We start from the raw sequence: 70911 nt of genomic DNA, 5'->3' as shown, positions 1-70911 counted from the left end.
ATTTGCTTTCATTTCTTGATGCATATTCAGGATATCATCAGATCGTCATGGCAGAAGAGGATGAGGAAAAGACCGCATTTATTACTCCATGTGGCACGTATTGCTTTATACGGATGCCTTTCGGATTAAAAAATGCTGGTTCAACATTTGCAAGAGTAGTCCATGTCGCTCTTGAGCTGCAAATACACAGAAATGTGGAAGCCTACATGGATGATATAGTAGTCAAGAGCAAGGATAGAGCAACCCTTATACAAGATTTAGACGAGACCTTTGCCAATCTGCGCAAGATCAGCCTCAAGCTTAACCCAGAGAAGTGTGTGTTTGGAGTCCCCTCCGGCAAGCTTCTCGGGTTCTTCGTGTCTCAGCGGGGAATTGAAGCCAATCCCGACAAGATCAAGGCCATTGAGCAGATTGAAGCACCCAAGCGCGTCAAAGATGTACAAAGACTTGCCGGTTGCGTGGCTGCTCTCAGCAGGTTTATCTCTAGGTCTGCTGAGCGCGCCCTGCCCTTTTTCAAATTATTGAAAAAGGCAGGTCCAATGAGATGGACTCCGGAAGCGGAGGCTGCGCTGCAAGACTTGAAGAGATACCTGTCCTCCCCTCTAATACTTGTCGCACCTAAGCCACAAGAGAAGTTGCTGCTATACATAGCGGCAACCAATCAAGTGGTTAGTGCTGCGTTAGTAGCAGAGAGGGAGGCAGATGACGAGCCCGCAACCACGGCAAGCACATCCAGCGACAAGCAGGGCGCTCCCCCGACAAGCTCTGGTCCCGACAAAGATGAATCTGCGCAGATGCGAGAGGAGATACAGAAGAAAATGGTGCAGCGCCCAGTTTACTTTGTCAGCTCCCTTCTGCAGGGGGCTAGGTCAAGGTACTCTGGTGTGCAGAAATTGCTTTTCGGCCTTCTCATGGCCTCGAGAAAGCTGCGCCATTACTTCCAAGCACATGAGATCACAGTTGTCACTCGCTTTCCGCTGAAGAGGATACTGCAGAATCCAGAAGCGACAGGCAGGATTGTTGAGTGGGCACTGGAACTGTCAAGCTTTGGCCTCAAGTTTGAGAGCACTTCAACTATCCAAGAGCAGAGCATTGGCAGAATTCATAGCAGAATGGACGCCAACACCAGATGAAGAAATTCCAGAAACAAGCATCCCCGTCAAGGAAGCAAGCAAAGAGTGGCTGATGTACTTTGATGGTGCCTTTTCGCTGCAAGGCGCCGGCGCTGGCGTGCTGCTTGTCGCACCCACCGGAGAGCACCTCAAGTACGTAGTCCAGATGCACTTTCCCAAGGAGCAAGCAACAAACAATACTGCAGAGTATGAAGGCTTGCTTGCCGGTCTCCGGATCGCGGCAGACCTTGGGATCAAGAAGCTCATTGTCAGGGGTGACTCACAACTTGTCGTCCGCCAAGTAAACAAGAATTATCAGAGTCCGTTGATGGAAGCTTATGTTGACGAAGTGAGAAAGCTAGAAGAGCACTTTGACGGCCTACAAATGGAATATGTTCCAAGAGCTCAGAACGCCATTGCAGATGGCCTGTCAAAGTGCACCGCACTTAAGTTACCTGTGGAACCAGGGATCTTTGTGCTCAAGCTGACTCAACCGTCCGTGACGCCATCAACTGGACAGAGCAAGAAGAGGAAGTTGGTTTCTGGTGACTATTTGCCGGCAGAGCTTCCCGAAGCCGTCGCCAAGAAGGTCCCCAAGATCAACGCCAAGAGCGCTGCGGAGCAATCTGCTCCGACAAGCCCTAGGGTTTGTTCCGTTGAAGCAGAAGCTCCCGACAAGTTTTGCTCCGGCATGCTTGCCGGGGAACGTCACGCTCCGGCAGAGCCGCAGGTTCTTGCCGTAGAAGCGGATGTTCCCGCAGCAGGCCCCAAGATCAACGCCAAGAGCGCTGAGGAGCAGTCTGCTCCGGCAAACCCCAGGGTTTGTTCCGTTGAAGCAGAAGCTCCCGGCAAGTTTTGCTCCGGCAAGCTTGCCGGGGAACGTCACGCTCCGGCAGAGCCACAGGTTCTTGCCGTTGAAGCGGATGTTCCCGCAGCAGCAGATTTGCCTTTAGTCCTTGTTGTCGAGCCACAAGCTCCAGCATGGGCGCAGCAGATTGTCCGTTTCCTTCAGACAGGAGAGCTTCCCGAAGAGCAAGAAGAAGCGGAAAGAGTAGCCCGACAGTCAAGTATGTAGCAGTTCGTCGACAAGACACTGTACAGAAGAAGACTCAACGGTGTGAAATTGAAGTGTATTCACCGGGAAGACGGACAGAAGCTGTTGGCAGAGATACATGGAGGCATATGTGGTCACCACATTGGCACAAGAGCACTTGTCGGCAAAGCATTCCGGCAAGGTTTCTTCTGGCCAACAGACCTCCAGGATGCAACTGCACAAGTAACCAAGTGTGAAGCGTGCCAGTTCCATTCCAAGCAGATACACCAGCCAGCTCAAGCTCTCCAGACGATCCCTTTATCCTGGCCGTTTTCGGTCTGGGGGCTTGACATCCTCGGCCCCTTTCCCCGAGCTGTCGGGGGCTTTGAGTACTTGTACGTTGCAATCGACAAGTTCACAAAGTGGCCGGAAGTGGAACCAGTGAGGAAGGTGACAGCAGTCAAGTTCTTCAGGTCGATTGTTTGCCGCTTCGGGATCCCTAACAGGATAATCACCGACAACGGCACACAATTTACGAGCAGCACCTTCATGCAGTACGTCCAAGATCTTGGCGCCAAGGTCTGCTTCGCTTCTGTTGCTCACCCGAGAAGCAACGGTCAAGCGGAGAGGGCAAATGCTGAAGTGCTGCGCGGGCTCAAGACCAGAACTTTCGACAGGCTGCACAAGTGCGGAAGAAACTGGATCGAGGAGCTGCCGGTGGTTCTTTGGTCGATCAGGACGACGCCAAATCAAGCCACTGGCCAGACACCTTTCTCTCTAGTCTATGGAGCAGAGGCAGTTATCCCCACTGAACTCGTATACGGGTCACCTCGAGTGCTCGCTTATGATGAGCTCGAGCAAGAGCAGCTGCGACAAGATGACGCGCTGCTCCTTGAGGAAGACCGTCTTCAGGCTGCTGTGCGAGCTGCTCGCTACCAGCAAGCTTTGCGCCGCTACCATAGCCGCAAAGTTAACGCCAGAAGTCTCGAGGAAGGCGACCTTGTTCTTCGGCGAGTTCAGTCCGCCAAGAATTCCAACAAGTTGACGCCGAAGTGGGAAGGCCCTTACCGGGTGAAACGAGTCACTAGGCCTGGCGCTGTCCGCCTTGAGACCGAAGATGCCATTCCGGTGAGAAACTCCTGGAACATTGAGCATCTTCGTAAGTTTTACCCGTAAGGCGCGGTTGTCGGAACCTGTTCCGGCAACCACCTTTTGTACAAGTCTTGCCGCTGTTGCATGTAATCCTTTGTACAAAGCCGGGCGCAGACCCCGTGCATAAGTAAAGCTCATGTGCTCCGCACATTATGTCGATTTCATGCTTTCTATTTTTGGCATATATGATCTGACACTTTACGCAGCACCTACCCCACGGTAAGTAATAACGAGCCGTAAGGCTCCATATCTCTATTTTCTCTCCTTTCTTTTTTCTCAAGGAAAAGAAGGTTCCCTCGCCCACAAGTTTGCCGGGGGGGAAGGAGAAGATAGTGGTATGGACCAGGCGTCGCTCAAGGAAGTTTTGCCTTGCCGGGAAGCAAACAACAGAAAAGCTAAGTTGCCAAAGTTTGAGCAAGCAAATTTTTTAAATTTTAAGTTATCTCCCTTGAACGACCACACTTTGTATGGAAAACCTGTGCGCGGAGGAACCAACTCGTAGCTAGTTGCGCCTTTACTTTGTTTCGAGTTCGCTCAGCAACTTAAGTGAGCTGCAACTAGTTGCGACAAGGTTTCTTGCCGGTAGCGGCACCGCCAGTAGGCTGCTGACGTCCCGCACTCAGCGCTTGCAGCCCAGGTGCCTGCACCGGCAAGTTCCCTAAAAGCGTAGGGTAAAAGACATACAAAGGGAGGGATCAAGTAAAGGGAATAACATTGCAATCATTCCATAGAACAAAGCTATATTACAAAGATAGCTTGTCGCAGCTCTAATAGATTGTTTTCATGACATAATAAACAGCGACAAGGAAAGAAGAAATGGGCGGCCTAATCTACGCGATCGCCTTCGACCCTCTTGATCCCGCTCACCTTGTCCACAATGGGTGCGACAAGGGCCTTGAGCTCCTCCAGATCAGCTTCCGGCGGCAAGGTCCTGAGGATGTTGGTGAGGCGGAGGCCCGGATTGCGGAAGGCCACCTTCATCAACACTTTCTGAAGAGCTCCCACGCAGATCTTGCGTGATTCGTCGGCCAGCTGCTTGGGGATCCTTTCCCGGAGTCGCTGGAGGGCCGTCGCCACGCCCTTGAAGAACAAGACGAGCTTGGCGCTGGGTTGGAGGTTCTCGTTGGAGGGATACCCGAGATCCTCCATCCCCAGCTGTGCCAGCTCCTTGTCGATATCTGTGGCGGCGTTCACCAGACTCTCCGTCCAGTGCGTCACAGTCTCCCTGAAAGCGTTCTGGGCGGCGGCAGCGCTCTCCAACAGCGCCTTGTCGGCCTTGATTTCCTCCTTCAAGGCCGCCTCCCGCTTCTTGGCGCTGTCCAGAGTCTTGGTCAAAGTGGTTAGCTTCAACTCAAGATCCACGTTGGAGACCTTGGCGGCGCTGAGCTCTCTGCCCTTCTCGGCGAGATCGGATTCTAGCTGCGCCACCCTCGTCTTCAACTCCTCCTTGGCGGCCTCGGCGGCGGCGGCGGCGTCCTCTACTTGTTTGAGGGCTTCACCGAGCTTTCCCTCGCGCGCGGCAAGCTCCTCCTCGTGGGAGTCGAGATTGACCTTCCGCTGCGCCAGCTCGCCCTCCTCCGCGGCTAGCTTCACAGCGGCAAGTCACTGCCGCTCTTCGACTTCGGCCTTCTCAAGGAGGAAGGCCTTCTGCGCTTCAGCAAGCTGCTCCCGCTCCTCCGCCAGGGATCGGACGGCTTCCCGGTGGAAACCCCCGAGCTCTTCCGTGCGTTTTTCAATGTCTGCTCCCGCCTTCGCGACAAGCGCCTCGCGGGATTCCAGCTTGGCTTGCCGCGCGCGGTAGAGCGACATCAACTTCCGCAGCAGCCGCTCTTCTTCGGGCTCGTTGCTGCTGCTGCTTGGCGTGTCGACCAGCTTCAACACCGCGGAGGCAAGCACTTCTCCGTCGAAGATCTCCCCCTCGACCGGCGCCCTGGAGCTTGACGCCCAGGGGAGGTTGATGAAGACGCCTTCGCCGGCCTTCAAGTAAACGCCCGGCTGGGGCTCCTCGATGCTTGGCGCTACGGCTTCGGCGGACGGGTCGGCAGTCGGTGTAGCGCCTGGCGCTCCTGCGGCCTCTGGGCCGTCAGTATGATCGCTAGATCCCTCGCCAGTCGCCGCGGCGCCAGCCTTGGCGGCCTCGGCGCCGGCGGGATCACCCGCGCCGGCTACGTCCTCGGCGGCGACCTCGATCTCCATCCGCTCCGCAGCAGATGGGTCTGACAGCCGGCAAGGGGAGAAGAGTCAAGCAAAATCCAGCAAAAACTCAAGAAGATCAAAAGAAGAAGAACCCAAGGGAAGTTTTGAAGCAAGAGGAGTACCTGCACCAGGCTCTGCAGTAATGGTCTCCGCCGTCGGGGGGCCGCTGGTGTTGTCCCTTGCCGGAGAACCCTCCCTTGCAAGAGACTTCTCCCTTACCGGGAAGCCCTCCCTTGCCGGAGAGTTCTCCCTTGTCGGGGAATTCTCCCTTGGCTCCTGGTGGGGCTGCTCGGCTCCTACACAAGTCAACAAGCAGATATCAGCAAAGACAAGTACCCATGCGCGCCTCGCAGCGGAAAGCAAATCAAACACTTACGCTGGGGGCTGCCCTGAAGAAAAGTCGCCGGGTCCGGCAAGGTTGTCTCGGGCGCGCCACCTGCTGTCGCAGTAGCCTCGTCCTCGATGACGATCACCGGGACCTTGGCTCTCTTTGCTGCTCTCTGGGCCAGATTCCTAAAGAGGAACAAGTTCAGAGAAAAGCAAGTGAGAAACAAGACAAACAACAAGAACTGAAGAAATGCAAGTACAGCAAGAGAAGCTTACTCTTCTTCTTCTTCCTCGTCGGAGCTTAACGCCGAGAAGTCGAAGCCCGGCGCGCGCCCGGCGCGAGGAGGCAGAGGAGAAGCTTCCCTTGGCCGCTTGGCGGGAGCAGTGGCGGCGGTCTGAGACGACCCCGCTCCGGCTGTCGACGCGGCGTGAGCAGCGGCAGGAACTGAAGCGGTGGTCCGGCTAGACTCCGCTCCAGTTGCCGTCGCAGCATGAGGCGCTCCCGCGGCAATGGTGTTTGCCGCGGTGGAGCGTGTCATGTGGCGTGGCGACTGTTGACCCGCTTGCCGCTCCGCCACGTCACCGACCTTGCGGAGACGCCTTCTTGGTGGGGATGGAGGCTCTGCTTGCGGTGGGCTGTCTGAAGACGAGGTGGAAGAGGAGTTGATTTCCAACGAGCCGCTCGTGTCCTTGGCGGGATCGCTCGGCTCGGCGCCACGCCCGGCAAGCTCCTTCTTGCCGGCGGGCTCCCCTCGCTCGGCACGGCTTGCCGCCTCTGCTGCGTCTGCCTCCTCCACCGTGAACCCAAACTCGCCCGCGGCTGCGGCTGCCGCTGTCTCCTCCAGCCTAGTGGCGATGAGCGCCATCTCTGCGTCGGTGGTGTCGCGGGTGAGGCCATCCTTCTCGTCGGAGCGGATTGGCACTTCTACCAAGTCGTCGAAGAACTGTTGCACGACCTCGTCTGCAGGCTCCTGCCAAGTTGGCACAATTCCATACGAGTCGCACTCCGGCATCATTGCGCGGATGCGGTCGAGCGAGGAATTGTTGCACAGCGGAACGACGCCCCCCGGCAACCTGAAAACCTCGGGATGTTGGGGGTCATACTTGAAGAGCTCCTGCAGCATCGTGTTGAGCTCCAGGACTGTGAAGTTGTAATTGAGGCCCGGCCGCAGCCTCATGATGTCTGCCGCATTCTTGAACTCCCAAGTGGTCCTCCCCCGTTCCTGCAGGGGGGCGATGCGGCGGCGAAGGAAGTCTGCGCCAACAGCGCCAACAGTAAGCCCGGCAAGCCTGAGGTGCAGGATCCTGGTGACGGCAATCTTCAGCCTGTCGTCCTCCGAGGCCACGTCACTCCAATCGCTGCCGCGTGCTACTGGGGTTCGGCGCCGGGTGGTGAATGGCTGCGGGCTTTCCTCGTCAATCCAGCACCAATCTGCCCTCCACTCCTCCCACTTGCCGCGGAACTCTCCCTCCAGATATGTTTCCTTCTTGCCGGCCCTTGAGATCCAGGCGATTCCGCCGGATAGGGATTCTCCTCTCTCTACTCGGGGTATGAAGAAGTGGCGGAAGAGGGCAACGTTGGGAAGGACTCCGACAAAGTTTTCGCAGAGATGTGTGAAAAATGCCATCGTCAGAACGGCATTGGGGGTGAAGTCAAGGAGGTGGAATCCATAGGTATTCATGATGTCGCAGAAGAACTCAGAGAAAGGCGGGCAGAGCCCGTAGTAGAAGAACAGAGCAAAGAAGGGATATCCGTTCGGAGCCTTCTTCCAAGCGGCGGCGGGGAGTACCTTTGTGCGCGGATGCGCGCGCGTCTCCGCCGACCAGCAAAGGTAGTAGTTTTCCCTCAGTTCCTTCGCGCCAAGCTTGGGGGGAAGACGACCCGCTCCTTCCGCAGCGCCGCGAGCCGCTGCGCCTCGGTCGACTTCACGGCCTTCCCCTTATCGGCTTTTGGAGCCATGGCGGAACCAGTGGAGGAGGTCGACAGCGTCGGTGGTGCTGGTGGCGATGTGGGGGCGGAGCGCTGCTCTCTCTCTCTCTCAGCTTTGGGAAGGCGAGGGAGCGGTGGAGATTTCTGAGATTGGAAACGACAACGGGCGAGTGGGCCAACTGCCCCTGTTTCCCCTGCTTATAAAGGGGGAGGGGGCGGACGTTCCGCATTTCCGAATAAAGAAACCCCCACGATCTCTCCCACGATGCCGCATTCGACGCGTGCCGTTCGGGGAGGGCGCGGTGGATACGGAGTAAGATACGGCGTAACCTAGGCCGCGCGTGCCCGTGCCCTGTTTTGGGCCTGGCCCAACAGCGCTCGGCACCGTGTATAGCCCAGGCCCGGGGGCTCCTGTCGGTGTACTAGAGTAGGGGTACCCTAGTATCCCGAACTTGTGCACGGGCAGTCGCAGCATCCCGCGGCAAGGCTTGCCGGGTGACCGCCAAGGCCCTCCGTGGTTCCTTTGGAGCCATTCAAGAACAAAGTGTCCAAGCCAAGAAGACAAGACCCCGGCAAGAGGAGCTTGCCGGGAAGGCCACCCAAGGCATTTCAAGGAACTTGCCGCGGCGCACCACGCGCCCCGGCAAGGCCCGGTGAGCGACAAGCTCCCAGATGCGACAAGACAATGACAGCGGCAAGGCGCTTGCCGCGGCAAGCCACCTCTCTGGGCCCGCGCTCCAGCACATCCACCAACGTGTCACTCTAGGGCCCTTCCAGGCGTACGTGGCGGGAGGCTGTGCAGCCAGCGGCGTGCGGTGGCAAGCGGCGCTGACAAGATCGCCATCGTGGCGAACGGTGGCGTCCCTGGCGGTCCCTTTTCGCACTGTTTAAGCGACACAGATGGGCATTTAATGCCCTTGTCCCCTGCCGTCAGGGTTAGGTATGATACACTGTAGCAGGTAGCTGTGCCTACCACAGCACCTTTCCATTTTTGCCCTTTACCTCCGTTGCCACCTGTCGGTAACCCCTTGAGCATATAAAAGGAGGCTCGTGTGCAACGTAGAGGGGGGTTAGCTGGTTCAAAAACACACTCACGCTCTGTCTCGTTAGCTGCTGGTGTGTACTGTAGCACTCCGCACTCCCGAGCAAGAAATCAATACGAACCACAAAGCAGGAGTAGGGTTTTACGCATCCGTGCGGCCCGAACCTGGGTAAATCGCTCGCGTGCATCGCCTCAATTTGCTCTTTGCACGATCTCCGCCCCCACCGAACCGAAAGGGACCCGGTCCGCCGGTCCCATAGGTGCTCGTGGATCAGTACCCCGGCAATAACTAACATTTCTAATATTTCTATAACTAAAAAACAGAAAAATTGCTAACATTTCTATAACAATGTGTGTGTGTGGTACATGGCGGCTGGGGCAGGAGCTCACCGGCGAGGCGCGATGACGGGGGGCGGCGACGGGGACGGAGAAGGGCGGTGACGACGGGGATGGGGACGGGGTGACGACGACGGGGACGGGGACGGGCCGGGCAGGGACGACGGGAGGACGGGGCGGGGCGCGGCGACGGGGACGACGGGGACGGCGACGGCGACAGCGACGGGGCGGCGGCGATGGGGCAGAGGAGAAAGAAGCAGAGGGAGAGATGAGAAACTGACAAATTGTTTGAAGTGTTTTCTTATATAGAACAACCTTTAGTACAGGTTGGAGCCACCAACCGGTACTAAAGGTTTGTTTTGGCCAGGCCAAGCGGTGGGAACGGCACCCCTTTAGTACCGGGTGGTGGCTCCAGCCGGTACTAAAGACCCCCCCTTTAGTACCGGTTTGAGCCACCACCCGGAACTAAAGGGGGTGCGCTGGCGCAGGTGCGGTGTGTCATGTTTAGTCCCACCTTGCTAGCCGAGGGGCGTCCGCACTGGTTTATAAGCCCCAGTGCGGTAGCTCTCTCGAGCTCCTCTCCAAAGCAGGCCTACTGGGACTAAATGTTCTGTGCTGCCCTGTGGGCCTACTGGGCCTTTGCGGGCCTGCATCCTGGCCCAACAACAGGTTGGGTTTCTAGTCGTATGCAGGCCGCTGTGGCGCAGTAGGCGGGCTTTTTTATTTTCTTATTTTTTTGCTTTATTTATTTTTATTTTATTTATTTTTGAGTTGTCTTTTGCTGTATTTAGAGTTTCTTTATGAATATTTTTGCTTTAGGTACAAAAAATTACAAACTTTCTGTTAGTGCCGGTAGTTTACAAATTTGAATAGTTTAAATTTTGAATTATTTGAAATTTGTGTGAATCACTAGTTTGTGAATAACTTGACTTTGAAAATAGATTTTCAGTGATTCTTTTTTCTTATGTTTAATATTAGTGTGTTTTATCATTATATTCAATTTGGTAATGCTTAGGTTATTTAAAAAATGAAATGCCTTTGTAACGGATGAGTTTTCGTCCGAAACCCTGATACTTCGAAAGAGATTGTCCATTTTGTACACGAAGTGCATCCAGTTTTTGCGGTAACCCTCTCTACTTTTTTGCACATGCTATGTGGGTGAAATTATGATACCATGCCAACTTTCAACCTTTTCTGAGTTCATTTGAAATGCTTTTCAATTTCAGGGTCATTTAGCTGAAAAAAATCAGTAAATGCATGAAAGAAGTTGTTTGCACATAAAATTTCTTCGCGTTTCAAATGCCAAAACACATAACTACCCTAACTATTATAGAGATTCCCTCCTGGGTGTGAAACACAGAAGAAAGTGATGATAGTGAAGCCGATCACATCCTAGATCTTTGGGTGTGAAACTTTTTCTTCGCGTGTGTCCCTTTGCGCCGTAGCCATGGAAAATCTTCATCATTTAATTGGATGCTCGGGTCAATATTCACTGTGAATGGAGCAATTTCATCAAACTTTTCATAATCTTCTGACATGTCTGTCTTGTCATCCACTCCCACGATGTTTCTCTTCCCAGAAAGAACTATGTGGCGCTTTAGCTCATTGTATGATGCATTCGCTTCCTTATCTTTTCTTTTTCTCGGCTTGGTAGACATATTCTTCACATAGAAAACCTGTGCCACATCATTAGCTAGGACAAATGGTTCGTCTGCATACGCAAGATTGTTGAGATCCACTGTTGTCATTCCATACTGCCGATTTTTTGTTACCCCGCCTCGTGTCATATTGACCCATTTGCACCAAAACAAAGGGACCCTCAAACCACGTCCATAGTCAAGTTCCCATATCTCCTCTATGTAACCATAATATGTTTCCTTTCTCGTCTTGGTTGTTGCATCAAAGTGGACACCACTGTTTTGGTTGGTGCTCTTCTTATCTTGGGCGATCGTGTAAAATGTATTACCATTTATCTCTTACCCTTTGAAAGTCATTATATTCGAAGATGGTAACTGGGACAACGAGTACAAGTCATCTTCAATAGAGGTGTCATGCATGGTACGTGTCTGCAACCAGCCGGCGAAACTCCTGGTTTGTTCACATGTAATCCAGTCATCAGACCGCTCCGGGTGTTTGGAGCGTAGAAAATTCTTGAGTTCGTCCATATACGAAGCCACCAAGGCGGAATTCTGTAGAACTGTGTAGTGTGCTTCAGTTAGAGAATGTCCGTCCATACATATTATTTGATCCCCTCCTAGCGTGCCTTTTCCATCCAGTCTACCCTTATGCCGCAATTCAGGAACACCAAATGGCTTAAGGTCAGGAATAAAGTCAATACAAAACTCAATGACCTCCTCATTTTCATGGCCCTTGGAGATGCTTCCTTCTGGCCTAGCACGGTTATGAACATATTTCTTTAAGACTCCCATGAACCTCTCAAAGGGGAACATATTATGTAGAAATACAGGACCCAAAATGTTAATCTCTTCGCATAGGTGAACTAGGACGTGCGTCATGATGTTGAAGAAGGATGGTGGGAACACCAACTCGAAACTGACAAGACATTGCACCAAATCATTCTCTAACCTTGGTATGATTTCTGGATCGATTACCTTCTGAGAGATTGCATTGAGGAATGCACATAGCTTCACAATGGCTAATCAAACGTTTTCCGGTAGAAGCCCCCTCAATGCAACCGGAAGCAGTTGCGTCATAATCACGTGGCAGTCATGAGACTTTAGGTTCTGGAACTTTTTCTCTGCCATGTTTATTATTCCCTTTATATTCGACGAGAAGCCAGACGGTACCTTAATACTGAGCAGGCATTCAAAAAAGATTTCCTTCTCTTCTTTGGTAAGAGCGTAGCTGGCATGACCCTGATGTATGCCGTCTTTTCCATGCATACGTTGCTGGTCCTCCCGTGCCTCAGGTGTATCTTTTGTCTTCCCATACACGCCCAAGAAGCCAAGAAGGGTCACGCAAAGATTCTTCATCACGTGCATCACGTCGATTGCGGAGCGGACCTCTAGGTCTTTCCAATAGGGCAGGTCCCAAAATATAGATTTCTTCTTCCACATGGGTGCGCGTCCGTCAGGGTCATTCGGAACAGGTTGTCCGCCAGGACCCTTTCCAAAGACTACCTTCAAATCCTTGACCATATCATGTACATCAGCACCAGTACGGTGGCGAGGCTTCGTCCGGTGATCCGCCTCACCTTTGAAATGCTTGCCTTTCTTTCTTACGGCATGCTTGCTCAGAAGAAATCGACGATGTCCCAGGTACACATTATTCTTACAATTAGCCAAATATATACTGTCGGTATCGTCCAAACAATGCGTGCATGCGCTGTATCCCTTGTTTGTCTGTCCTGAAAGGTTACTGAGAGCAGGCCAATCATTGATGGTCACGAACAACAACGCCTTTAGGTCAAATTCTTCCCCCATGTGATCATCCCACACACGTACACCTGTTCCATTCCACAGCTGTAAGAGTTCTTCAACTAATGGCCTTAGGTACACATCAATATCGTTGCCGGGTTGCTTAGGGCCTTGGATGAGCACTGGCATCATAATGAACTTCCGCTTCATGCACAACCAAGGAGGGAGGTTATACAAACATAGAGTCACAGGCCAGGTGCTATGGTTGCTGCTCTGCTCCCCAAAAGGATTAATGCCATCTGCGCTTAGACCAAACCATACGTTCCTTGCGTCATCTGCAAACTCCTTCTCGTACTTTCTCTCGATTTTTCTCCACTGCGACCCGTCAGCGGGTACTCTCAACTTTCTGTCTTTCTTACGGTCTTCTCTGTGCCATCGCATCGCCTTGGCATGCTCTTTGTTTTGGAACAAACGTTTCAACCGTGGTATTATAGGAGCATACCACATCACCTTGGCAGGAATCTTCTTCCTGGGGCGCTCGCTCTCGACATCACCAGGGTCATCGCGGATGATCTTATAGCGCAATGCACCGCATACCAGGCAAGCATTCAAATCCTCGTACTCACCGCGGTAGAGGATGCAATTATTAGGGCATGCATGTATCTTCTGCACCTCTAACCCTAGAGGGCCTTCTTTTCTTCGTGCGTACTCTCGGGCAATTCGTTGTCCTTTGGAAGCATATTCTTTATCATTACCATCAACTTTCCAAATCCCTTGCCAGATACACCATTCTCTGCCTTCCATTGCAGCAATTCCAGTGTGGTGCCCAGCTTTTTCTTGTCACCTACGCAATTCGGGTACAACAATTTTTTGTGATCCTCTAACATGCGCTGCAACTTCTTCTCCAAATCACTTGCGCAGTTTCTCTTTGCATCGGCAATGGCCCGACCTAGATCATCAACGGGCTCATCCGATGCCTCTTCTTCAGCTTCTTCCCGCATTGCCGGCTCAGCTTCTTCCCGCATTACCGGCTCAGCTTCTTCCCTCATTGTTGTATCATCTTATTCAGGGAACCCATGGCCAGGATAGCTGTCGTCGTCCTCTTCTTCTTCATTGTCTTTCATCATAACCCCTCTTTCTCCGTGCTTGGTCCAAACATTATAGTGGGGCATGAAACCGAACTCAAACAGGTGGACGTGAATGATTCTTGACGTAGAGTAATTGTGACCATTCTTACAGCCAGCACATGGACAAGGCATAAAACCATCCGCCCACTTGTTTGCCTCAGCCGCAAGCAGAAAAGTATGCACGCCATTAATGAACTCGGGAGAGCATCGGTCATCGTACATCCATTGCCGGCTCATCTTCAATACACAGCACCGAAAACACCAAATTAGTATAATACATAAAGTTCATACAACACTTAAATGCAACAAACAAATAACTCTCTAGCTAAAGAATTTAAATGCAACAACAAATGCGATCAAGACCGCAACTAAGGTAACAATTGATCCAACAGCATAATGATACCAAGCCTCACTATGAATGACATATTTTCTAATCTTTCTAATCTTCAAGCGCATTTTCTCCATCTTAATCTTGTGATCATCGATGACATCGGCAACATGCAACTCCAATTCCATCTTCTCCCCCTCAATTCTTTTCAATTTTTCCTTCAAATCCTCGTTTTCTCTTTCAACTAAATTTAACCTCTCGACAATAGGGTCAGTTGGAATTTCCGGTTCAACTACCTCCTACATACAAATATCTATGTCAACTTGATGGGCATAATTTGTCATAAACACGAAATGCAACAAATAGTTTTAAAAGAGAATATACCACATCTGAATCATAACCCGGACGAGGGCCGATGGGGACGGATATCAAAACCATGGCACTATGTATAACAAACAACGTATGGGTAAGATAATTATACGAGTAACTATATATCCAAATCACACAAACATCAATTTTTTATATAAAACATTCATGAACAAGAGGCTCACCACAAGGTGGTGCCGGTGACGGGACGTTGCGGGCGATCGACGGTGATTACGACGGAGATTTAGAAGGCACTAAGTAAACCACACCTACATATGCAAACTAAGTGTTGTTTTTGACCTCAAATTGCATATAAATCAAATACTAGCACATATATATAATTCCTCCCAAATTACTAAACTCAAAAATCAATCACTATATAAAGCATTGCACGAGCTAATCTAGCAATGAGAGATGAAAGGACAAAGTTTCTAACCTTTGTGATCATTTGAATGGATGGGGGCCTTCAAATCTTGACAAATTTTGGGCAAAATGTGTGATGAGCTTGAGAGGAAGAGGGAAAGAACAGAGAGGAGAGGGGAAAGGGGAAGAACAGAGCGAGCTCGGGTGGACAAAGGGTGTATATAGGACGACCTTTAGTACCGGTTCATGATACGACCCAGTACTAAAGGTGCTGGAGGGGCCCCGGACTGACAACATCATGCCACCACTCACTTTAGTACCGGTTCGTGGCACGAACCGGTGCTAAAGGTTCGCCACGAACCGGTACTAATGATGTCCGCCCGCCTAGCCGTTGGAACCGGCACTAATGGACACATTAGTGCCGGCTCAAATTCAAACCGGCACTAATGTGCTTCACATTTGACCCTTTTTCTACTAGTGTAACACCAATCAGATCTGAATCTCAATTAGATATGATGGTTGGAACATTTTCCAAGAGTCATAACATTGGTCCTTATATGACCCGGGAAGGTGATGTCATGCCTAGCACACCTAGCCGGAGGACCTGTTGTTATATTTCCTTTTTAGCAAGGTTAACCATTCTTCCATGAGGAAATTGTAAGACTTACTCTGTAAGTTGTTCCTGATGAATCCTTTGTTTATCCAAGTCCGACCTTTGCTTGAAGACCATGCCAATGCTATCTTGAAGCATGTATGTGGTACTCCTATCATCAATAAGAACATTTGGAGCACAATGCTAAATTTTCCTTATCCATTGTCCAAACACCTTTGTATGGGTAATGTCATGAAATTTCTCTCCTATTTCCTAAAGGGTTTTCTGCAATTATATCCTGTCATGGATATCATGTGGTGCTTGTCCTTGGGAAGGATATACCCCTGAAATTTGTGTTTAAACACATTTTCCTTTCCATTGTTCTATTTAATCTGATAATCACATTTTCCTTTCCATTGTTTGGTTTAACCTTTCTTGTGATCTATATGATCCAAGCAGAAATATTCTCCTGTTTATGAAAACACCTCGGTGTAGAATTCTGTCAACATGACCCTGTTACTATTTTTGATGACATTCCGATAGCCACCGATGGACGAGAACTTTGCCTATTGGTCTGCCTCGTTCAACGAGCAGGAAAATGGTTCTCTTCGTCCCTCGCCCTTGGTACCGATGTTGTCGCCGACATAACTGACAGGTTGTCCTCTGACCTGCCTTGCCATCATGGCCGTGCAAAATGTTAGCGCCTTCCTACTTTTAACTCACATGGTGGGCCCATAACCCACAGTTCCACAAGATCGAAACCTGACTCTCTTGTACATCCCCGCCCCCAAGGTTATTCCTCATGCTTGGCTTTGTATGTAAATCACGAGCCACTTACCTAGTGATCTATTCTAGTATCATAAGAAATACTTATTCTCGATGCTTTGAACCCCTTTCACACTGTCTCAGACATCGAACGATTGTCCATCCGCTTGAAGCTTCTTATTACTCCTCCTTACCTTGCTCTCGACGAATTTCTTGAATTTCAACCCGAGAGATGCCTCTCTGCCACGTTCACTGAGATAGCCCCCAAGTACCTACCTTGTGTTGAGCTCCGTCCTTCCCGACTCTTTCCCCCTTACTCTACCTCCTAAATCTCGGGACGAGATTTCTTGTAGTGGAGGAGAATTGTGACGCCCGGATAATCAAGCTACAGTAACTCTCTACTAATGAAGCCACGTCACCATGATTGCGGTTGTTAAACTCGCGATGATTCAAACCCACTCAATGTTCAAAATGAAAATGGAGTCAAACGGTAAAAGTTTTCAAATGTTGAAGCTAAAATGTTCAAAGTGTGGCAAATGATCACCGGATATTTTTCATGATGAAACCTTTTCTTTAAGTATCTAATTGCCCAAAAACAATTAAACAGGGCCACGATAATAATTTAAATGCTTTTATAAATAATTAAAATTTCCAAAACTGTCCATTTACCTCTCAAACTTTTTGTGGGAGTGCTATATATTGCAATGGTAATAACATGACCAGTTGGATATTTTACAAAAGCCAAATAGTGGCTAAAGAAAATACAAGACAGAAGAAAAGGTGAAAACAGAAAAGAAAACAAATAAAATCTAAATTGCCATGTGCACTTGGGCCTACTAGCATCAGTGACAGCACAGCCCACCAAGCCGCCATCTTCAACCTCTATTCACAGAGGGCGTCGTGGACGCACGCGCCGCATCCATGGCCATGGATGGCCACACGGCGTCCATCCCGTGCCTCCCCTGGTGGACAAGGCCACCCCAAACCCTAGCTCATCTACCCCCCTCGCTCACTCCCTCTCCCTTGTCAGATCCAGCCACACCCATGAGCCACCATCGCGTGCTGCCATCGCTGTCGCGGCTATCGACCTCCTGCTCGCCTAAAAATTTGTCCGGAAGGACCGCCGTCGACCACTGCTTCTTCCTTGGTACTTCGTTCATCGGGAACACAACCACAACGATGGCATCGACCGGGTCCCCCAACCTCGGTCGCTGCCATCTCGCCGCCGCCCCGCAAGCTCCGGCCGTCCCCAACCCACTCGAACTCGTCCACGACCACCCCGTAGTGAGCCCTCCTCTGATTCCCCCTTTCCCCCTCGTTTCCGTCGCCGTAGTCACCCGTACTTGCCGAGGCCGCCGTGCTTGGAGCTCCACCTCCGAGCTCCGCTCGTTGTACCCCTGGTCGCGCTCATCGCGTCTCCGTCGTGCCCCGCCTCACGCTCACGCACCCACGCGTGGCCCTGCCGCTGCTGCTGCACACGCGCGCGCTCAATCCCCTGCCCGCGCCCTCGCCCCACTGCCCGCTACGTTCGCGCGCCTCCTCCCCTGTCTGCTGCTCGTGCTGTCCTATTTCTCGCGCTGCTACAGCCACCGGCGACCGCTCAGCCTGCATGCACGCGCCGGCCGGCCCTGTCCTGGGCCCGCGCCTCCCCTGCTTGCCACCACCGCCAGCAGCTTCTTCCCATCCCCACACGCGAGCTCCGCCACCGCCGCTTGCTCGCACGGCCGCTTCTCTGCAGCCGCCGCGGTCCTGCTCGCCGCCGTCGATTTCGGCCGCCCCGGCACGAACCGCGGGCACCAACTGTCTCTCCTCGCCGCGGGCTTTCGAACGACCCAAACCTCGCGTCCGACACCGCCACCCCGCGCGCCCGCGGCTCCGGTCCGCTCCACCTCCGCCCGTCACCAGCGTCGTTCCCGGTCACCCCCATCCTCTCGCAGCCGCGTCCGCCGCCGTCCCTGGCGGCCCCGATGAGCCACCCCGCGCGCGCCCTAACCCCCCGCCCGCTCCCTGGCCGTGCGCCAGTGTGCGCCGCGCCACTTCCTGGCTCACGCCACTAGCTCTCTGCCAAGGGCTACCATGCTCGCTCGCGTGCGTGCCCGGCCGGCTGGGCTCTGCCCAGTAAGGTCGGCCCCTATTTGGACTTAGATTAGAATTAGTTAGTTTCTAATTAGCTTAATAACAAATGACATGTGGGACCACTGCTAATTTAAAATAGATAATTAGAATCTGTTAAAAATTTAGTGTATGACAAAGGGTCCCACTGGACCGTTGACTAGTCAAACATGGACCAGTCAACTGCTGACTGGACAGTTGACTGGCCCCACCTGTCAACCTCAATTACACTTTGGTTGGGTACACTTTTGGGTATCCTTATCCATTTAGCTATTTGCTCGAATTATTAAACGAATCCAGGAAATCCCGGAATATAATTAAAACTTTTAAAATTCATAGAAATTAATCCATAGCTCGGATGGAAAAACTTTGTACATGAAAGTTGCTCGGAACGACGAGACGAATCCGAATACGCAGCCCGTTCGTCCGCCACACATCCCTAGCATAGCAAACTCGCAACTTCCCCCTCCGGTTCATATGTCCGGTAACGCGAAACACCAGGAATACTTTCCCGAATGCTTTCCCCTTTCGCCGGTAGCACCTAGTACTGCATTAGGTCACCCCTAGCACCGCGTATTGCCATGTTATGCTTTGTGATGCTTTGTTTGCTCTGTTATTTATTGTGTTCCCCCCGTTAGTTCTTTCCGGTAGACCCCAAGACCGCTGCCGGTACCCCTGTGATCGACTACATCGACGACGAACCCTCCTTGCCAGAGCAACTAGGCAAGCCCCCCCTTTTATCGACCCGATATCGCCTATTCTTCTCTCTATACTGCTTGTCTTAGAGTAGTGTAGCATGTTACTGCTTTCCGTTAATCCTATCCTGATGCATAGCATGTCATTGTTACTACAACTGTTGATACCTTACCTACAATCCTACATGCTTAGTATAGGTTGCTAGTACTTCATCAGTGGCCCTACATTCTTGTCCGTCTTTCATGCTATACTATCAGGCCGTGATCACTCGGGAGGTGATCACGGGTATATACATACATATATACATACTATACATGTTATGACTAAAGTCAGGTCGGCTCGTTGAGTACCCACAAGTGATTCCGATGTGGGGGCCGAAAGGACAGGTGGCTCCATCCCGGTAAAGGTGGGCCTGGGTTCCCGAAGGCCCCCGACTGTTACACTATGGCGGAGCGACAGGGCAGGTTGAGACCACCTAGGACAGAGGTGGGCCTGGCCCTGGTCGGCGTCCGCTGTTACTTCAAAATAACACGCTTAACGAGATCTGGGTATTTGATCTGAGTCTGGCCACTGGCCTATACGCACTAACCAACTACGCAGGAACAATTATGGGCACTCGACGTCGTGGTATCAGCCGAAGCCTTCGTGACGTCAGTGACTGAGCGGCGCGCGCCGGGTTGGACTGGAACGCCTGCTCTTGTATAAGGGAGGCTAGGTCTGCTCACCGGCCGCGTACGCAACGTGCAGGTGTGCAATGGGCGATGGGCCCAGACCCCTGCGCGCATAGGATTTAGACCAGCGTGCTGACCTCTCTGTTGTGCCTAGGTAGGGCTGCGACGTGTTGATCTTCCGAGGCCGGGCATGACCCAGAAAAATGTGTCCGGACAAAGGGGATCGAGCGTGTTGGGAAATGTGGTGCACCCCTGCAGGGAAGTTAATCTATTCGAATAGCCGTGATCTTCGGTAACAGGACGACTTGGAGTTGTACCTTGACCTTATGACAACTAGAACCGAATACTTAATAAAACACACCCTTCCAAGTGCCAGATACAACCGGTGATCGCTCTCTCACAGGGCGACGAGGGGAGGATCATCTGTTAGGATTATGCTATACGATGATACTTGGAGAACTTACCATCTACTCTCTTCTTCTGCTGCAAGATGGAGGTTACCAGAAGCGTAGTCTTCGATAGGACTAGCTATCCCCCTTTTATTCTAGCATTCTGCAGTTCAGTCCACATATGTTACCCCTTTTCCATTTGATACCAATGCATACATATGTAGTGTAGCTCCTTGCTTGCGAGTACTTTGGATGAGTACTCACGGTTGCTTTGTTCCCCCCTTTTCCCCTTTCTATACCCGGTTGCTGCGACCAGACGTTGGAGTCCAGGAGCAGAAGTCACTGTCGATGACGTCTGCTACTACTCTGGAGGTGCCTACTACTACGTGCAGGCCGCTGACGACGACCAGGAGTAGTTTAGGAGAATCCCAGGCAGGAGACCTGCGCCTCTTCCGATATGTATCCTAATTTGTGCTAGCCTTCTTAAGGCAAACTTGTTTAACTTATGTCTGTACTCAGATATTGTTGCTTCCGCTGACTCATCTATGATCGAGCTCTTGTATTCGAGCCCTTGAGGCCCCTGGCTTGTAATATGATGCTTGTATGACTTATTTTATTTGTAGAGTTGTGTTCTGATATCTTCCGGTGAGTCCCTGATCTTGATCGTACACGTTTGCGTGTATGATTAGTGTACGATTGAATTGGGGGCGTCACAGAAGACAATGATCCCTTTTCCGAATCACAGAACGAAGCCACCCTTGCCAGAAGCCAGAAGCCGACGAGGCAAGGTGGCGACAAAGTACTCCGCTGCAAAATCTTCCACCATGCCTCCCTCCGCAACTTTGCGACTAGAAACGAGGAAAAGAGAAGCTGGGCAACAACATGCATTGTCGCCACTGCGGGCTTATTGAATGGGTCCCCATCCCCTTGCCTCGGTAATGGAGGATCTAGGGATGGCGACGACGGTGACCATGAGGTGCTGCTCGCAAGCAGACATAGTTGAGCACCTGGTGGCTTCTCGCATGACAAGGACATAAGGCCACACACCAACACAAGGCTGACAATCGGCACTAAGGTCCAAACTACGCTACTCCTACCTACAAGAGCAACCCGAGTTCCTCTCCCATCCCCGCTCCAAAGCGACACCGCCACCGAAGGAAGAGGAGAGGGGAGTCGGGGAAAATAAGGGAGCTCCCAATGAAAAGGGGAAAAGGGAGAGAAAGGAGGGCATAAGAGCCTCCTCATAACCAGGTTTCACTACCTTTGAGAGGTAACAAATCAAACCTGCTAGAAGCTTGAGAATGTATCTCATGCATCCATGTAACAAATGCAACCCGATTTTGTGGTGTATTTTGTCCACCCGAGGTACAAAAGAAACAAACTAAAAGTTTTCAAAAATCTAATAGGAGTAACATATAAGCATAGAGTTACAACATTGATTTAGAATGAAACAAATTTAAACTTGAACATGCACCAAAATTTGGTAGACGTAAAATTAAATGTTCTCCCCAAAAATTTAATTGAAAGGTTTTCTTCTTGTTTCACTTTTGTGTTTTATTTCTAGCAACACTTTTGTGTTTATATTGTTGTGATTTGTACGCTCTTCTACCAAATGAATTTACTTTAATTTTCTTGGCATGTTTTATTGTACTTTGTACTCATTTCATAGAAAAAAAGTGTGGCTTGGGTTAACTGTTTTTCACTGTTGCGTTAATGTGGCAACTATATTTTATTTCATAAATTGTGTGACACATGATGATCTATAAAAATAGGGTAGAGAATTAATAATTGAACACTTGGCTTCCTTATATTAGTTTGGTTTTCTTACAAATCAAAACACAACATCATATTCACTTTTAGAATAAAATATTAGTTATGTTATGTTTTAATCTTTTTAACGAAACAATTGTTACCAGGTGCTGAGTTACACGCCCGTGGAGCTTGAATGAAGCGGTTTTTGCTGACATGAAAGCATCAAGCAAAGAAGTGGGGCTTCAACTCGAGTAGGATACTGAAAAACATTGGATGTATAAAATCACTGTAAGGACTAGCAACAAATCTATAATAAGGAAGAATATGGTGCGACTTATTAGCCCCTACCACAGCTGCCTCTTCCTTCAAAAATTCGAGATACATATTGTTAATATCCTCACCTATAGATCCTAGAAACATAATCACTATATACATTGGAACCATTATTGATGTAGGCTTAGATAATATTATCCAATCTCGATGAGAAAAACAGCATATAATATTGACATAGACAAATAACGATGTCAACTAATCAAATACTATTTTTAAGATGAAATAATTGTTGTGTTATGTTTTATTTTTTATCACCTATTTTAGAAAACTTTTAATTATTTAGCATTTCTCAAGTGCAAACATATTGTACTTTGACTATCCCGTATGTGGACTTAAATGTTTACATTGAACAATATTGTTGCAACTTCAGGTACCTGGCTTGAAACATTTTGGACCAAACTTTTAGTGTGTCGTACATAGTACTTTCTCTTTAAAATGTCGTATGTGGCACATTAATTTGCTATATGATTGCATTATTGTTTTTCGTAGTTGACGCTTGTATATCTTGACCATTTGGATGTTCTTAGACAATTTGACAGTACTTACAAAGATGATGGATAACAACCATATGGTCCAGACTGTATATACGTCCTCCATCCGGAAATACTTGTTGGAGCAATGGATAAAAATGGATGTATCCAAAACTAAAATACGTCTAGATACATCCATTTTTCTGACAAGTATTTCTATACGGAGAGAGTATATTGTATGCCACGTGTAGGGGAGGATAGTGTATTTGTTGGTTGGAAGTTAAAAATTGTGCTTATCTTGTTTGTCCTCCACATGAACATTTGAATCAAAACTTACGTAATATAATTTGTAATCAAGCAACCCGATACTACTTCTTGATTGACATGAGCATATTCCCTCTACTCCATGTGTAGCACCCAACATGTTGTGTGTATGGTACTACCACCGTTTACTTTAGCTCCGCATATTAATTTGGTCATAATTCAATATTTGAACAGTTTTATTAACTTTATATTAAAAATGTCAACATCTACAGTACCAAATAAAAATGCAATATGAAAAATAAGCTACATGATTGATCTGATGATAATAATTTGATATTTTCAATGATGGTATTTTCATAAACATGGTCAAACTATGATGTTTCCTGTACTAACATGACAGATGATGCATAGATCAAAAGTATTTCATGTAAAAAAAATATGACTTAAGATAATCTACTGTGCAAAATAAAAAAGACAGATGGAGTACCATGTATGTACTCTAGTGAAATTTATCTAATGACTGATTAAACTATACACACTTAAACAATCAATGGAACCACGGAGCCAACTCCGCAACTCCACCTGTCTCTCTATCAAAAAAGAAAAAACTCCACTTATTGCATTCTCTGCGTACGTCAGCTGGCTTCCGACAATACTTACCCAAATGACAAAATATGTAATGACCGGTCAAATTATTCACATGTACATACATGTGCCCCTAGTAGTTGTAGTCATCTACTGTATAAAACAGTAGTTAGTTTTGACATCTAGACGGCCAATCAGTAGCCCACAGATGGCTCCGGGCCAGCCACAAGGTCTACTTTTTGCCTCAGCTGCAATGTTCAACGACACCTCGAATACTACCGAATGAAGAATTGCACGGTACCAACAAGCCCACTAGCTAACTATCAACCTCGTCACGGTAGTAGGCCTGATCGTGACTAATTAAAGCAGAGCTGGTCAATAGTTAATCCTGAAAGATAACATCAGCAGCATGCGCCGCTGCTTCGTTAATCGTGTTTCTATGTTGCTTCTGTTGATTCCTGCTATTGCTCTTTTCTTGAATTACACTTTTCTGCCGGATTTTCTTGATTTACCCTGTTACATAGATACGGTCGTTCATTAGTTTTTCTTTTTTCTTTTTTGATAGAAGAGAAGGTAACAATAAGTTTTTTTAACCGGCAAGATATCAGTAAGATAAGTAAGGAGTCATCTCACTTAGTCGCTAAACCAAAAATGTTTTATTTGTTGGGTTGAGCGCATGCAAATTTAGGTACACATTTATACTGTGCGAGCCTCCTATATTCTTTTGCTTATTTCTAAACATAAAATTACCAAAAAAAAGTGCAATAGGCTTCGTTTCTAAAAAATAAAACTCTACAAAACAGTTTTAGCTAATTCATGCTTCAAAATACGCAGACTACTGTGGCAGGTGGTTTGTTCGGCGATCCTCCGTGACGTCGTCTCGAAGGGCCATTGGCCGTATTTTATTAGATGGGAAAAGAGGGAGTACAAGGTTACAGTCTAGTTACTACAACAATACAGCCGGCACCCCAGCTCGACCACACAGGAAGCATCTGACTCTACAAACCGACCAAGAAGGCCAGCTAAATCACGTCGTCAGGTCACAAATGCATCCTACTGCCCTCCATGTGTGGATATCCTGTATTATCAGGTCCCGAACCCTGTCAGCCAAGCTAGCGACATTGTCAAAAATCCTCCGTGACGTCATCCCTGAGTAGTTTCCTTAGTAGTTTCACCGTTGAAGTCAGAGTTGCGCTGCCTAATTTGGATTGTATAGAGTGTTGTGCTGCAGCTTTTAGGGCTGTTGTTTTTCTTTTTTCCTTTGATCTTCGGATCCTCGGGTCGTAGGACCTTCACCATCCTCTTGTTTTTCGTTGCTTCCTGCTATTATCAATGAATGCCAGTGATGCTGGATTTTTCAAAAAAAACGCAGACTACTGAAATCAACATTTTGATTCCCAAAATTGTAAATAGTTACAATTGTGTATAATTTCAAGCTTCGGAATGCGCAAACTATCTACTTGAATATTTTGACTCCCAAACTTGCAAAAACACAAATATTCATGTGCGCTTTTAAGCTTAAAAATGTAAAAACCACCTTTGCACGTAAACAATTATGGACAATTTCATGCTTCAAATGTGCAAACTACACAAAATGCACATATTTAACCCAACATTTCATTAAAAATGCACAAATATAAATTTCAATAACACATCTTCTTCGGTTACACTTTAATAATTCTGAAGTTACACACATTAGGAAATTGACAAATGCCTAATAAACAAAAATAAATACAAACTCAAAAAATATGACAGAAGAAATAATCAAAACTCTTTTCATGCAAGTACAAACTTTATATCATTTTATTACACAAACATATTTTATCTAGTTTGTGGTGCACTACGATAGTGAGTTTGAAGTTGCGGGTGGGTTTGAACCTCCTTCAATGCACAATTTTCTCTACGTTTTTTGAAGTCCAAATAACAAAAGACGAATCTCAGGATGATCCCAAGAAAACTGCACCGTATAACTAAGTTTTGAAGGCATTTGACCAAAATTGTGGTGCCAAACTAAGCATATGATGATCTCACCATTGTTACCTATACGGATCTTACATTTGAGACAAATTGATCATTGTGTTATACCATCATATATTTTATCATCAATCATGTTAAACAAGATATTCTAATTCTATGACATTTCTCAAGACATGATCGTAACTAGCTAAAGCTAAAGTGGAGCTAGTTATTAGTTAATCCTGGAAGATAACATCAGCAGCACGCGCGGATGCTTCGTTAATCGCGTTCCAGCTGCGTTGCTTCCGCTGTTGATTAACCGGGCAATCACCGTGTCGTCCGTGCTTGCGCCGACGGAACGGAGCGTTATCGCCTATCGGTATGGAATTGATTTTTGCCGCCTATAGCCAGATGACTCGACGCACTAGAGCTAGCCGCTGCTTCTTGCAGGGGTGCTATTGCTAGCCCGCCCGAAGCCTCGCCTCCTGCCGCGTGTCGGATTAGGGATCTGCGTTCATAGTGGTAGTGCTGTGCGTGTGCATGGATATACTCAGTAGTAGTGAATAGTTTGTGTCCAGATCACGCGTCGACGATTTGATCGTGAGTCGACGTTTAATCTGTCAGGCGCGGCATGCCTGCACAAAACGTCGCGCTGTTTCTCTGGATAGCTACGATCGAACGAGCTTGATCTGGAGTCCGTTCAAAAAACAACAGTTGTTGATGGAAGAAAAGCAGCAGTACTCTGTGATCTGTCTACTGGCAGATGATTCCTCCTAATTTATTGATTACAATATTATGCAGCAGCATTCTCAAGTTCTTGGGTAACTTGGGTCTTTGCGTCAGCCGAATTTATTAGGCTGGTCATAGCGGGGAGTAACTTATATTAGTGTCATGTATATGATACTACTACCTCTCTTTCAGTTTACAGGGCGTGCGCGTGCCTCTAGGTCGTCAATTTGACCAATCTAATACAAGTCATATATTACAAAAAATATATCAATATAAACCCCAGATGTTCTATTTTTAAACCGTATAATTTTTATGTTATATAGTCTATATTAAGTGATAAAGTTGGTAATCTAGGTATACGCGTAGGATTTGTAAACTGAAACGGAGGTAGTAGTCTAAGTTACTATCTTCATAGTGCAAAGTATCTTAGTAGTAGTGTCATAGATTGTTTTATTTATTGCCTTATAGGCTCATTTTACCTCGAGAAGCGCTATGTTACAGTAACATATTAGGCTACCCGTAATGGGAGTATCATAGGTAGTATCATGCATGCCAACTAAGCAATTTTGATGAGGTGGCATAGAATTAAATGAAGAAAGAGAGGCTTGAGTATCATATCATGATACCGTATCATATTAAATGATGTGCTACTTTGTGTCATGCATGGCAATAAATGTAGTCCTCTGTGATACCAACATATGATACTATGCATTAGGAATGTAGTATCATAGACTAGTATCATATGCATGATACTAGTATATGATACTCCCCATTATAACCAGCCTTATGTTATTCCAAACACCTCTCTCCTTATTAAATACTTGCCACATAAGCAAAATTGTCTTAGGGTGTGTTAAGTTACAATCTAAGTTACCCCACTATGGCTAGCCAGTAGTAGCAAATAATCCATGATAAGATTATTAATTAATTGAGGAAGAGGTCGTTAAGCAGCAGCCCATGTCACTTGCGTCCCTACGCACGTCAGAGCAACATGCCTTTGCCTTCTTTGCCGGTGGACAGTTTCTCCCGCCCGGCCGGACCATCATGGAGCGAGCTGGACTTGTATATAACTACAGCCTACCACAGACTCCTCTCTCAGAACCAACCAACAGGCCGACCAAGCTCAATTAGCTCAGACTACCCAGCTACCGCCTGTCCGCTCTCAGCTCCTTCGACCCTGATATCGATACTACACATGGCGAAGGTTCACCCCAACATGGCGCCCGCGCCGGGCGCCGTCGACGAGGCGCCGTGCGCGCCGGCCAGCTCCGCGGAGGGGCCCACGACGCTGACGGTGTGGCGCAAGTCGCTGCTATTCGACTGCAAGGGGTTCACGGTGTTCGACGCCAAGGGCAACCTGGCCTACCGCGTCGACAGCTACGCCTCCGAGAGCGGCGACGAGGTCGTCCTCATGGACGCGGCCGGCCGCCCCAACTTCACCGTCCGCCGTAAGCGGTTCAGCCTGCAGGGCGAGCAGTGGTTGGTGTTCGCCGGCGAGGAGACGCGGCGGCCCGTGTACACAGTCAGGCGCAGCGGCCGCGGCAAGACGTTGGCGCACGTGACGGCGTGCGCGGGCGCGGGCGCCGGAGCCGGGCCGTCGTACGAGGTGGAGGGGTCCTACGCGCGGCGGAGCTGCGTGGTGTACGACGGAGAGCGGCGCGCGGTGGCGGAGATCAGGCCGAAGGAGGTTGTCGGGACTGATGTTTTCCGGCTAGTGGTGCAGCCCGGAGTCGGCGTGTCGCTCGCCATGGCCGTGGTGGTGGCGCTCGAGCAGATGTTCGCCAGGCCGTCGCTGCTCAGGAGCTGGTCCACCGTAGATTAGTTAATTATAATTCGTTTGTTATTACGTCTCGATTTAGTCAAGCTAGCCTTTTTTTGCCCCTTGCGCTTAGTTTGGGGTTAGGTTGGAGTACAAATTGTGATGGCGAGAGTCGATCGCTCGATGTGTGTGGGCATGAGAGCAAGCCGATCTGTTCGATGATGCTCCCCAAAATTATGAGGTTTTTCTTGGCCAATGGAGGCCTTGTCTCCCCCTACTGCGTTTCTCTCGGTGTGTATATTCTTTGAATTCTTTAAGAAGGATGTAGATGTAAATAGTCAAAAATAATATGAAAAATAATAAACAGTTCTTTTGTATACGGTTCTCCGCTTGCCAACCTTGACATAACTGATAACATCTTGTCTTCTTCATAGGTTGTCTTAATCTTCTTCGAAAAAACTAACGCCCACACGTGTGGCATCTTACACATCGCCCACACATCTTCATTATCACTCATTTTGTCACATCAAAACAGATGACATCAAAATGAATCTTTTTGGGTTTTGGTTTAAAAATATTTTATCTCCTAATTATAAAATCCAATTAAAAATTTATTTTCACCATTAAATCCGTCTCGACGAGATTTTCAAAACTAGACCCCATGTTGATATGTTTTGATTACGTTTTTTTACCTAAAAGTTGCCATGATGTTTACACTGTAGTTGTCATAGTGCTTAAACTAAAGTTGCCACGTGGCAATTTTAGTTTGTAGAGCATGGCAATTTTAGTATTTTGATGATGGCAATTCCAGTAGTTTGCCCATGAAAATTATTTTTTGTATGAACCATGGCGATTTTAAGTGCATGTGTCATGGCAATTTTAGTTTATGGTTCATGGCAAGTCTAGTTTCCTAATTTCCTGTTTTATAATATGTCAAAATTATAATATGGCAATTTTATATGCCATGATGTTTACACTGTAGTTGTCATAGTGCTTCAACTAAAGTTGCCACGTGGCAATTTTAGTTTGTAGAGCATGGCAATTTTAGTATTTTGATGATGGCAATTCCAGTAGTTTGCCCATGAAAATTATAACCATGGCAATTTTAAGTGCATGTATCATGGCAATTTTAGTTTATGGTTCATGGCAAGTCTAGTTTCTTAATTTCCTGTTTTATAATATGTCAAAATTTACTTTTAAATGTAGAAAAAAATAGCTGAAACATATCATGATAACTTCAGTGTAAACACCATAACAATTCATATGCAATAGACATGGCAGCTTTTAACCTTCAAAAAAATTTCATCAAAATATATTGATATGAGATCTAGTTTCGAAGATCCAGTCGCGAGGAATTTAATGGTGGAAACGGATTTTCAATCGGATTTTTCATTTAAGAGATAAAACATCTTAAAAACTGAAAATTTAAAAAGATTCCCACATGCATGCATGCGGTGACGTGGTAGTCTGTGTGTTATAGAACGTGTATGCGAATTTCGCTTTCACCACACGTGTGGGCGTTAGCATTGTCCATCTTCTTTCATACATACGTACAAATTCATATTCCATGGCTTGTGAATTTCTGGTATATTTAATTCCCGAGCAAAAGGGTCGCCTAGCAGAGAGATCAAGACGTTGACATCCTCTCGTCTTTTTTTGGCTTACCTTTGAACATATAACTACTAGTCATAGTTTTTCGGACCAGCGAGGCTCACAGTTCACGTTTTCACCGGTAGGACCGTAGGCTCATCTCGTCTGGTTCGGTGCCGATTCAAGGTACAATTTTGTTTTGTATATAATATAGCTAAGATATAAATATTTGTTTAATAAAGACAACAAACAAGTCTAGCTCAGTTTGCTATTGGGCTAGGTTTAAGCCCCTCGGCCTCTAACCCCTATGACCTGGGTTCAATTCTCTTTTGAAGCACGTGATTAGAAAGTGGTCTGATTTGCTTAAAAACCATCAAGACAAAACAACTTGGTTCAGCAAGACCTCCATCACATTATGTCATGGACTCTACCCTAGAATGCCACTATTTATAGCAACATGGCTGTCTTTAGACCAGAAAGAACAACGACTCGTTGGGGAAGGCCAACAGCTGACAGGTGATGTAACCCTTTCAGATCCACCATCGATGCAACTCACAACCCCCATGTGCATCACCTCCTGGTCTTGGCCGCTTCTTCTCCATCTTGAGCATGTAAGCAGCGGCTGAAGACGATGATCCCTTTTTCAGATCATAGAGCGGAGCCACCCTTGCCAGAAGCCAGAATCCAACGAGGCAAGGCAGCGACAAAGCACGCCGCTGCAAAATCTTCCACCATGCCCCTCTCCGCAAATTTGGCGATTGGCCATTAGGAACGAGGAAGAGAAGCTAGCAACAATATGGATTGTCACCACCGTGGGCTTATTGAACGGGATGAAACCACATCTGCCCCGTCCCCTTGTCTCGGTAATGGAGGATCTAGCGATGGCGACGTCGGTGACCACAAGGTGTTGTACGCAAGCAGACATGGCTGAGCACATGGTGGCTTCTCGCATGGCAACAACATGAGGCCACACACCCACACAAGGGTGACAATCGGCACTAAGGCCCATACTACGCTACTCCTACAACCTACAAGAGCAACCTGAGCTCCTCTCCCATCCTCGCTCCAAGTGACACCAGCACCGAAGGAAGAGGGGAGGGGAGTCAGGGAAAGTTAGGGAGCTCCCAATGAAAAGGGGGAAATAGAGGGAAAGGAGGGGAAGAGAGCCTCCTCAAAACCAAGTTTCACTACCATCGAGAGATAACATACCAAACCCGCTAGAAGCTTAAGAATGTATGTCATGCATCGATGTATCAAATGCAACCCGATTTTGTGGTGTATTTTGTCCAGCTGGTAGAAAATAAACGAACTAAAAGTTATCTAAAATCTAATAGGAGTAGTATATAAGCGTAGAGTTACTAGATTGATTTAGAATGAAATGGATTTAAACTTGAACCTGAACCACAATTTGATAGACAAAAAAATGAATGTTCTCCCCAAAAGTTTAATTTAATATTTTCTTGTTGTTTCACCCTTTTGTTTTATTTGCAGCTACACTTTTGTGTTTATATTGCTGTAACTTCTACGCTCTTCTGCCAAACTTTTCTATCCTATTTTATTGTACTTTGTACTCATTTCATAGGAAAAAGTGTAGCTTGTGTTAACTGTTATCATTGTTGTGTTAATGTGGCAACTTTATTTTATTTCATAAATTGTGTGACACCTGACGAGCTTTAAAAATAGAGTAGTGAATAATAATTAAACATGCCGCTTCTTTATATTAGTTCAATTTTCTTCAAATCAAAACACAACATCATATTTCAGTTTTAGAACAAAATATTAGTTGTGTTATGTTCTAATTTTTTTAACAAAACAATTGTTACCAGGTAACGACTTACACGCTCATGGAGCTTGAATGAATCGCTTTTTGCCGACATGAAAGCGCCACACAAAGACATGGGGCTTCGACTCGAGTAGGATACCGAAAAGCGTTGGCTGGATAAAGTTACTGTATGGACTAGCAACAAAGTTATAATAAGGAGGAATATGGTGCGACTTACTAGCCCCTACCCCTACCATAGCCGCCTCTTCCTTAAACAATTCAAGCTACATATTGTTAATCTCCTCACCTATAGATCCTAGAAACATAATCACTAAAAATTGGAACCATTATTAATGTAGACTCAGATAATCTTATCCAATCTTGAATGACAACAATAGCATATAATTTGAACATAGACAAGTCAAGCTCTCAACTAATCAAATACTATTTTTAAGATGAAATAATTGTTGTGTTATGTTGTAATTTTCTATTGATTGTCGTACAAACTTTTAATTATTTAGCATGTCTCAAGTGCAAACATTTTGTACTTTAACTATCATGTATGTTGACTTAAATGTTTACATCGAACAATATTGTTGCAACTTCAGGTACCTATCTTTGAGTGCGCCGTGTGTAGTACTTTCTCTTTAAAATGTCATATGTGGTAGATTAATTTGCTACATGATTGAATTATTGTTCTCCTTAGTTGACATTTGTATATCTTGACCATCTGGATGTTCTTAGACAATTTGACACTACTTATAAAGATGATGGATAACAACCGTATAGTCCAGATTGTACATATATTCTATGCCACGTGTAGAGGAAGATAGTGCATTTGTTGAGTGGAGACTAAAATCGTGCTTATCTTGTTTGTCCTCCACATGATCATTTGAATCAAAACTTACGCAATATAATTTCTAATCAGGCAAGACAAATACTAGTTCTTGGTAGACATGAGCATATTCCCTCTACTCTATGTGTAGCACCCAACATTTTGTGTGCACCTCCATTTACTTTTGCTCTGCATATTAATTTTATCTCTATTAAAATTTTGTATTTTTTATTAATTTTGTATTAAAAATGTTAGCAATAACTAATAATTATAATATGAAAATTTTATTACATGATTGATCTAATGATGCTAGTTTGGTATTGTGAATGATGGTGTTATTTATAAACATGGTCAAACTATGATGTTTCTTGTGCTGCCAAGAAGTTTTTCTGTAAAAAATGACTTCAAGACAACCTACTGTGCAAAGTAAAAAAGAAAAGGGATAGAATGCCGTGTACGTACTTCAATGAAAATTATCTAATGACTGGTTAAACCATACACAGTTAAACAATCAATGGAACCGCCGAGCCAGCTACACAACTCCACCTCTCTCTCTCTCTCCCTCTCTCTCTCAACTCTCTCTCTCAAGTCTCAAAAAGCGAAAAACTCCACTAGTTGCATCCAACAAGTTCTGCGTACGACAACTGGCTTCCGACAATACAATACTTACCCAAATGACAAATATCTAACAACCGGGTTAGATTATTCACACCTACCTACAGGTGCCCATAGTAGTTTTAGTCATCTAAAATTGTCTAGCTAGTTTTGACACCTAAGCGGCCAATCAGTAGCTCACGGATGGCTACGAACCAGCCACAAGCTCTGCAATTTTTCCTCGGCTGCAATGACCAACGACACCTCGAATGCTGCCAAATGAAGAACTGCACGGTACCAGCCAGCCCATATGGATGGTGTCGTGCAGTTCTCCTTAGTTGAATTCGTATATCTTGACCATCTGGATGTTCTTAAACAATTTAGAAGTACTTATAAAGATGATGGATAACAATTGTATAGTCCATATTGTCCATATACTATATCCCACGTGTAGAGAAGGATAGTGTATTTGTTGGCTGGAGACTAAAATCGGGCCTAGCTTGTTTGTCCTCCACGTGATCATTTGAACGAAACTTACATAATATAATTTAATCAGGCAACATCAACAATACCAAATAAATACAACATGAAAATATACTACATGATTGATCTATTGATATTAATTTGCTCTTGTGAACGATGATATTTTTTATAAACATGGTCAAACTATGATGTATCTTGTATTGCCATGACAAATGATGCATAGATCGGAAGTTATTCCCTAAAAAATACTCCAGTATGACTTAAGACAACCTACTGTGCAAACTGAAAAAAAGGAGGGACTTCGAGTACCATGTACACTAGTAGAATGTCCGTGCGTTGCTACGGGCACATGTCGAATGCTTGTGCATTGCCATAGAATAATAACAATAAATATTATAAGCATGGTGGCATCTGTTCTCCATCATACAGCGACAAATAGAAACTCTATTCCACTTCTTTCCTTCTCGGCAATCTTCGTGTCTTTAACCAGCCGTATCGCTCGCCACCAAATATATACCATCCATGATTAAATAGTACACGGTACACAAAGCTTACAATGGCTTAGACTTGTAATGCACATCTTAATTTTAGCAATAATAACATCATCGATGCAACCTTCAATAATAAGTTGATTGTAAATAGAAAAAGTTTGGTTTATCTTAAATCAATACTTCTTTTACAATGCCATGAACCTGGTGTCAGTAGAAAACTCTAAAACACCCAATGCAATGGGAAGAAAAAATCGAATATATCATTTTTTTTAGAGAAAAAGATCTCATGAAGATCAAGTATTCACCTCTCTTCAATTCATACATGATTGCCTCCGAACAACAAACTTACACAGGGATATTGATCAAAATACGATTGTATTTCACGTGCATGAGTGTAGTGCGTTGGTTGTGAGTGCTTGAGTCAAATAATATACTCCCTCCTTTCCATATTATTTGTCTTCAATTTGTCTACATACGGATGTATCTAACCTAGACTACAAACTTCAGAAGGGGCTCGCATGGATGACCCAACCACTAATAAGATTACATCACAAAAAACGATATAACTGTGGAGAGGAAGCACGGAGCCACAAAGCAACAATGAATAGTCGAGCACAACACCAAGGACATGACAGTTTTGATTTTGCATACGGGCTTCATAGGAGAAGGTTGCAAGCCACGCAAAGACGTAGTTCAACGCAACATTCGGGGAGCACCGCTTGCTGAAAACTGTCCTCATAGTCATCGTTGCCGCAGTGGCCTCGCCGCCCACAGCTCTGACTTCTTTGTGACAGTCAGAAACTAGCAAAGGCACACCCATGGGTGCACCGGACCTTCGACGCTAGAAGGACAAGACGCAACCCCGCTCTGCTTGCCACCATTCTCGTCCAGGTGAGTGTACTGATTGTATATACATGAGATATTCACATGTACGCCAGAAATCCACTATCATAAATAAAACACTTAGTCTACAAATAGACATTAGATAAAAAAGAAGCAAAGTGTATCGCGGGCTTATTAATGTTTTGGCGAAAGAAGAACAGAACAATTTACATATGTACAACAACTTTCGCATCACAAACCTAAGGCGCTTGAGGAGATATGGATGACAACAGCAGCGTGTGACAGTAATCCACTAATCACTGCTATCATCCAGTACAGAAATAAATCTTGAATCTGCACAAACAATTGATGTCATGAAGTGCAAAAACTAAAGCTTGAAGCTTTGCAAAATATCAACTGATTTAGAGAACTAATTCGGTAGATTTAAAACAATTATATGGGACAATATTCAGGAGACACAGTTATCCATTCAATTAAACAATCACGCAAACAGGGAAGAAAATACTCATATCCAGAGATCGGCTTCTCTCAACATTGAGATTTAAATGAATGAGAACCCTTAAATCTATGTCTGTATTTGCTTGTATTTTCAGATATGTGCCCGCAAACTTGTTTAGTCATCAATTCAACAGATATGCATTTCCATTGTAAAATTATTCCTTGCAGGGTACACCTGTGCAACTAACAAGTATTTCTAAACACCCGCAAAAAAACAAGTATTTCTATAAAACAAATATTACCATCTTATTACTAACAGCCACATCAATGGCTGAGTTACAGAGCACAAGGAAGGACGAGTGGTAGGAGAAGGAAACCGAGAGATTTATCGAGCCGGCGAGGAAGAAGATAGAAAGGATCGCCAACCACCAGCTAGTAAGCTGGCCATGAAATTTATATGCATAGCAGGAAGATGACCATAACATATTGGGAGAAAAAAGTACATAGACATTTCCAACATTTACTGGAAGAAAAATATACTTCAGAACATACTCTAAAACAATGTCTAGAATTATGTATAATATCATTGATTGTGTTTTTTCTTACCCTCCTAAGGTAAATAACAGACTCGTCGCGGTGCTCGATTATAACAAATACATGCTAGGTGCTGGATTATGCAAACAAAATGTAGTACATGGCATCATCTGTACAAACAAATACATGCTAGGTAACAGATTTTTGTTTTGTTTTGCATGATGAGTGGATTACTGCCACATCCGGTTTGAAGCATACAGTTTCAGGTTTGTATATACGTGAACCTCAGCTGAATATGTCCCTATATACGTGAACCTGGTGTAGAATTTTGAATGTCCCTATATATGTGGCCCTGGCGTAGGATTATCAAACGCCTGTAAACATACATATGCAGGATTTTGATTGTCTCGAATCTCTCTACTCCTTAGGTCGTCCCTTCTAAATGACAAGCAAAGCTAGTTACAGATATGAGAATAAGATAGGGTCCAAGTATATTTAATGTTCCCATTTCGGACTCTCAAAATGCACAGGTCCAATAAGATAAAACTATTGATCTAACCTAACAAAGCGTGAGGGGAAGAAAAGATAAATTTCAGAGTACCTAAGTTTTTTTTTCACTATGAGTAGAGGAGCAAGGCGTTGGACCTGTGCAACACAAAGGGCATATGCAATCTTACTAAGTTGATGAAGGAGTCTTATAGGTATTCCTTTTGGAGCTTCACACAGAACTCAAAGTCTTTGTCATCCAGAAGTACTATAAATATCATTTGTCAAAGGAGTAACACGGATGATCAATGAAATGAGAAATGAAATCAGCATGAAATATTACCATATACAGATCAATGTTCCCATCCTTACTCACACTAAAATGAACGAATCCCTGACTGCGGCTGTGAAGAGGGTGGATGTTGGCTTTTACTGGCCAATTTCAAAGTCATAGGCAGAACAATTTCGATGAACCACTAAACGATCAATGTAAATTTGGACCTAAAATAAAGAAACAAAGTATTTAACCCACTTTCTTTCATTTCCCAATGGGCTATCATCAGATAAGGACAATAAAGACAGCAATTTAAATATGGTATAGGCAACAATGACTATGGAAAATAAATAGCATGGACACGTTTTACTCTATACATAAATATCCACACTTTAGTGAAAAAGGTAGACACACTAAGCTGATCCATGTGCGACCAAGCTAAGAAAAGAGAAAAAATATCCAAATGGATTTCAGCAAACATATCTGATTAAAGCCAACCGTTTCCACTATTTATTTCAACAAAAAAATAGCTCTCTACATCCCTCTATATTGTCTTGTTATATATCTACCAAATGGAGCAAAATGTTATCCTAAATAACTTACAGACATCAATTTGTGCTTCAAAAACTAATGTGAATTTAGTTACTAAAAATTTATAACCTACTCATATAACATGAGATCAAGGTTCGGCGTCAAGTGGTTGTTGTACCTGCAGAATGTTGTGATTTTTTGAGTCCGACTGCTACTCTCGTACAATATCAAATATACAGAATAACCTGGCCAATTGCAGTGAATTGTTGAGATGCTATAGAGAATATCCAAGCCAATAGTGATTAAACAACAACATAAGAAAAGAGCATGAGCGAACCAAGAACATCAACTGGATGGCTTAAATTATCAAATAGATCAATCAAAACTACTGATCGAGCAGCTATGCTGAGAAGATGTTGAGCGTGGAGCACCCTGATGCTTCTGCCACCGAGCATGCACTCCGGTCCTGCACGTATATCCACCATGTAGAAACACATACAAAGGACTGTTAATTTCTACTGTCGCCAGCAGATTGATTGCAAGGAAGGCGGGGTTGACCTTGTAAAAGACTGAAGATCTTTCGGCCTTGTTGAAGCCAGCATGAAGGGCAAGGAGAGAAGGGCATACCTTGGTGGTCATCGCCGCATCCTCAGCTACAATCTACCTGCAATTCGTCGAGAGGGTGTCGGAGATGCTGCTGCAAACTGGAGCATAAGAAGAAAAAAAGCAATGCCATCCTTAGGATCAAACTGGAGCTCCTCTACATCCTCTAGACCTGGAGCGCAAACACAATTTTAATCATTTGAGCAACTCATATCAGCAGGCATATAATGATGGATTAGTGCTCACTCACCTTTGCCAGTGCAGTTTCTGATTAAACTATTTGGATGGAACATTCCAGACTCTCATCTGCTGAGAGAAAAAACTCATATGTCAGCATTGACATTGTGCTACGTCTGAGGGCATCCAATATATGGATCAACAGCCAAAATAAAGAAAACGAGCATGAATCGAGGGGATGAGATGAGTCAAAGTGGTATTTGCAATCAACAAGACATAGAGTAGACTAATCAAGTCTCTTCTCTATGCACCTCTATTGGGTCTGCAAAAAATGAAGAGCAATCTTGTGCCTTTATATAAGTTCATATTACATAGGAAAAACTATCACATGAGAACAATCCCATAAATACAAGACATCCGTGTTGCATATGAGGATTTGACATGTAGGCATTTCCTTTTTGTTCCTAGTAGACATGACAGAAAAAAAAACAGCTTCCAAAACTTCTTTCAAGCAAACTTTGGACTTTAAACCAAATACCAAATCTTATTTATTTATAAAGAATATGTATTAGATGCAATGCTTTATAGTATTAGCTTAAATCATTGGAAGCATCAGCAAGTACTTTTGCTACAGCTTTCATATCCTTCATCATGCACCTTGTAGATTGAACTTTGTCAGCCAAGAGGCTTCAAATGTCTACAAAACTATTTAAGCACAGGTAGTGCACTATAAGGCGAAACTATTAGCATAGATAGTGTGCTATAAGGCAAAACTATTAGCACAATGTATTAAGTGGATATATCTGGCCATCCAGAACCATCTATGTGATCAATCGTTCGGAAAAACTACCAAAAGTATGCAAAAGAAAGCACGTTATATTCAGTAAACACCGGAAATTGTATTCTTAAGTAAACGAATTTTAAGAAATCCATAAGCCCAAAAACACAGCGGATTAGGATCAGATCAGAAATGCTTTGAGCTGTAGGACATCCCCTAATGCCCAAGAGAGGTGACAACAAAAATCTAAGCTATGCCAAAAGTACAGGGAAGGAAGCTTTTAGACAAAGTTGTATTCCCTCCGTCCCAAAATAAGTGTCTTAACTCTAATATAACTTTATATTAAAGTTAGTACAAAGTTGAGACACTTATTTTGGGACAGAGGGAATAGTAAGCAAGCACCGGAAAGTTTCTAAGATGTGTGCAGCCTGCGGAATATACACTGTGCGCATATAAAAGGTAGTACTTTGACATGTATTGGAGTAGACATGCAATTTAAAAGCTAATAATTTGTCATGAGCTCCTCTACATAACTTGTAACATGGCTCATATTAGCTTGAAAACCCAAAAGATACTGGCAACAGTATTTGTAAAAGAACTATGCTTGTCCAGGACCAACAACAATAGAAGTGCTACTCCACTGGACAAACAAGCGACAGTGCAACTTAAAAATATCATAGTAATACTGACACTTGATTTGTCGCCTTGAATTGAAGAATTACTATGGACAGTAAATAAAAGGGTTGAATGACCATCAGCATTGTGCAAAAAGAGAACATTTCAGGCAGATGGGGAAGAGTGCCCAAACCTCCACCAAGCAGTTACTTCTGTAGCTACAATTCTTTCTCTTGTTTCAGGAAGAAGAGTGTAGCGATCCCTCATGAATCCTTCAAATCCAGATTGAGATAGATAGTGATGAGAATTCAGTATTTATTACTTGCACCTGAAGCCTATTTCTGTAATACTAAAGTAAAACAGTTCCGCTTCAGCTAAAACTAATTAAATTATTTTGCTTATGTGACACTACATCTAACAAAGTTCCTGCCTGCTGACATGTTGCATTCGATCCCAAAAAGAATGAATACATGACATATTGACATAGCTGTAGCATGCCCATTCCTATTTCAACGGTCTTCTACAAGGACCGTCTCATATCCCATCAACCATGGAAAAACTTCTGGTAAGGCTACAGATGCCTTCGTACTTAATAATCTCCTATAAATCCCTTTCATATTAGAACTCAAGCAGAGTTGGAGAAATATGCAGAGTCCAGAATTTAGCAGGAACTACAAGGTCCGTTTCTTTGGGAATGGTGGCAAAAGGACCAAGACAAGTTAGTGAAAGAAACACCTGAGTTGTCTTTAGCAGGGAGTATCCTTGTATCCCAGAATTTATAAGCAGGCTTCCAGACTTCTTCACGGTGACCTCTGTGGTGTGCTTTTCAGAACCAAGTTTGAATCCTGAAAAGAAGTCCATTGTATACGTAATTAGATAACTCTGAAATGATTCATCAGGGAGGGACTTTTTCCTTTACCATGACATTTTGCAATATACCAATGTGAATATTTACCACAGTAAATGTAAGAAAGTTATTTGTCAAAACAAAAACAAAATTAGCAAATAATTGAGAAGAAACAGTCTGCTCAATTATCATAATCCTCCTTTTTGACTATCAGTGGATCTACCAGGAATATAAGTTTTAAGGAGAAAATAGAAGACATACAGGAATATAAGTTATTTGTCAGCACTAAAATCAACCCATTAGAATAGTGGAGCAGAGTAGACCAGGGAGGGAACCCCCCCCCCCCCCCCCCCATGTAGCCGGCTCTGTCGTGGACCTGCGTGTGTGAGGAAACCTCGCCAGGGAATCACAAATCGAAACCGCATCAGCGAACCATGACCGCCACACGAAGAATCACAAGATACATATATCACTAACATTAATTGGCTACTGACTAAATCATAACACACGCAAAAAAACAGTTGTATACAGCATAAGGCCAAACAAATCATCATGTGAATCTCATCCTTGACATATGTACAGCAGAGGCCTTGATGTGTCAAGAACCCTTGACACATCAAAAGTTGCAAACACTTTGATGCGAATCTCATTATTCTATCGTCAAGTAAATAGCTGCAAACAATCTGATCCGTGAAGAAGAGTTTTTTACAAAATATGGCACATACAAGAATCCTTGTAGGAATCACTGATATGGACAAGATCAGAGCTAATTTAGCACTTGAGGGCCTATAAAACTGAAACATGTTTCTCTGATGCCTTTTTTAGGTGATAGAAACAAGAAAAGGCATTGCAAGTACAGTAGAGCAGAGCAAGGCAGAGGAGGGAACCGGTGGCTTACCATCTTGCCGGAGTAGAAGAAGAACAGGGGCAAAGCTGTCGCAAGCAGCAGGCATCACAATTTGCATGTGTGAATGACAGACATGAACTCGTGCAGCCGTACCCGCAGACGTAACCGGCACACAAAGAATCGCAAGATACATATCTCAATAAGCTTGCATGCCTGCAGGTCGACTCTAGAGGATCCCCGGGTACCGAGCTCGAATTCGCCCTATAGTGAGTCGTATTACAATTCACTGGCCGTCGTTTGTTCAGAGCTGACTTTTTTAGGTTATAAAAAAATCATTGAAAAGCTGAAACCCGTACAAGAACAGTGGAGCAGAGTAGAGCAGGTAGGGAACTGGTGGCTTGCCAGATTGCCAGAGTGGAAGAAGAATCCCCCCGCACGCACCATGTCGGGTGGTAGGTGCGACATATACCAACGGGTGGCTTATCATTGTGGGAGCCAGTAAGACATCGCCGGTGCCTGGAAACGGGATAAGGCGAAGACATGCACGTCGGCGAATCTTACCCAGCTTCGGGGCTCTCCGTGGAGATAACACCCCTACTGCTGCTCTGCGGGGTCTCCGCATGATCACTAGATGAACAAGTAGGTACACAATGCTCCTCGAGCGGTTTTGGTGGGAGGAGGAAGAAAGGCACGGCTAGCCTGCTTCTTCTCCTTGCGGGGTGTCTAGAACTAGCAGGGGGTCCAACCCTTTGCATGGGTGCCCCGGGGGTTTATATAGGCCTACCCCCGGGGGTACAATGGTAATCCGACTGGGCGCGGGGCCCAGCCGTCTGTGACCGCGCTCGCCGGCTTCTGCGCCGACCGCTGGGGCCCGCCGGCTGGTGGGTCCCGCCGGCTACCAACTCCTTGGCAACAGACAGGCCCCACTGCCAAGGGTCTTGTCGATAGCTGGTGACTGTTGCCTCATCCTGATGACGAGGGCTTCGTCGAGGTAGGCGTGGCTACAGTGCTGCCGTCCGGCGGGCGATTACTGTTGCCTCACCGCGTCTTGTCTCCTTAATGGGGCGTCTTCTTCGAGAGGGGAAGCGAGCCGGCTGCGGGGAGCCGGCTCCATCTCGGGCCGACTGAGGGAGGCCAGGCCGCCTTCGGGCCGACTGGGGGAGGCCAGGCCGCCTTCGGGTATCTCTCTGCCCGAAGGAGCCCACCGCCCGTGGGCCGTACTGGTAGCCCGTCGTGGATGACATCAGGGTCAACAGTGCCGCGCCGGACGGGTCATGGCCACTCCGTACGGCGCACTGTGCCAGGCGTGCTCCGGGATTCGGGGGTGACAGGCTTTACTGTAGCCACGCCCCGTTTCATCGCCGCTAGGTGGATGCAAACTTTGAGGGTACGGTCTCGACCGCTCTACGGGAGCCGGCTTCTTGGAGTCGGCCTTCTCACGGCCGGATTCTTGGAGCCGGCTTCTTCGAGTCGGCCTCCCATGGTTTTCTTCATGAGGGGAAAAGTAGGGCCGCCTTTTTCGAGCTGGCCTGGGTGACAGCCAGCGAGGGGAAGGCGGCCCCACGTCTTGGATTCCTGAGAGCCGGACGGGCTCGTAATTTTTTCAGAAGGGCCAGGGGAAGCCGGCTAGGCTACCCATGGCTATTTACTCCGACAGTAGTCCCCGAAGCTGATCGAGTTTCGAGGCGGACAGAGGGACGAGAAGCTCGGTCAGCTTCCTATCCTGAAGAGCCGGCTTTGCTTGTGCATGCCGACTTCAGAGAGTTCCGGTTCTCGTAGGCGGGAACGCGGACCACATGGCGAGGAAATCCTGCCGACGCACGCGCGCGACGGGACGTCGCCGCAGGCCCGGGCCCGCCACTCGCAGGCCTCGGTCCGAGCGCGGATCTTCTGTGGCCCACATGGGCCGCTCGCCTTCCCGCGGCGGTTTTGTCTCGCCGTTAAGGCTCAATAATCGCGGGACGTGGGGAGTGGGCACAATCAATCCCCACGCTTCCCCACGCCGCGCCTCCTCGGCTCCGCCACGCGAGCCTATAAGTAGGGGGAGGAGGGAGAGCGACAGAGGTTCGCACGCTCTCTCTCGCTCCGCCCCTCCTAATCCTCGTTTGTTCCTCTTGTTGCCGCCGCAGCCTCCCGTCTCGGCGCCGCCGCGTCTCCACATCGCCTCGCTCCCATGGTGTTGTCAAGCTCGTGAGACGGCTCCAACGTCCATGAAGATCATGTGGAGTTCCTCCACCAGACTCGGCGCCTGCCCGGCGCCAACCTCGTGCAGGTCCGCCTGGCGCCGGAGACGGAGATCTCGCCGGCGCCGGAGGAGGGCGAGCGGGTCGTCTTCCGCTCGCACTGCCTGCGCGGCTTCGGCCTTCCGGCGAGCGGATTTCTGCGTTCCTTCCTCGAGTTCTACAACCTCCAGCCGCATCACCTCACGCCCAATGCGGTGATGCTGCTGTCGGCCTTCGTCTCCCTCTGCGAAGGCTTCTTGGGGCTGCTCCCCACACTGGAGCTCTGGGGAGAGTTCTTCCAGAGCAAACTCGGCACCGTCGTCGCCGGCGTGCCCGCACCTTGCGGGGCCTTCATCGCCATGAGGAGGGCGAGCGAGAACAATCCGTTCCCGTCCATCCCCCTAATCCAGTCGGTGAAGGTCTGGCAAAAATCGTACTTCTACGTGAGGAACGTCGCCGAGCAAGGAGACTACATCAACCTGCCGGCTTACGTAGCCGGCCCGCCGGCTGGGAGGCAGCCCTCGTGGGGTTTCCGGTCCCGGTCACTGTCTCCGGCCGGGAACGCCGCCGTCTCCCGGCTTCGGGTGATGATCCAGTCGGAAGGCCTGCGTGGGGCCGACTTGGTGGCCGCCTTCGTGGAGCGCCGGATTCTTCCTCTCCAAAGCCGGCCCCATATGATGTGTCAGATGAGCGGCCGCTTCGACCCAAGCCGGCTGAGCACATGGGAAATGCCCCACGCGGAGGTGGCGCTCATGGTTAATTACATCGCCAACTGCAAGCTCACCGGGGACTGGCAATACGGCAAGGCGCCGTATTCTCGCGCCAATCCTCCGCCCGTGGTAAGCTTCTTTCTCTATCTTCTTTTTGCCGTCAGCCGGCTTCGTGACGGCCGGCTTCTGACCAGTCGGTTCTTTTGAGCAGAACCCTCTTCTTCCGCTGCCGGCCGGGGCGGCAGGGATTGAACGCCAGTATGCCCCCGACCGCACGGTGGACGATGTTGACGACCCGGACTTGGGGGCGGCCGCCATGGAAGACGCCGTCGTGGGGGACAACGCCGAGCCAGGAGGCTCAAGGTTTATCGCGAGCTTCGAGGACTGGCCGGACGATGCTGAAGCCGAAGTGGCCCCGCGTCGCCAGCCAACGGCCGACTATCAGGGCGCGGGCTCGTCCATCGCACCGGCCGCCGGCGGCGCGCAGAAGCGCCGGGCCGCTTCAGGCCTCTTCGGCAGTCGGCCGAAGAAGTCCAAGCCCTCCACCGCGGCGACAAAACGAGACGAGGCGGCCGCGAAGGCGGCCCGCTTCCGCAAGGCGGTGAAGCAGCCTCAGGCGGTTTCAGCGTAAGTCGCTGATTGCCTGGTCGCATGCCCTTCATCATTCTCTTTCTCTTCGAATATCCTTCTTAACTTTTTCTCGCTTGCTGGACAGGGCGCCGCTTTGAAAGCACAAGTGCTCCCTAGGTGGTTTTGATAATTGATGACAACATATCTCTTGTTGGACTAATGTTTCTATCTAGCATGTTTCAGATAAGTTCAACAATGGAGTGGCATGGACTAAAGGTTGTGGGAATTCCTTCAAGATGCTAAGGACAAAGGATTGGCTAAAGCTTCAAGCTCAAGACTCTTCATTTTACATTTTAGTGATCCAAGATCACATTGAGTCCATAGGAAAAGCCAATACTATCAAGGAGGGATGAGGTGTTGCTTAATGAGCCTCTTGCTTCATGTGCTTAATGATATGCTCCAAAATCCTCAGCTACTTTCCCACTTCCACATATGACCTAAACCCTAAGCCAAACTCGGTCCTACCGATTCTTCCTATCCGGCGCCACCGAGTTTCACTTGTCATTAGCCACTGCCAAACCTAGCAATTCGGTTCTACCGATAAGGATCTCGGTCTCACCGAGATGGGATTGCAAACTCTCTGTTACCTATTGCAATATTCTCGGTCCCACCGAGATATGCAATCGGTCCCACCGAGATTGCAATGTAAACTCAGTGTTTCCCCTTTGTAACTTTTCGGTCTCACCGAGTTACACTCGGTCTCACCGAAAGAGCAAATCGGTCCCACCGAGTTTGCCTGACCAACTCTTTGGTTAGCTAATTACCAAATTCGGTCTCACCGAGTTTGTGTAATCGGTCTCACCGAGATTACGTTATGCCCAAACCCTAACCGAATCGGTCCTACCGAGTTGCATGTCAGTCCCACCAAAATTCCTAACGGTCACTAGGTTTACTATTTCGGTCAGACCGAGTTTTCTGATTCAGTCCCACCGAGATTGGTAAATTGTGTGTAACGGTTGGATTTTGTGTGGAGGCTATATATACCCCTCCACCTCTTTCTCGTTTAGTGAGAGAGCCATCAGAACACACACATCATTCCAACTCATTTGTTCTGAGAGAGAACCACCTACTCATGTGTTGAGATCAAGACATTCCATTCCTACCATATGAATCTTGATCTCTAGCCTTCCCAAGTTGCTTTCCACTCAAATCTTCTTTTCACCAAATCCAAATCCTATGAGAGAGAGTTGAGTGTTGGGGAGACTATCATTTGAAGCACAAGAGCAAGGAGTTCATTACCTACACACCACTTGTTACTTCTTGGAGAGTGGTGTCTCCTAGATTGGCTAGGTGTCACTTGGGAGCCTCCGACAAGATTGTGGAGTTGAACCAAGGCGTTTGTAAGGGCAAGGAGATCGCCTACTTTGTGAAGATCTACCGCTAGTGAGGCAAGTCCTTCGTGGGCGATGGCCATGGTGGGATAGACAAGGTTGCTTCTTCGTGGACCCTTTGTGGGTGGTTGCTTCTTCGTGGACCCTTCGTGGGTGGAGCCCTTCGTGGACTCGCGCAACCGTTGCCCTTGGGTGGAGCCCTATGTGGACTCGCGCAACCGTTACCCTTCGTGGGTTGAAGTCTCCATCAACGTGGATGTAGGATAGCACCACCTATCCTAACCACGGGAAAAACTTCCGTGTCTCAATTGCGTTTGATCTTTCCAAACCCTTCCCTTTACGTTCTTGCAAGCTGCATGCTTTACATTCCGCTGCTCATATACTCTTTGCATGCTTGCTTGATATGTATTGTGTGTTGAAATTGTGCCTAAACTCCACTTAAACCGAAAAATATTAAAAAATTGCAACTTTAGCACTAAGTGTCTAATCACCCCCCTCTAGACACATCTACTTCTAGATCCTTCACGCTTTCCCTTGAGCGGGGTCCGGGTGGCTCCGTCGTGGGGCCGGCTAGAGGGTCTTCGAGCTCCTGCCGCGTGGACCCCCGCGCCGATCTCAGGGAGGCCACAGAGCGGAACGCCGGCGAAGCGCGGGAGGAGCGCGAGGCGGCGGAGAAGGCGGCCGCCCAGGCGGCGAGGGAGCAGTCCGACGCGGCAACCAAGGCCCGGACGGAGGCGGCTACCGCGGATACGGGGGCGGAAAGCTCGCGCAACCAGCCTCCGCTGCTCACCATTCCTTTCCGAGTCGTAGCCCCCGACACCCCATTGCCCTTGGCGGAGGAGATCGTCCAAGACCCGCCGCTGATGGAGAGGGGGGAGGACCCCGTGGCCTTCGCGAGGAGAGCGCCGCCAGCAGCGCCAAACGGAGCGGGCCAAGGCGGCCAATCGTCAGTGGCGCCAGAGGGGCCGACCGGAGGTGAGCCGGAGAACAGAGCCGGCCTCGAGGTGCAGCCGGCGACGAGCCGGCACGCAGGGGGGGCGTCGCTCCGCCGGAGTTGCGCCGAGTCACGAGTGCAGGCCAGTCGGCCGAAGATCTGGAGGCGGCCAGCACCGCCATGTCCGAGTGGACTCCCAGCGGGGGGACTGGCGAGCTGAATGTGGCGGCTCAAGGGGTCCGGAGCCGGCTGCAAGCTCAGGCCGCCCATCTGCAACAGTTCACCCAGGAGTTCCTGACGACGCGAGCCACCATCCGGGTAAGTCCTTCACTCTTGGCCGCTTTTGATTTCTTGATTTCTTCCGTGGGGGCGCGTCAGCGCACCCACTAGGTGTAGTCCCCGAGATTCGGGCCGACTGCTACGCAGTCGGGTTAGATCTTTCTCGACGGCTACCTTACTTTGCTTTTTTGTCTGAACTTTCAGGAATATCACAACCTTCGTGCTGCCGCCTTCAACTCCCAGGCTCGGGAGTTGAGCCAGAGGACCAACGACCTGGCCGACAGCCGAAGTAAGTACTTGATCTTGTTTGTCTCATGTGGGGGCGCGTCAGCGCACCCACTAGGTGTAGTCCCCGAGATTCGGGCCGACTGTTGTGCAGTCGGGTCGGATCTTTCTTGACGACTCTTTCCTTATTGATTTTTCTCTTTCTTTGTCTTCAGGGGGCAACGCCGACTTGAGGAAGGAGCTCGGCGAAGCGAAGGCCGCCCTTCATACCAAGGAGGCCGAGTACGCCGCCTTGGTCCAGGAACGGGATTTCCTAGCCAAGAAGCTGGCCGACCAAGAGGAGAGCCACAAGGCGGCCTGCAGGCGGCGCAGGATAGCGAAGCCGCCTTGAAAGCGGAGTATGAGACCGAGGCGGCGAGCTGGTCTGAGACCCGGCGAGCCCTGGATGAAGGCTTCGGCCGGATCGAGGATTTGATCGATGGTAAGCCGCCTTTCTCGGCCCTCCCCTGCCCCTTGCCGCCTGGGTTTTTGGCTTATCTTGAGTTGCTGCTTGTTTTTTGGCGCAGACTACTTCCCCGGCTATTCTGCCTTCGCCGCCCAAAGCATTGAGGCCCATCACGAGGCACGCCGTCAGGCGGGGGCCAACATCGCGCCGGATGCGAACCGGACGCTTGAGGAGCAGCTCTTGGCTGTCCAAGCGCGGTTACAGCCGGCTCATCGGATGCTTCGCCGGCTCCAACGTGCCGGGGCGCAAGTGTTGGCCGCCCTCTGGCCCGGCGAGACGATCCCTCGCACCCCAAGCCGAACTGCCGACTGGCTAGAGGTCGCAGTCGGTCGCTTTGAGGCTTGGAAGGTGTCGGCGGCCCGCCTTGGAGCCGGGCGGGTGTTGGAGTTCGTTCGGGCTTGGTACCCAGGGCTGAACCTGGACCAGCTGCGCACTTGGCGGATGGAGGCCGACGCGGAGCTGGAGGAGGTGAGGCCGGCTATCGCCCAGCGAGCTTCGACGATCGTCGAGTGCACCGACATCAGCGTTTTCGCACCCGAAATCGATGATGACGGTGTTGCTCAGCCGGAGGAGTGGTTCGGGCTGAACCCGGCGGTGGGCGAGGACTCGGCGGAGGAGATTGCCTCCAGCGACGAGGGCGAGGATGACGAAGAGGAGGACGGCGAAGACGTCGAGCCGGCTGGTGGAACAACCGGCCGACTTCAGGCCGACCGTGCCTCCAGCAACGAGGCGCGTGGAAGCGCGCCCTCTACGGGAGGCGGTGACCAAGCCTAAGTTCGCCAGCCGGCCGCTCCTTCAGCCGGCACGACCATCTCCGCCAACCAGTCCGGCTCGTCGGTCGCTCCGCCAGCTTGACCTGCCATCTTTATCTTTCCTGCTTGTTGTCTTTTGAACAATCTTCATTAAGTTTTCGCAGTTCCACCCACTGGGGGTGTATCCAAACTATGTTGAATGCTGGCCTCTCGGAGGTCTTTTATGTAAATATTGTTATGTGCATGTTTGGTTTCCATTCGCGTATGCTTTTTATCCTTATGCCTTTTCCTTTGCCGCCTTCCCTCTTTGGGGAGGCAAGTACTTGAGCTTTCTTGGATTGAAGTGAAGTGAATGGAAACCGGCCGGCCGGCTACTCTGGTAGCCAGTCGGCGGTGGGAGAAAAAACCGGCTTTTGTTATATTAGTCCGTTAGTCCCTAGCCGTTTTTCGTGTGGGCGTCCGTTCCTGCTTTTAACTCTTGCCAGCCGGACAGCCGGTTCTTCGAACTGCGACTTTTGGCAAGAGAAGGCTTGGGAGCCGGCACACTACTTGTTTGACTGCGGGTAGGACTTCTAATATAACTCCAGTCGGCCAGTCCCCGAGCCGACCAGTACCGAGTTGTTATGTCTGCAATGAACGTCACAGTAGTCGGCCCATTCAGCTTCTTGATCGGCTTTGCCTCAATCCACTTGGTGAATTTGTCCACGGCGACGAGCAAATGCGTCATGCCACCGCGCGCTGTCTTGAATGGGCCCACCATGTCCAGTCCCCAAACGGCAAAGGGCCAAGTGAGGGGAATGGTCTTGAGTTCCGAGGCCGGCATGTGTTGCTTGGAGCTGAAGAGTTGGCACCCCTTGCAATGTTTAACTAATTCTTTGGCGTCATCCAAAGCAGTCGGCCAAAATAAACCATGGTGGAAGGCTTTGGCGACAAGTGATCTTGAGGCCGCATGGTGGCCGCATTCTCCTTGGTGAATGTCTCTGAGGATTGCAATGCCCTTCTCTTGCTCGACGCACCGTTGGAGGATTCCAGTGACACTGCGCTTGACTAGTTCTCTGTTGACGATTGTGTAGGCTCCGGCTCGACGTTGGACTTGTCTTGCTTCTGTTTCGTTAGTCGGCAGGTCTTGGTTTACTAGGAAGTTGAGGATGGACTGAGCCCATGATGGAGCCGCGACTTCTTCTACTGCCAATGTGGCTACTGCCACCAGGGTGGGCGGGCTGGGTGGTGAGGTGCTGGAGTCGGCCGCTGGCTGTCGTGCTGGTGCAGTCCCCGGGCCGGCTACCGCAGTCCCCGAGCCGGGTGCGACAGTCCCCGAGCCGGCTGCCGAAGTCCCCGAGCTGGCCGCCGAAGTCGCCGGGCCGGCTACGGGAGTCTTGGGGTCGCCTACTTGGTTCTTCGAGCCGGACCCGGCCGCATCGGGGTCAGGCGGCACGAAGATGGAATTGGACTCTGGAGACGGCTTAATAGATGGCTTGAGGAGGCGTTGTAGAGCGACGCCGGTTGGAATTGCTTGTCGAGTGGAGCCTATTCGAGCCAGGGCATCGGCTGGCTCGTTGTCGGCTCGCGGTACGTGGAGGAACTCGCATCCTTCAAAGTATCCGCTGAGTTGTTGGACCAGGAAGCGGTAGCTCGCCATATTCGCGTCCTTGGCGTCCCAGTCGCCGGATGATTGCTGGACCACCAGGTCCGAGTCGCCATAACATAGGATCCGGCGAATGCCAAGTTCTTTGGCAAGCCAGAGCCCGTGTATGAGCGCCTCGTACTCGGCCACATTGTTGGAGGCGGCAAAGTGGATCTGTAGCGTGTATCTGAGCTTGTCGCCTTTCGGAGAGGTAAGGACGACGCCGGCTCCCAAGCCGGTGCGCATCTTGGACCCGTCGAAGTGCATGCGCCAATGGGTGGAGTGGGGAGCCGGCGGCAGGTACTGGGTCTCGGCCCAGTCGACGAGGAAGTCGGCCAGCGCTTGGGACTTGATGGCGGTGCGGGGCTGGTAGAAGATCGTGTAAGGGGCCAGCTCGATGGCCCATTTCGCCACCCGGCCGGATGCGTCCCGGCTGCCTATGATCTCGGCCAGCGGGGCGGTGCATACGACCGTGATGGGATGCTCTTGAAAGTAGGGCTTCAGCTTCTTGGCAGTGAAGTACACGCCGTAACACATCTTCTGGTAGTGCGGGTAGTTCTGCTTTGAGGCGGATAGCACCTCGCTCAAATAATACACAGGCCTCTGGACCGGCTGGGCTCGGCCTTCTTCTGGGCGTTGGACTACGATGACGGTGCTGACCACCCGACTGGTTGCGGCGATGTAGAGGAGCATGGGCTCTTTCTCGGTCAGCGCCGCCAGAACGGGCGGTGTGGCTAGCATCTTCTTCAGCTCGTGGAAAGCTTGGTCGGCCTGGTCGTTCCACTCAAAGTGAGTGCTCTTCTTCATGAGGCGGTAGAGGGGGAGAGCTTTCTCTCCGAGCCGGCTGATGAAGCGGTTCAAGGAGGCCAAGCACCCGGTGAACTTCTGAATGTCTCGAAGCTTGGTGGGGATCGCCATTCTCTCGATGGCCTTGATCTTCACCGGGTTGCATTCGATGCCGCGTTCGGAGACCAGGAAGCCTAGGAGCTGGCCGGCTGGCACTCCGAACACGCATTTCTCGGGGTTAAGCTTGATTTGGAACCGGCGTAGGTTCTCAAACGTTTCCTTGAGGTCTCCCAGCAAGGTGCCGCGCTTCTCCGTCTTCACCACGATGTCGTCCACGTAAACGTGAGCGTTCCTGCCGAGCTGCTTGAGGAGGCACTTCTGCATGCAACGCTGAAAAGTGGCACCGGCATTTCTCAAGCCGAATGTCATAGTCAGGTAGCAGAAGGCTCCGAATGGCGTGATGAAGGCGGTCTTCAGGCGGTCGTCCGGATCCAGCTTTATCTGGTGATATCCGGAGTAAGCATCCAAGAAACTCAACAGCTCGCATCCGGCTGTGGAGTCTATCACTTGGTCAATCCTTGGCAGAGCAAAGGGATCTTTGGGGCAGGCCTTGTTGAGGCTCGTGTAGTCTATACACATGCGCCACTTGTTATTCTTCTTCAGTACGAGGACCGGGTTGGCGAGCCACTCTGGAAAGAAAACTTCCATGATGAAGCCGGCCGCCAAGAGTCGGGCTATCTCCTCCCCTACAATTCTGCGTTTCTCCTCCGACAGTCGGTGAAGGGGTTGTTTGACTGGCTTTGCGTCTTCTCGAACGTGTAGTTTGTGCTCGGCGAATTTCCTCGGAACACCCGGCATGTCCTTGGGGGACCATGCGAAGATGTCCCGATTCTCACGGAGGAAATCGACGAGCTCGCCTTCTTATTTGCTGTTCAGGTTTGCCCCGATGACGGCAAACCTCTCTGGATGCTCGGGGTCAAGAGGTATCTTCTTCGTCTCCTTGGCCGGCTGGAAAGATCCTTGAGCGTCATGCTCCTTGGGGTCGGGGGACATGGCCGACTGCTTGCCGGCTATGGCCACGACTCGGTCCAACATCTTCTTTTCTTCGGCAATCACAAGGGACTTGGCCAGCCGGCTGCTGGCTGCTGCGCACTCGGAGGACTTCTCGTAATCACCGGCTACAGTGATGACGCCTTTGGTTCTTGGTATTTTCATCTTGAGGTATGCATAGTGGGGAACTGCCATGAATTTGGCCAAGGCAGGTCGGCCAAGCAACGCATGGTAAGGGCTCTCCAGGTCCACCACTTCAAACCAGATCGCTTCCCAGCGGAAATGCTCCTTGTCCCCAAAAAGTACATCAATCTTGATCTTGCCAATGGGGGCGCATGATAAGCCGGGTACGATGCCATGAAACACTGTCCGAGTAGGCATGAGCTGCTTCGTCTTGACGTTTAGCTTCTCTAGGGTGTCACGGTACAGGATGTTGATGCTGCTCCCGCCGTCTATCAACACACGGGAGAAGCGGGCGGCGCGTCTGTCCATTGCAAGGGTGGCTTCCAGGACCAAAGCATAAGAGCCGGGAGACGGCATCACCTCCGGATGGTCGGCCCGGCTCCAGCTGATGGGCTTTTCTGACCAATGCATGTGTCCGGCAGGGTTGGCGGTGACCACGCTGACTTCCTGGTGCTCTCGGCGTTTGCTGCGCCGGTCTTCGGGCTGGCTTGTAAAGACGATGTAGGTTGCTTGCTCGTCGGGGAATTCCTCGTGCACGGCTCCGACTGCGGGCCGAGCGGCTGGAGGCGGCGGGGCCGGAGGTGGCGGGCCGGCAGGCGGCACGAGCCCCTCGCCTTTAGAGATTCGGTGAGCCAATGGCACTTCCGGGTTGTGTGGTTGGATGGCTTCGCGCCGCTGTGGAACTTGCACGGGGCGTCGAGAGTTTGCTCGTAGGAGAAGGCGGGCTGCTAAGCCGGCCTGCCGCCCTTGGGCTTCTTGGGCGCCGGTCGCTCTTCAGGCGGCGCGTCTTCGACTGTGGCCACCTGCCGACTGACGGGAGGCGGCGCGGGGCCCTTGCGCTTGTGGTCGTTCGGGTGGGGGCGTCGGCCGGAATCACCAGCCGGTGTCTTGGGCGCCGGGTTAAGTACTTTCCCGGATGCGTCTACCCGAAGCTCGGTCTTCATCGAGGAGTCGGCGGTAGCGTACTTGTCCGCTATGTCCAGAAGCTCGTCAAGGGTAGTCGGCTCGTCGTAGAGGAGCTTGTGCTTGAGGAGGGTGCCTTCTCGGCATCCGGTCGTGAAGTATTCTATGGCTTGCACCTCATGCACCCCCTCGCAAGAATTGCGGAGCTCGGCCCAACGCGTGAGGTAATCGCGAGTGGACTCGGCGGGGCCTTGTACGCACAAGGAGAGCTGTCTGGGCTTGGGAGCCCGCTTGTAGGTGCTGGTGAAGTTGCGGATGAAGGCTTCTGTGAAATCTAGCCAGCTGTTGATGCTGCGCGGCTTGAGGCTGTTGAGCCAGGTCTGCGCCGTGCCTTGCAGCATGAGGGGCACGTACTTCACGGCAACGCGCCGGTTGCCGTTGGCTATGCTAACCGCCGTGGAGTAGTCGATCAACCAATCTTCCGGCTTCACGGAGCCGTTGTACTTGGGCGTGTCTCTTGGGAGCGAGAACCCTTTGGGAAAGGGCTCGTCGCGGATGCGGGGGCCGAAACAAGGCGGGCCGACATCATCTTCTTCTTCCAACGCCAGGGATCGCGCCAGGCGGTCGATCCGATGGCGGGCGTCGTTCTCGCCGACTCCTTCACGGCGGCCTAGCCGGCCGCTAAGAGTCGGGTGCGCCACTGGCGGCGGGGCGGGATATCTCTCTCCACGGGGCGGAGGCGGAGGCGGGTCGCCCCGCCATTCCATGGCTCGGGGATGACCGTCCGCGTCTCGCTCGATGGAGATCCGGGTCCGGCTGCGGCTGGCAGCCGGCTCCTTCTCGCGTCGCGCGCAGGTGTTGCTCGTAGTCGGCGTCCGGGAGGTCGCACCGTGTTCTCGGCGCGGGGGAGGGCTTTCCGCGCGGGCGTCGGCTTCGTGTCGCTGCGCGGCTGCGTCAATCAATTGCTGGATGCGCCGGGTCATGTGGGGGAGGTCTTCGTCCTCCAGGCCGTCCAGCTCGTCTACGGCCGCCTGGGCGGCACGCAAGTTCTCGAGCGGAGTGGCATAGACCGGGCGGTCGACTCCCAGCGTGTCGGCGATGACGGCGCCGCGTTGCTTGACAAGGCCTTCCCGGCTTAGCCCGCCTGGGGCCGGCGTGCCGAAGGCGACGCGGTCAGCTTCGCGCTGATAGGCCTCAGTGAGGCGTCTTACGGAAGCCAGCCTCCGGCCCTCTGCGAGGAGGGCGAGGCGGCGTGCCTCCAGTGCTTCGTCGTCGGCATTAGCCGGGAGGGGAGTGGACAAGTCGTGGGCCGCCGCGTGCGAGGCGTCGTGGGCGCTCTCGTCGGCCGGGCCGCCGTGGCCGACAACCATCACTTCGGTGGCGAAAGCATCGCAGCCGTCGGCTCGAGGAAGCGGGTCGTTGTAGATCGTGACGTTGGTGGGGAAGGTGTGGTAGGAGGCCGTGTCGGGGTCGACAGGCATCGGGTCGGTGGAGCCAACCGACTCCAGGTCCGCAGCGGGCTCGCTGGAGACATGGAGCCGGCCGAGAAGGTTGGCGAGGTGGTCGGTGCCCGCATCGGAGGCGAGCTCGTCAGAGATGAGGGTTTCGTCGAGGAGATCGGCGAGGCTACTCGCCGTGCAGATGCTGGTGACGCCTTGCAGCGCGTCGTGGCAAGCGCCATCAGGCGTGCCGTGCTGGCTACGCTCGCTGGGAAGGGAGAGGGTTCCCGTCCAGAACAGGTCTCCGGACGACGGTGCACCTGGCCCCAAGGTGGGCGCCAAATGTCGGGTGGTAGGTGCGACATATGCCAACGGGTGGCTTATCATTGTGGGAGCCAGTAAGACATCGCCGGTGCCTGGAAACGGGATAAGGCGAAGACATGCACGCCGGGGAATCTTACCCAGCTTCGGGGCTCTCCGTGGAGATAACACCCCTACTGCTGCTCTGCGGGGTCTCCGCATGATCACTAGATGAACAAGTAGGTACACAATGCTCCTCGAGCGGTTTTGGTGTGAGGAGGAAGAAAGGCACGGCTAGCCTGCTTCTTCTCCTTGCGGGGTGTCTAGAACTAGCAGGGGGTCCAACCCTTTGCATGGGTGCCCCGGGGGGTTTATATAGGCCTACCCCCCGGGGGTACAATGGTAATCCGACTGGGCACGGGGCCCAGCTGTCTGTGACCGCGCTCGCCGGCTTCTGCGCCGACCGCTGGGGCCCGCCGGCTGGTGGGTCCCGCCGGCTACCAACTCCTTGGCAACAGACAGGCCCCACTGCCAAGGGTCTTGTCGATAGCTGGTGACTGTTGCCTCATCCTGATGACGAGGGCTTCGTCGAGGTAGGCGTGGCTACAGTGCTGCCGTCCGGTGAGCGATTACTGTTGCCTCACCGCGTCTTGTCTCCTTAATGGGGCGTCTTCTTCGAGAGGGGAAGTGAGCTGGCTGCGGGGAGCCGGCTCCATCTCGGGCCGACTGGGGGAGGCCAAGCCGCCTTCGGGCCGACTGGGGGAGGCCAGGCCGCCTTTGGGTGTCTCTCTGCCCGAAGGAGCCCACCCCCCGTGGGCCGTACTGGTAGCCCGTCGTGGATGACATCAGGGTCAACATGGCAACAGTGTCGCGCCGGACGGGTCATGGCCACTTCGTACGGCGCACTGTGCCAGGCGTGCTCCGGGATTCGGGGGTGACAGGCTTTACTGTAGCCACGCCCCGTTTCATCGCCGCTAGGTGGATGCAAACTTTGAGGGTACGGTCTCGACCGCTCTACGGGAGCCGGCTTCTTGGAGTCGGCCTTCTCACGGCCGGCTTCTTGGAGCCGGCTTCTTCGAGTCCACCTCCCATGGTTTTCTTCATGAGGGGAAAAGTCGGGCCGCCTTCTTCGAGCTGGCCTGGGTGACAGCCAGCGAGGGGAAGGCGGCCCCACGTCTTGGATTCCCGAGAGCCGGACGGGCTCGTAATTTTTTCAGAAGGGCCAGGGGAAGCCGGCTAGGCTACCCATGGCTATTTACTCCGACACACCACACGCAGCCGGCTCTGTCGTGCACCTGCGTGTGTGAGGGAACCTCGTCAGGGAATCACAAAATCTAAACCGCATCAGGGAACCATGACCGGCACACGAAGAAAGAATCACAAGATACATATTATCACTAACATTGATTGGCTACTGACTAAATCATAAAACATAAAAAGTAATTCAGTTGTATACAGTACAGCATAAGGTCCAAACAAAACAAATTATCATGTGAATCTCATCCTTGACACATGTACAACAGAGGCTTTGATGTCATGACAAGTTGCAAACACTTTCGCATCCTTGTCTCATCAAGTAAATAGCTGCAAACACATTGATGTGCCAAGAACAGTTTTTTTTCACAAAATTTGGCACATACAAGAAGTCAAGAACCCTTGTAGGAATAGCTGATATAGACAAGAGCAGGGCTAATTTAGCACTTGTTGAGAAGCTTTAAAAACTGAAAGCCTACAGAACTGAAACGTGTTTCTCTGGTTCAGACCGGCCTTTTTTAGGTGATATAGAAACTTGAAAGATATTGCAAGTAGAGTGGAGTAGAGGAGGGAGCCGGTGGCTTATCATCGTGCCGGAGTGGAAGAAGAACAGGGGCGCCGGAGGAGAGGCCGTCAGGGTGGAAGAACGGGAGTCCCCACGGTCGGTGTTGTGTTGTTGTGGAGAAGGAGCCGACCGTCGGTGTCGTCTCACGGCAACTTCTCCTGGTGATCCGCCTCCGTCGTCAGACGAGACCCCCATCAGTGCGTCCGTCCATGGAGGATTCCGATCTCCTTCCCATCCACGGCGAGGCAGAGGTAGAGGTGGGAATCACGCACCGCGGCGGCCGGGAACGCCATGGCCGCTGCTTGATGTGGGGCCTGGGCAGGGAGAGGGTGAGGGCAGCGGCGGCGGGGGTGGGCGATGGATGGGGGCGGCCATGTCGGAGGGAGAGGGGAACGAGATGCAGACGGCTGCCCCTGGAGATGGGAGACGAGGTAGGGCTAGCGAGGGATTGACAGAGGGAGTCCACCGGATCTGTCGCGATCGTAAAACCAACGGAGGGGAGTTGGTGGACGGAACGAAAAAAAATCTACCAAGATTAACCTACGAAAAAAACCCGGATGAAAGTAGTGGGACGAAAATTGACCGGTGGAGAGTACCAACTGCTCCATTAGGAATAGAGATACTCTATACTCTAGTGACAATCATCTAATGACTGGTTAAACTATATACACACTTAATCAAATGATGGAACCGTAGAGCCAACTCCTCAACTCCACCGCGAATCAACCTGTGGTTGAGTTGGTTAGGTGGACAGTGGTATCCCCAACCCACCAGGGTTCAAATCCTGGTGCTCGCATTATTCCTGGATTTATTTCAGGATTTCCGGCGATACGCTTTCAGTGGGAGGAGACGTTCCCGTCGACGACGAGGCCACCTGTCTCTCTCTCAAATATAAAACTCCTCAACTCCACCTGTCTCTCTCTCAAATAAAAAAAACTCCACCTGCTGCATCCGACATGGTCTGCGTACGTGAGCTGGCTTCCGACAATACAGTAGTTACCCAAATGACAAATATCTAACGACCGGTTAAATTATTCACACGTATGTACGTACAGGTGCCCCTAGTAGTCTTATACTCGTCTAAAATAGTCTAGCTAGTTTTGACACCTAGGCGGCCAATCAGCAGCTCACAGATGGCTACGGGCCAGCCACAAGCTCTGCATTTTCCCTCAGCTGCAATGATCAACGACACCTCGAGTGCTGCCAAATGAAGAACTGCACGGTACGTGCCAGCCCACAAGCTGGCTATCAACCTCGTCACGGTAGTAGGCCTGATCGTGACTGGCTAAATTAAGCAGAGCAAGTTAATAGTTAATCCTGGAAGATAACATCAGCAGCACGCGCCGCTGCTTCGTTTTGGTTCCGCCTGTTGATTATAACGGGCCAATCAGCGTGTCGTTGGCGCTTGCGTTGTGCCGATGGAACGGAATGTTAATTGGCGTGGAATTGGTTTTCGCCGCCATACCCAGATGACTCGATGGATCCATATCTGACACGCACTAGAGCTAGCCGCTGCTTCTTGCAGGGGTGCTATTGCTAGCCCGCCCGAAGCCTCGCCTCCTGCCGCGTGTCGGATTAGGGATCTGCGTTCATAGTGGTAGTGCTGTGCGTGTGCATGGATATACTCAGTAGTAGTGAATAGTTTGTGTCCAGATCGGCCGGGTAACGCGTCGACGTTTCGTGCGTACTCGCTAGCAGTAGCAGGCTAGATAAATAACCTAGAAACTGGTACAGTTACTATGATGGACCAGTTTAATCTGCCCGGTGCGGCACGCGTACGTGAACAAAACGTTGCGCTGTTTCTCTGAATATCTTTTTTTTCCGAAACAGAGGCAAAAGATTTGCCTCATTCTAAAAGAGAAGAGTTTTAGGGTGTTACAAGTGACTACACACACGGCATGGCAACTACTCGCGTACAATAATGGACCCCAGTTTTTTAGCACCCGCGAGAACCCAAAGATTGGCGTCGTCGATGATAGTCCGAAGGAGGACCGGGCGTGGTGCACTCTTGCGACGGAAGACCCGAGCGTTACGCTTGTTCCAGATAGTCCAAGAAACCAACATTGTAAGGGAGGCCAAGGCTCGTCGATCTGGATTTTGCAAGCTGGTTCGCTTGTCTCACCATTTCAAAACGGATCCATCCAAGTGCCCAAAAAAGGTGTCCATGTGAGCAAGACCGAATTCAAGGATGACCGAGTTTCATAGCCGAATAGTGTAGCGGCATTTGAAGAAGAGGTGCGCGCCCGTCTCACCTTCAGTCCTGTAGGGCGGGCAAAGTCCACAGTTTTCCCATCTGCGCCGCTCTAATCTGTCGGCAGTCCAAATCCGGTCTTGGATAGCCAACCAAGCAAAGAATTTGATCTTGAGAGGGGCCAAAGCCTTCCAGATCATGAAGTCCATAGGCGAGAGCGTCAAGCCGAGGAACTGTGCCTTGTATGCAGTGGCCACCGAGTACGTAGATCCCGTTATTGGCATGTTTCTAGACAATGTCATCGTCAGCTTGTGTGTCCAGGTATAGATCATGCACCCACATCCATAACGTGAAGAATTGACGGATGTGGGCAACGGAAACGACAATGTTGTGGCTGATCTTAAGAATCCAAGCATTTCCATCGAGGGCTTCATGCATTTTCCAATTCTTACGCGTGGAGGCATCATATATTAAATGAGCAATGTCCTTCAGTTTCCGCCCAAGAAGCCATGAGGAGTCCTAAAAAGATGTTTTGGCTCCGTTGCCCAAAATGATGGTCGTTGAGGCATAGAAGAAGTCTATATCGTCCTTCGTACAGGGGTTCCCAAACCCCACCCAAAGCTTGTTCGGCGCCTTCCATTCATACCAAGGCCATCTAAGACTTAAGGCCCGAGCAAACTTGTCAGTGTCTAGAACCCAAAGGCCTCCATACCCCTTGGGGCGACAGACCACCTTTCAATTCACTTTACATTTGGCACCGGTCGTCTTATCTGAACCAAACCAGAGAAAGGCCCTCTCCAATTTGTTGATGTTGTGAAGAGAGCGCGATGGCACGATGAGGGGCGTGATGGCATACACTGCCTGGGAGGCAATGACTGATTTGACAAGTGTCGTGCGCCCGATGATGGTGTTGTTTTGTCCGTCCCAAGTGACAAGTTTGCCGACCGCCTTGTCCTCAAGGTATTGAAAATCAATAGACTTGAGCTGCCAGACCAAGAGTGGGAGTCCCAGATATTTCATTGGGAAGGTGGCTTTGGACACCGGTATGCCACTGAGAACATGATCCAAGTCAACGTTGGAGCATCAGATGGGCAGCACAGCAGAGTTTTTGTGAAAGTTGGTGCATAGACCCGTGATTCTCTGGATATCTACGATCAAACGGGCTTGATTTGGAGTCGTCGATGGAAGAAAGAGCCCTGCTTTGGTATAATCTCCACACTATACGTATAAAGAGTAATAAACTTGTACCCATTTTCATATGCATGATGTGTCGGTAACCGTCTAGGACAGCTCGCTTGATATGCTAACTGCTAGTACCACCTTTGTTTCTTCGTGCACGTCACAATAAAAAAGGCAGCGCCTTGATTTTTTTTCAAGGTTTTGTTCGGCCGGTTTGCTGCTGTTTTATTTTCCCTTTCTCTTTATTATTTTCATTTACTTTTCCTGTTTTTAAATCCGTGAACATTTTCAAATTTAAGATTTTTTTACAAATTCGTAACATTTTTTCCTGAATCCAAGAACATTTTCTCACTATTTATTTTTATTTTAAATCTTTATTTTTTGTTTATTTTCATTTTTTCCTTTTATTTTTTATTTTTCAAAAATACTCGTGCTTCTATAAATTTGTTCAATTTTTTGAAAAACCTCCCTTTTAATTTTTTTAAAATACAAAATATTTGCATTCTGAAAAATTGTACATAAATTTCTGAAAAATGTCTGCCTCTTTCAAAATTGTTTGTGTTTTGACATTTTGAGCAACTTTGGAAGACATAGCATTTTTTGAAATCTCTGTAGAATTTTTTGAAAATGTGAACAATTGTATTTTATGAGCAAAATTAGAAAACATTAAACATGTTTTCTGAAATTTTGAATTGTTTTTAAAAAATTCAAATATTTTTTGAAAACAAGAAAAATGAAGATAAACAAACACAAACAGAAATAAATGAAATACGGGAAAAGACCAGTTTGACAATATGCCAACCCAGCAAAACCACGGGCTTGTGTGAATTGACGAAGAAAAAAATAAAGAAAAAAAAAACTAAATTGGCATGTTAAGATGTCCTAGTTGGTTAGTGTGGTTCTGTCTAAACAAAGAGGTCATAAGTTTCTATCTCCTTTGATATGTTTAGAAGGATTGTACCGAAGCAGAAGCTAGCTTTCGTGAGATCCTATACTAGTTTCCCTTAAACTCAAGTCCTCAAGTTCCTGAGGGTAACTTGGGTCTTTGCATCATGAGCGGCCGAGTTTGTTATTGGTTTTTATAGTAGTAGCAAACAATCGATGATAGGATTTGTTATTAATTGAGGAAGAGGTCGTTAAGCAGCAGCCCATGTCACTTGTGTCCCCACGCACGTCAGAGCAACATGCCTTTGCTTTTTCTGCCGGTGGACAGTTTCTCCGGCCGGTCCATCATAGAGCCAGCGAGACTTGTATATAACCACCGCCTACCACGGACCCGACCTCAGAGCCAACCAACAGGGCGACCAAGCTCAATTAGCTCAGACTACTCAGCTACCGCCTGTCCGCTCTCAATTGCTCCATACCCTACATGGCGAGGGTTCACCCCAACATGGTGGCCGCGCCGGGCGCCGTCGACGAGGCGCCGGCCAGCTCCGCGGTGGACGGGCCGACGACGCTGACGGTGTGGCGCAAGTCCCTGCTGTTCGACTGCAAGGGGTTCACGGTGTTCGACGCCGAGGGCAACCTTGCCTACCGCGTCGACAGCTACGCCTCCGAGAGCGGCGACGAGGTCGTCCTCATGGACGCGGCCGGCCGCCCCGCCTTCACCGTCCGCCGCAAGCGGTTCACCCTGCAGGGCGAGCAGTGGCTCGTCTTCTCCGGCGAGGAGACGCGGAGGCCCGTGTACACCGTCAGGCGGAGCGGCCGCGGCAAGACGTTGGCGCACGTGACGGCGTGCGCGGGCACCGGCGCTGGGCCGTCTTACGAGGTGGAGGGGTCGTACGCGCGGCGGAGCTGCGTGGTGTACGACGGCGAGCGGCGCGCGGTGGCGGAGATCAGGCCCAAGGAGGTGGTCGGCACGGACGTGTTCCGCCTGGCGGTGCAGCCCGGCGTGGGCGTGCCGCTCGCCATGGCAGTGGTGGTGGCGCTGGAGCAGATGTTCGCGAGGCCGTCGCTCCTCAGGAGCTGGTCCACATAGATTATATAGTTAATTATAATTTGTTTGTTCATCGGAGTACGTCTCAGTATAGCCAAGCTTATAGCTTTTTTTTGCCCCTTGCGCTCAGTTTGGGGTTGGAATTGAGACCGTGTCGATCGATCTGTGGGTGTGGGCATGAGAGCAAGCCGATCTGTTCGATGATGCCCTCCAAATCAATCGCATATACGTACATACATACTACTATAGTATGGCCAAATGATGTCTTTTTGGTCTGTCGCTGTGTACATATTCCTTCAATCCAGAGAGTGAAATAATATAAACAGTTCTTCTGTATACGGTCCTCAGCCTCCGAGTCTGGAGATAACATACATCTTGTTGTCTTGTACAGAGCGCTATGTCGATCTTTTTCGCCATCTTTTTCATACGTATTTCGCCGAGATCACACGATTCGCATTACGTGGCCCGCGAGTTTCCGGCATCTTTGATTCTCGAGCAAAACGATCTCCGAGATAGCCAGAGAGATCTAGACAGGGACGCCGTTTCTCGTCGCTTCTGCCGCTTTCCGTGCTCCGTGGAAACATGGAATCATATTTTCGGAAACATTTCCCGGCTGCGTTTCCATTCCATGTGGTGTGGACTGGCGCTGGCAGGACCGCGACACGTCCTCGTCCTGTGACCATTTGCCGCCCTGGAGAAGGGAAGGGAAGGGAAGAGGCGTGCACACCTGGGGTCCGAAATTCTGTTGGGAACGAGAGGAGAGGAGGCCACTTTTTGGGTACCTGGCGCGTCAGTCCAGCTGGGGGCTCTGGACGATACGTGTGCGGTCGGCTCTGAATTAATGGAGGCTATCCGTCTGCCTGCGCCGTGCAGAACTTGCGAAGGAGGATCCGTCTTGGTTTCTTGTGGTGTTTGTGTTCTTACGATGCTGGTGTGGCTCACGGAATTTTTGCCCGTGAGTCATGTGCTGTGGGTGTGAGTGGTCTGTCCTTCTCCTGTACGCGACTCTGCGGTTCGGGTTCGGCAACAATCGCTGTTTATTCACGAAGCACGGCTGAAACCGTATGAGCATGGAAATATAGTGAACAAAAATATCTTATGGAGTACTATTATTAGTGAACAAAAGTATTCGAGCTTTGTACCGCTTATTGTGGGCTTTAGCAAGCAAATCATCCACATGCCTCGCGCCCCTCCGACCAACTGGACGGCCCACCGTCTACACGGCCGAGCAGCTGCTTAACTTCAAAGTTCAGTTTCCGTGAAGTGCAGCGTGCTTCTTTTACGGTAATGTTACCTAGCTGACGTTTGAGAGAGGGATGACAAGTGAACCATGTTTGATGATGGTTTTAGTTATGAGAAAAGATAAAAACGATGACAGTTTCTGAACGAAAGTTGGCTTCTAGGAATGAGAGTGCCATGTCTTCTGAAGAAAATGTCATCCTTTACCATTTCATCATAACTAAAACTGCCATCCAATCGTTCGCATGTGCCACCCTTCCTAACGAACATTCACAAAACACACACACACACACACGCCCCAGTCATGTTAATTTAGTTCATCGCAGGATTGTTCCGACTGTTACTTGTTGATTTAGTTTTATTTTTTGCTGCGCTTCGGTTCGAATTCCATGCACTATGTGTTGTCCACTCAAATGTCTTAACCGGGCGGAATGGCGATAGAAGGGTATTACAACACCTAAGTTCGTTTTGAAAGGGGTAAAACAGAGCACCCAACTAAGGGCATGGATCTAATTATCCCTTGAAACTTTGTTTGTTTGCTCCAGCACTCCTGAACACAAATTTATTTATTGGCACTTCTGAGCCGTCTCAAGTTGCTTCCTTGCTGGTCACACGTAAGCATGTTGTTTTGCTAATTTCGCCCATAACTTGAGAGTTGTGACTTGGCTTTTTTCTTGTAAATCATGATTTTGAGATCTGCTCTGTTTACTAAGGTATTATTGAGAAAATTGGTTCTGCTTGCTTGATACTCCAAATTGCTCTATCCTCGAAGAAATGTGCTACCTTTTTATGTTCGGAACCACCGCTCGTTCTTTCATCACCACTTCCAAGTATTGTATTTCCTCTGGTTCCGCTACACTGCCCTGACCATTCAATATTATTTGAACTATCTCAGTAGTTCTGCAAGTTTAAAATTTCGAAATTATTTTAAATTTAAAAGAAAACAGCTGACAGGGTTAGTAACCAATGATTTGCTCTGTTGAATTGTATCAGTAGTTCTGCTAATTTCAAATTCAAATTGGTTTTACCCTGCAAAAAAATAATAATTCAAATTCACAGGTATCTTTTTTTCAATTTCATGACCATTCTTTCTTCCGTAGGTCAGATAGCCAATAGGCCAACATAGTAAACTGGGCAAGCCAGCTGAGAGGACTATTCTTCATCCATGACTCATCTTCATTGTCATGTCGGAGGGAAAAATCTTATAGGTCGCTCATTGCAATTAACTGCCGGAAAACACACTAATATGCGCTCACTTGAGCCGATTCATTTTAGACGCGAGTGCTACCTAGGGGCTCATGATTTTTCTTTCTGTTCATTCCATTGATTTTCTTTTCATATATTATTTTTCTATTAAAAAAATTTCACCAAATTTTAAGTAAATTCTATTTCGAAAGAATGAACACAAAATTTAAAACTTTCGCAAATGTTCACAAATTTTTTAAAAATGGAAATTTATAAAAATGTTCACACTACTTATTTCTTTCTTTTAACATTTTAAAATTCAAGAAAAAAATGAAAAAGAGAAGGCAAACAAAAAGAAGGAACGAAAACTGAAAAAAAAACCAGAAGAAAACCGAGTGAAAAAAATGACCAAAATGTAGCCCAGAAAACCGGAGGGAACCATCGAGGGGTGCCAGGAATGGCGACAGCCCACTGAGACTGGCAAAGCGAGGGGGGGGGGGTTGTTCTCCCACTACCACTATATTTGGCGCTTAACACGCCAAATAGGATTCAACCCCTCGCTAACTGGTTGTTTGGATAGTGATGATTAGCCATGAGTTTATAGAAAATAGGTTTTTAGCTGATTTTATGTAAAATCAGTTTTACTAGTTTGTTTTTGACTAATCAGTTTATGAGCAAACACGTTTGGAGTAAGAGAAGTTAACGCTGGCTTCTCTTGTTTCTTGTTTTGGATATGTATCTCTCCGGTGAGATCCCATGAGATGAGGAAGGAGCAGGCTGCCAGAAAAGAACGGGATGGCCTGAGTCCGTTAGGATCCAGTATTTACAAAACGGGTTTATAGGAAAACTACTAATTCTTGTTTTTCCATAAACTTGAAATTCTGGGTTTCTGAGAACCACGTTTTTTTATATCCATGGATTAGTTGGAACAGCCAAACAAGATTTTATTCGATTAGACGGTTTTTCTAATTTGTACAGATTGCGTTTTGTATATTCTATCCATCCAAACAACCCCTAAGGGCGTATCCTTTTTGGCACGTGGGTCGTTTGGTAACGACCGCGCGCGCACCCCCTACTTCCGCTGCGGTCATTTTGGGCTTTACGGTTTTTGGAAGGCTTTGCAACCTTACTAAACATTTTTTCCTTTGGCTTTTCCTCCTCTCTTTTTTTAGTTTTTTCCTTTCTCTTTTAGTTTTCCTTTTTCTTTTTTCTTTTTCAATTTTTCAATTTTTTCATTTTCCCCACATTCACGTGCATTTTCTGAAATCTAGAACATTTCTTTCAAACCGCAAACATTTTAGAATCTTTATTTTTTTTGAAATTCAGATAATTCATGAACTTTATGAGTTCAAATAGTTTTTAAATCTTTAACATTTTTTGAAATTCCATTTTTGTTCACCGAAATCAAAAAAACTTCATCATATTTTAAAATGTTCATGAATTTTCTGAAAATGGTCATCATATGCAAAAAAAAAATCATTGCGCTAAAAATGTTCTTGAATTTGAAATATGAAAATCAAATTCAAAATCTGTTCATCGAAATAAAAAAATGTTCCACGTATTAAAAATTGTTCATGGATTTTATAAAAAGTAATCGTCATACTAGAAAATGTCTAGTGAATTCAAAAAATGTTCTTGAATTAAAAATTTGTTCATCGAATAACAAATTGTTCATTATATTTGTAAATGGTCGTCATATTAAAAATTGGTCACTGGACTCAAAAAAAATTCTCGAATGCAAAATTTGTTCATAAATTTGTAAACAATATTCATTGAATTTTTTTCATCAAATAAAAAAATGTTCATCAAAATTCTAAGATTTACATATAAAATTCCAATTTTGTTATAAATATACAATAATATTTCATCAAAAGTTAAATAATGTTCAGTCAAAATTTAAAAAATGTTAATCTTTTAGAAATGGTCAATATATTTGTGAATTCATGAACATGAGCCTCTCAGTAAGCCAGCCCCCCCCCCCCCCCCCCCCCAAATTTGTACACCCTTTTTTCTTTACCCAGGCTGGTTTCTTATTTAAAAGAATGTTTCAAAATTCAAATAATTGTATGAATTAAAAAGGTTCAACTTTTTATGAAAAAAACATGAATCCAAAAGAGTTCTTGAATTCAACATAAATTTACAATTTTGAAAAAGATGTTTGTGGTTTAAGGAAAATGGTCATAAATTCAAAAAATGGGCATATCTTGCGCAGTTCCTCTGAAGCTGTTCACAAAGTCCATTGCGATTAAAGGTTTCTCCATGGTATCTACTATAAGAATCTCCGCGGCTTCAGTAATTTGTGCATTCCATTACTTCCGTTGTGAAAAAACATTTTGTTCATAAGAGAGGAAGATAAACTAACAACTTAGAATAATCATTTTAGACCGGGAAGGAAAGTACGAATCAGGATAAAGCTAGCAGGGCTTCCCTTCTTTTCCTGGGTAGTACCAACTGGTTTGTCCTCTGTCAACATTTAATTGAGCTACTAAAATGTATTTACTCACAAATGACTTGATACTAGTATGAAAACAACCATCTCCCAAATGATTTTTGCTTCCCAAAATATAGGAGCAAATCAAACTAATCACCAAGCTGGCAAACATCAAACAGACAGAAAAATGCCTAGACTTCTAAGATCCAGGATAATTTCTTTTTTAGAAAGAAGGCCTGCGGCCTGGCGTCAAATTAATGACGTCCTTGCAGACAAATACAACACCACACGAAAGGAAAGAAGGAAAGAAAATAGGCAGGATACAAGATGTTGCATTACAACAACACAGCCCGGATTACACCAAGCAAACAACAAGTGAAACAATGGGCCATGACTTGGAGTCACGAGAGCCCTCTTCCGGGACCGGGCGCCTGGAGCATAGAAAGGTCCGGGATAACTGCGATTCCAAGAACACATCCATCCACGAACAAACTAAGATATTGCTGACCAGGAGAAAACCAAAAGGCAGCTTCTCTGGCAGCACGGTAAAGTGAGGCCAATTGTAGCCTACGAGAACGTAGCGAGTCTCTCAGTCTGACACTAATCTGGCACATGAAACTCTTAGCTGTGGCCGTCAGAGGCAGCAGACCGGGCACCTGATGAGCCCGTTCTCGTTGCAGTGCGTGCACTCCTCGAACATGTCACCCACGCACCCACCCTCGTCGCCGGCGAAGAGCTTGCAGCTGCCGAAGCACCTGTCGCAGGGCAGGAACCGCAAGTCACCGCACCCGACGCACGGGGGGAGGAGCGCCGCCACCGTCTCGCACCCGGCCAGCGCGTGAGCGAGCTCGCCGCTCTCGTGCAGCGCGCTCACCTCGTCGGCGCCCCCAAGGTCTTGCTGCTGCTCGCCATCGCCCAAGACGAAAACGCGGGGGAGCACGTGCCCGCCCCCCGCGGCGAGGCTGACGAGGTTGCGGAGCTCGTCCTTGAAGGCGGCGTGCATGGACACGTCGCGCTCGTCCACGCGCACGCGGTAGGAGAACAGGATGGCGCGCACGGCCGCGCCGTCCGCGAACGTCTTGCGCACGCCGCGGATGCTGGTGAAGTACACTACCACCGCCTTCCTCGGAGGAGGCGCCGCCACCTCGTCCGTGGCGTCGCGGGTGGCGCTCTGGGCCTCAGCTTCCTTCATCTCCTCCAGCTTCTTGTGGAACTCGTCGACTCGCGCGCGAACCAAGCCGGTCACCTCCGGCATGTCCCGGGCGGCCGGCGGCACCGCCTCGTCCAAGGCGGCCGTCTCCCGCGGGGTCGTGGCCTCATTCTCTGGGAAGAGAACCGCCGGGTGAGACGGTGACTGTCCTACCAAGGCCTCGCGGAACAGGGACAGGATCGCCGGGTCAAAGTCAGGCGCCACAAACTGCACCGGCGGTGGCGGCGACGATGATTCTCCACGGAACCAACTCGGCGAAGCTGAAAATTGCGGCGTGCTCGAAGTCGCTGATGCGGTCCAATGCGCTGTGCTCGACGTTGCCGATGCTGCGCCCTCAAGAATTCCGGCCGGCGATAGCTTGACCGGCGCGCGGCCCTCCGCAGGCCACGCCGCCGCATCCCCACTAAAGGAAGCGGCCTTCGCCTCCGCTGACGGTGCTCCGTATTCGGCTTCGCCCTTTACCGTCTCTTCGAGCGGCAACCTCGTGTAGGGGTGCAGGCCGTCGTGCCGGCCGCGGCAGAGGCCGTGGGAGCCCAGCGCCGAGGCGGCGCGTGAAGGAAGGCTATGCCGCCTCTCTGGCCGCGCCGGCGCCGGCAGCGCCGACATGTCTACGCCGCCGCGCGCAAGCGTCGAGCTGGAGCATCCCATTGCTGGCCCCTGGCCGGACTTCAGATGTGAGAGCCGCCGGACACCTGCAGAAGGACGATCACGTGCGCCTATTTATGGACGTGGAGCTCTTTTTTTTTTTGTTGATGTGAAAAAAGGCAAGTGAACTGGCGAATAGCGTGCGCTCGATGGGAATTGGTTGGTGTTTAATTAGGCCAATAAATCGGCAACTTATTATTTTTGGATAAATGTAGTATTATTTATTTATTTATTTGATAAAATGTAGTATTGTTATTCTGGTAATTCTTTATCATGGAAAAATGGTGTTTAGGAGAAGACCATATGATAACCATATGACAAGACCAAAAATATCATCATTTTTTAAGGAAGACTGCTAGGCGTTAGCTGGTTGTGCAAGGATCAACCGCTTAGATAGCCGTCTGATTTGCCCTTTTGGATGGATTTGAGCCACTTGATTCTTCTCTTTCATCGCTTTCCATCTCCACCTACACATGGCTCCCAATCAGTGATTACAAAACATCCCTAGTTCGTCATCCTTTTCTCTTGCTCTCGTCTCTCGCTCTCTCTGTCTCAATCCTTCTCGTTCTAAACGGTCAATGCTACAAACTCGCCGCCGGCCACCAAATCCGAGGACCTGCGCAACACCCACCGCACAACCATTGTTGCTGTCAACGACCCATTGCAACAAGCACGACAACACCACGCTGCTCCTGCTACTGCAAGCTCCGCCCACGGTAGCAAGCCGCCGACGGGCTGGGCAAGCCAACCACTAGCTGGGGCGCTGGTGCTGCATACGCGGCGTCAATGCTACTTGTTGGTCGCCGTAGGAGTCGCCCACACGCTGCAAATCAGACACTGGTGTTGCAATGTTCGACAGAGAGGTCTCTACAAGGATTCACCGTGAGGGTGCTGCAAAGATCAACTGATGGATCCTGCCTGGCCGGCTGCAGGGTGCTATCAAAGGCCGCTCGTTGGCGTATGAGGTAAAGAGGGCAGTTCATTGGGGATTCTGATCTGGCGTCGCTCCTGCAAGGGGGCCGTCGTGCCGTGAGCCGCTGTTGTGACGCGGTCGCCTCATTCTTGAGTACTTGCCTGCAGCATCAGGCGCTGTTGTGGGGGTGTGGCGGGTCGGGCTAGCAATGAGCATTGTCCATGTTGTGACTGTCGCGACGCCTAGCAGTACGGCGACGTTGCAATGAAGCGACACCCCGTGGCAGCGACAGGTAGTGCTGCGAATTACGGCCGGTCCCATATTGAATTGCAGCATCAACGCCATTGTGATAGGCTGCCAGCACGCCGTCCCCGTGCATCGTATCACCGACATGACGTGATTACTTGCTCGCAGCAGCGAGCGGCAATGATGTGGGCTTACAACATTAGGTGATGGTCGACGGAGCTTGAAGCATCGGTGGTGAGCGGAAGGAGGAGGTGGAGAGGGGGAGCAAGGTTGTGGAAGTGGCGATGGTCGCAGCCAGTGCCACCTCATCGATCTGGATTAAAAAAAGAGAGAGATGTGAGATAGAAAGGAGAGAAAGTAGCGCTCGGGAAGACAACCAACAGTTGAACGAAGATTCTCGATAGGATAAGATGGATAGTTATGTGGGGTCCGTCAGACACATGTGTTGTGTTGGAGGCAGCTGATTTCATAAAGAAATCAGACGGTTGGATGAAAGCATTTTCCTTTTTAAGAAGGCTAGGGAATATCCAACGTCATGCATCAAATTAGACATGCAAAACATTTGTGGGCATATCTGGACATGTATGTGGATAGCTTTAGGAGGAGCCGTTCATCCAACCGTATCCATCAAATGTCTCTTCTTTGTCCAATAAAGAGAGTAGAGAGGAGGGAGGAAGAGAAAGGGCGAGGTTGTGGTGGGGATCGAGGCTGAGCTAGTCGTGTCCATAGCATGTTCGAACTCCCCCAAACCTGCTACAAGTTTGCCTTTGGTTTATGGGATTCGGACAACCCGATGATGTATCCCATTGGATGGCAAAATGTTTTAACATGGCACTAGCGAATACACACACTTTGCCGCTCGTCATTAACTGGGTTTCGTTTGGTTAAGTTTTCATTAATTTACAAAGAAAGGTTAGTGGTCCTTTAAGCCGACTGCTTTAGCATGATTGGTTTAGTTGGAGTAAAATAGCGGTGCGGAGTCTAGTATGCAGTTTAAATACAAACACATGATAGATAGCAGGTGGACAACTTGGCAAATGCTAATGGAGGCCAAGCTCTGTGAGCTTGATATTAAAATACCATTTTACACAACGCAAAAGATCGATTTATTTGTGAATACACATGCACATGTGTGCAACACATGTGCAAAAATTTACAACATTATACTTTCACATGTGGCTCATAAAAGATACAAATATGTATTTCTAAATGGTAGATTTTTGTTGTTGTTGGGCCGGAATTTTGTTTTTCTGTGTGGTCTATGAGGGAGTCCTGGACTAAGGGGTCCTCGGACGTCCGACCTATTGGATATCGGCCGGACTAATGGATCGTGAAGATACAAAGACCGAAGACTCTGCCTGTGTCCGGATAGGACTCTCCTTAGCGTGGAAGGAAAGCTTGGCGATCAAATGTGAAGATTCCTTTATCTGTAACCGACCTTATGTAACCCTAGATCCCTCCTGTGTCTATATAAACCGGAGGGCTAGGTCCGTAGAGACATCCTCATAATCATAGTCAAGCTAGACTTTTAGGGTTTAGCCATTACGATCTCAT

The 70911-nt window shown here is 48.9% G+C and overlaps 4 protein-coding genes across 6 annotated transcripts; 2 read left to right on the top strand and 2 right to left on the bottom strand.

The window, feature by feature from the left end:
• Positions 1–27090: 27090 nt before the first annotated feature.
• LOC125548755 (protein LURP-one-related 8-like) lies at positions 27091–28048 on the top strand. The gene has a single exon (XM_048712301.1). It carries the CDS (start codon positions 27199–27201, stop codon positions 27823–27825), a length of 627 nt encoding a protein of 208 aa, XP_048568258.1. The 5' UTR covers positions 27091–27198; the 3' UTR covers positions 27826–28048.
• Positions 28049–36857: 8809 nt separating this feature from the next.
• LOC125545148 (uricase-2 isozyme 1-like) lies at positions 36858–40637 on the bottom strand. 3 transcript variants are annotated; one of them, XR_007299918.1, is made up of 5 exons: positions 40542–40637; positions 39532–39641; positions 37477–37532; positions 37182–37398; positions 36858–37089 (listed from the first exon to the last, which is right to left on the bottom strand). XR_007299918.1 is itself a non-coding variant. In XM_048709028.1 (3 exons), the coding sequence occupies exons 1-3, from the start codon at positions 40606–40608 to the stop codon at positions 38962–38964; spliced, it is 297 nt and encodes a 98-aa protein (XP_048564985.1). In that variant the 5' UTR covers positions 40609–40637; the 3' UTR covers positions 38919–38961. The 3 variants fall into 3 exon arrangements, 1 of the variants encoding a protein (XP_048564985.1); XR_007299917.1 differs by having other exon boundaries at positions 36858–37398; XM_048709028.1 differs by lacking the exons at positions 36858–37089; positions 37182–37398; positions 37477–37532 and adding an exon at positions 38919–39081.
• A 20179-nt stretch (positions 40638–60816) lies between these two features.
• On the top strand, positions 60817–61824 carry LOC125548754 (protein LURP-one-related 8-like). Its single transcript, XM_048712300.1, has one exon. It carries the CDS (start codon positions 60922–60924, stop codon positions 61528–61530), a length of 609 nt encoding a protein of 202 aa, XP_048568257.1. The 5' UTR covers positions 60817–60921; the 3' UTR covers positions 61531–61824.
• A 4690-nt stretch (positions 61825–66514) lies between these two features.
• LOC125548753 (uncharacterized protein At3g28850-like) lies at positions 66515–68424 on the bottom strand. Its single transcript, XM_048712299.1, has one exon. The coding sequence runs from the start codon at positions 68199–68201 to the stop codon at positions 66978–66980; it is 1224 nt and encodes a 407-aa protein (XP_048568256.1). The 5' UTR covers positions 68202–68424; the 3' UTR covers positions 66515–66977.
• Between the last annotated feature and the right edge of the window lie 2487 nt (positions 68425–70911).

Source organism: Triticum urartu, chromosome 3 (assembly GCF_003073215.2).
Source record: "Triticum urartu cultivar G1812 chromosome 3, Tu2.1, whole genome shotgun sequence".
NCBI lineage: Eukaryota > Viridiplantae > Streptophyta > Magnoliopsida > Poales > Poaceae > Triticum > Triticum urartu.
This window is presented reverse-complemented; position numbering and strand designations above follow the sequence as displayed.

Excerpts from the sequence above, each read along its gene's own strand:
- LOC125548755 (XM_048712301.1), top strand. The coding sequence starts at position 27,199 with ATGGCGAAGGTTCACCCCAACATGGCGCCCGCGCCGGGCGCCGTCGAC.
- LOC125545148 (XM_048709028.1), bottom strand. The coding sequence starts at position 40,608 with ATGCAAATTGTGATGCCTGCTGCTTGCGACAGCTTTGCCCCTGTTCTT. Across the intron at positions 39,642-40,541 it reads TCTTCTACTCCGGCAAGATG|GATTCAAACTTGGTTCTGAA; the intron begins GTAAGCCACCGG and ends ACTTCTTTTCAG. Across the intron at positions 39,082-39,531 it reads CCCTGCTAAAGACAACTCAG|TCTGGATTTGAAGGATTCAT; the intron begins GTGTTTCTTTCA and ends TATCTATCTCAA.
- LOC125548754 (XM_048712300.1), top strand. The coding sequence starts at position 60,922 with ATGGCGAGGGTTCACCCCAACATGGTGGCCGCGCCGGGCGCCGTCGAC.
- LOC125548753 (XM_048712299.1), bottom strand. The coding sequence starts at position 68,201 with ATGGGATGCTCCAGCTCGACGCTTGCGCGCGGCGGCGTAGACATGTCG.